The sequence below is a fragment of the Notamacropus eugenii genome, chromosome 3 (genome assembly GCF_028372415.1).
Source record: "Notamacropus eugenii isolate mMacEug1 chromosome 3, mMacEug1.pri_v2, whole genome shotgun sequence".
Taxonomy (NCBI): domain Eukaryota; kingdom Metazoa; phylum Chordata; class Mammalia; order Diprotodontia; family Macropodidae; genus Notamacropus; species Notamacropus eugenii.
This window is the reverse complement of record NC_092874.1, coordinates 194685692-194755835: the sequence shown is the minus strand read 5'-3', so window position 1 is coordinate 194755835 and position 70144 is coordinate 194685692. Positions and strand designations below refer to the sequence as shown.

The 70144-nt window shown below is 42.6% G+C and overlaps 4 protein-coding genes and 1 non-coding gene across 10 annotated transcripts; 2 read left to right on the top strand and 3 right to left on the bottom strand.

Annotated features, from left to right (window-relative positions):
- Nucleotides 1-5404: 5404 nt before the first annotated feature.
- Nucleotides 5405-16725, bottom strand: LOC140533693 (condensin complex subunit 1-like). Of its 2 annotated transcripts, none has more exons than XM_072653775.1 (12): nucleotides 16435-16725; nucleotides 15268-15413; nucleotides 12808-12883; nucleotides 12410-12468; nucleotides 11752-11927; nucleotides 11289-11428; nucleotides 10594-10721; nucleotides 10133-10256; nucleotides 9814-9961; nucleotides 7070-7267; nucleotides 6536-6675; nucleotides 5405-6439 (listed from the first exon to the last, which is right to left on the bottom strand). In XM_072653775.1, the coding sequence occupies exons 2-11, from the start codon at nucleotides 15392-15394 to the stop codon at nucleotides 6559-6561; spliced, it is 1293 nt and encodes a 430-aa protein (XP_072509876.1). In that variant the 5' UTR covers nucleotides 15395-15413; nucleotides 16435-16725; the 3' UTR covers nucleotides 5405-6439; nucleotides 6536-6558. The 2 variants fall into 2 exon arrangements, with proteins under 2 accessions (XP_072509876.1, XP_072509877.1); XM_072653776.1 differs by lacking the exon at nucleotides 16435-16725 and adding an exon at nucleotides 16002-16140.
- LOC140497954 (small nucleolar RNA U85) lies at nucleotides 12013-12342 on the bottom strand. Its single transcript, XR_011964951.1, has one exon. It is a non-coding gene; the product is annotated as a small nucleolar RNA U85 (small nucleolar RNA).
- Nucleotides 16726-17177: 452 nt separating the features above from the next.
- On the top strand, nucleotides 17178-18322 carry MRPL51 (mitochondrial ribosomal protein L51). The gene is made up of 3 exons (XM_072653799.1): nucleotides 17178-17516; nucleotides 17603-17713; nucleotides 18009-18322. The coding sequence occupies exons 1-3, from the start codon at nucleotides 17438-17440 to the stop codon at nucleotides 18203-18205; spliced, it is 387 nt and encodes a 128-aa protein (XP_072509900.1). The 5' UTR covers nucleotides 17178-17437; the 3' UTR covers nucleotides 18206-18322.
- A 9508-nt stretch (nucleotides 18323-27830) lies between these two features.
- On the top strand, nucleotides 27831-69163 carry VAMP1 (vesicle associated membrane protein 1). 5 transcript variants are annotated; one of them, XR_011977027.1, is made up of 7 exons: nucleotides 27831-28333; nucleotides 30910-31030; nucleotides 31295-31453; nucleotides 33358-33409; nucleotides 34444-34613; nucleotides 38642-63299; nucleotides 63427-69163. XR_011977027.1 is itself a non-coding variant. In XM_072653729.1 (7 exons), coding segments are annotated over exons 1-7 (675 nt in total). In that variant the 5' UTR covers nucleotides 27840-28331; the 3' UTR covers nucleotides 39518-69163. The 5 variants fall into 5 exon arrangements, 3 of the variants coding, with proteins under 3 accessions (XP_072509829.1, XP_072509830.1, XP_072509831.1); XM_072653729.1 differs by having other exon boundaries at nucleotides 27840-28333; nucleotides 38642-38807; nucleotides 39513-69163; XM_072653728.1 differs by having other exon boundaries at nucleotides 38642-69163.
- Nucleotides 38662-41761, bottom strand: CD27 (CD27 molecule). Its single transcript, XM_072653727.1, has 6 exons — nucleotides 41618-41761; nucleotides 41249-41380; nucleotides 40641-40841; nucleotides 39769-39813; nucleotides 39476-39607; nucleotides 38662-39173 (listed from the first exon to the last, which is right to left on the bottom strand). Exons 1-6 carry the CDS (start codon nucleotides 41757-41759, stop codon nucleotides 39037-39039), a joined length of 789 nt encoding a protein of 262 aa, XP_072509828.1. The 5' UTR covers nucleotides 41760-41761; the 3' UTR covers nucleotides 38662-39036.
- Nucleotides 69164-70144: the final 981 nt, after the last annotated feature.

The following is a 70144-nucleotide window of genomic DNA, read 5'->3' as shown; positions in this document are numbered from 1 at the left end:
GGGTTAACTTTTAAGGTCACCAGCTATTTTTCCAGACATTTCTCTCTCCTCTCCCACTCTACTATCCACTCAAACTGCCTGTCTTTCTGCTCCTTATACAAGGCTCTCTATTTCCTGTCCCTCATACCTGGAATGTAGAGAATCCCACTATAACATCGAGGTAAAGGTTCAGCAGGGGGCCAAGTTTAAATCCAGCCTTAGACACTTTCACTAGCTGTGTGACTCTGGGCAAGTCACTTACCCCTGTCTGCCTCAGTTTCTTCACCTATCAAATGAGTTGGAGAAGGAAATGGAAAACCACTCCAGTATCATTGCCAAGAAAACCCCAAAGGGGATCACGAAGAGTCAGACACAACTGAACAACATGATGTTTATGCAATATTCTTCTAGAGCAACCCTTTCCTACTTAGTTTCAATTGCTAGGGCCCTCCCACTCTATTTTGTATGTATTCTGTATGCACTTCAATATGTACATCTTAAATAGGTCCATATTATCTCTCCTGAGAGGATATCAGTTTCTGGGGAGTAAGGAATAAATTCCCTCTGGATTTTGTGTGCTCAGGGCCTAGGAAGGTGCCTGATCTAACATGGACACCTAATACTTATTGACTACAGGTCATGGGCAGTGGTATAGCATGCAAATGGCATGAAATGCAGCTCCAGGGTTAATCTTTAATCCCCAAAGGTCATGAGTCATGCATTGGGGAGCTACAACTGGGACCCTCTGAAGAAGAACAGCCAAGGGCTGCTGCTGCACAAGAAACAAAAGATGGCTAGGTGCTGTGCACTGTGATCTTTCTACAGGAGACACAGCTTGGCTCCAGGGTCCCATACCTGAGAGGAAAACGGAGACAGAAGAGCCCTATCACTGTATCCCTACAGGTGAGGGCACACTCTTAGCAGAAGCTTTGCTCCCCTAAGGTAGTGGTGGGGAGGTGGAAAGGAGGACAACAGTGACTTCCCAGAGGACACCTGATGCTTATTTGAGATCTCAGTGAGTTGTGCCAGTACCATGGGGTGCTTGAATCCATTCTGGTTCTTAATGGATTATCCTCCACCTGTGGCTCCCAGAATCAAGATAGGGCTAAAGTTTCTAAAAGAAGGATCCTAACTTAGACCAAGGAAGGTGGTTAAGGGAAAATTCCTGGGAAGTACAATAATTTTTTTATTCATAAAAAAATAAGGGCACAGGGAAACATATTACATAGTAAGAAGAATGAAACATCTCAATTACTTCCACCAGGCCCCTTCTCCCTACATAACAAGGATGGGAGGAAGGTTGCCTTAAGGCCCTTTGGCTTTGGGTAGATGCTCGGCGGATAGGGGTTGTCTTCTTAGGGGTCTCATCATCTTCTGTCATCTCTGCTGAGCATTCTGAGGAAGACAGGTGTTGAAAGGGTAAGATAAAGTGAAGCATGAAAGAACAGGTCACCCAAAACACTGTCACATACAGAAGGAGTCCTGACTAGAATCCAGTTAGAAAAACCCATGTCCTCATCAGTAGCTTCTCATTTCTGCCATTGGTTCTTTTACACATTTTAACTTGTGCTGTCTTCTCTACCACTAATGTGTCTTCTGGTTGTTGGGTGGCATGGCCGATCAGCACCTTGATCAGTCTCAAACTCCTGTGTTCCATGCAGTCCTTGTGTGTGACAGGCCCGAAGCTTTTGTTCAAATTCATCTACCAGAGCCTGAAACAAAAGGGGAAGGAATCAAGAAAGAGTCTGAAAAGCTAGTTATTGCCATGCAGGACAAATATCCAAGTCTGGGAATAATGCAGGTCCTCACTAGCATTGCTCAGAGGGCAGAAGAGATCCAAGATACATTCATACATTAACTCAGGGCTCCTTAGAAGATGTAGCAAACAAATGGGCTATTCAATGAACTGATAAGAAACATCAGACAGGGCACAAAATAGAGGAAAATATGCTTGTAAATGGTTTTGTTACTGTGATGGAAGAATTCCAGACCAAAGTTTAGGTAAAGAAGGATTCCTGTGAATGGTAAGGTCCTTCAGATGCTCCTGTCTGCTGCCTCCAATAAGCTCTAAGCCACTGTTGAGCTTCCTGGAAGAGAATGTAAACATTCATAGGACTCTGGCCTGTCCATCCACACAGGAGACGGTATAGAAGGACAATTATCTGGGCCCAGAGTTGAAGACAAGGATGAGAGCAGTCTGCATTGCTTTGAGATGATTCTAAACCTCTTTTACTGAGTTAAAGGTTCCCTTGAAAACAAATGCCCATTTTGAATGCTAAAAGTGTTGCTACATGGCAGTGAGACTTAGAACACCACTGCCTCTATAGAGCTAACGATGAGTATGACAAAGAAGTCATTGGAGAGGACAAGGCGAGTATAAATGTAACCAAGAATAAACTGAGAACAGGACAAGAAAAGAGAGGTGCTATTACATGTCAAGTGAGGGATAAAGGGCCAGTATACTCCTCAGGTGGGTACCCTTGGGATGCTGAAGGCCAGGAAGACCTCCAGCAAACTGGGTGGACAGATACACTATGGCAAACTTTGGGGAAAATATATAGAAGAGGCATAGAGGATGGATGGGCAGGCATGGATTACAGTCTGCATCACTGGAGGGAACTCTTGCATTAATGAGGTCACATACTCCATGTTCAAGCCCAGATGAACCTTTATGCTGTTCCCTATATTAGACATTCCACCTCCATGTGCACAGCACTGAACTACCCCTTCTGTCTGGGATGCAATCCTTCTTGCCTTCCCAAGAGCTTTCTTTTCCCTACAGGCTCCACTCAAATCCTCCTCGCTTGGGATGGGGCATTCCCTGACACCACTTCCTCGGCCACGGTCAGTGTTCTGTCTCCTGCCAGAGGACCTTCCATTTATTATCTGCGTACAGGGGGGTCTCTCCAATAGAATGGAAGTTGCATGAGGGCAGAAGTTTCATTTTTGTCTTTGTTTCCCCAGTGCCTAATATGTAGTATTGAACACAGAAGGAAATTAAGAATTACTTTTTGTTACTTAATTACTCCATTCTGATTAGGAAGGAAAAGAGTAGCTGTGGCAAGGTCCTGGAGGAAGGAAAGTGAGATGAAGGGAAACTGCTATGATCAAAAGGAAGTAGACTAGGGACTACCAAGGCAGGGAGGTTTGGGGAAAAGAAGGAAAAGGCATCAGGATGCCCTCAGTCTTCTCACTGAAGTAAGAGGGTTAAACCAGAGATGGGAAACCTGTGGCTTCCAGGCCACATGTGGCCTTCTAGGTCCTTGGGTGCGGCCTTTCAACTGAGTCCAAGTTTACAGAACATTTCCTTTTATTAATGGGATTTGTTTTGTGAAGCCTGGATTCAAAGGACCACAGTTGAGGGCCTAGAGGGCCACATGTAACTTTGAGGCTGCAGGTTCCCCATCCCTGGGCCAAGATGTCTTTTGTTAGTAATAAAAGTTTAGTTCAAGGCTATAAGAGAAAAAAGTTAGATGAGTCACTCTGGAGAATGAGACAGGTAATAAATAAAAGTACAAAACAATGTAGTGGAAGAGTGCTCAGTGTGTGGGACATTCAAAGGAGTGGTCCAGGCAGAGTGCTATGAGATTGGAAGACAGAGGTCACTTTCAGGTGGGGAGAATGTAGATAAGGCACAAACTTTCATGGAGCAGGAAGCACATGACATAGAGAGACTTGAGTGGATGGAGTTTGGGGTGGGATAGGGAAATTAGAGTCCATTCTAGATATGAGAAATGGTGGGAAAAATGGTACAGGGGTACAACAGGTACTATGAATGAAGAGCAGTTTGGTTAGAGTACTAAGGTGGAGGAAGTTATTGGATAAATACTTTAAAGAGAGTTAGTTTAGGGCTGTGGATCATTTGAAAGCCAGTATTAAAGACTTTATACTTTACTTGCTAGGGGGCAACTAAAGGCATTTTTATAAAGTGATTTAATCACACATATCCCAGAGTAAGGAAGCTATTACATGAGTCTGTAAGAGGTAATAAGGGCCAAATGTAAGCTGACTCTAATGGGAGAGGAAAATGCAGTACTGCCAAGATAAAAGTAATGTAAATTGGCAATAAATTGAATGAGGGCAGTTGAGGGAGAGGAAAATATCAAAGATACTCTGAGATTTTGAGCCTGAGTGAGTGGGAAGATGGTATTGACATATGAATTGAGGGAAAGGTAGGTTTTTTGTAGGAATAAGGAGTTCAGTTTGGGATATCTTGATTTTGAGATGCTGGCAGGATATCTAGGTTTACATGTCCAGCAACTGGGAGACATGAGAATGGAATTCTAGGGAAAAGTTAGTAGGATGGAGAGAGATTTGGGATCCATCTGTGGGGAATCTATAACTGAAGCCAAGGGAGCGTATGAGATCAGCAAATGAAAGGTCCAGGACCAAAAACTTAAAGCACAAGAAGATAAATACAGCAAAGACACAGAAAGGGAATCATCAGAAAGGTAGGAGAAGCACAACAGTGCTGTGTCATAGAAACCAAGAGATGTCAGAAAAGGTGAGGAAATGGTCAAAAGGGTTTACACAAAGTTAAAGTAGGATGAGGAAAACTCCAGTGGATTTAGGAGTAAGATGTCACCTAGTAGTGAAGTATTAGTCAAATAATGGAGACTGATACCAGGCAGCAAGGGGTTAGATGTGGATGATGAGGATGAACAAAGACCAGTCTTTCTTCAAGTTTGGCAGGGAAAGAGTAAGAGGGGACAAAAGTTGGAGGGGATAGCAAAGTCAAGTGAAGATATCAGTAAAATAATAGAAGGCATCAAAGGTAGCTGGGTACTTATTTCTCTATCTTCTCTATCAAACAACATATATGTTGTTTGAATTTATTTTAACCATTTATAAAAGAAAAGGACAAAAAGTTCATTTTTCTCAATCTCAGACAAAACTGTTCACTAAAGGCAATAAGCATCCACCTTTCAGATTCAGGTCACTTGGCCATGATGAAAACACCTAGAATCTAACTTTTAGAATCTAACATTCTAACTTCAGTTTCTTTTCAAACTCATCAAAGTGGAAAGTATAATCCTAAAGAAATCAAGGACAGAGGTAATCCTCTCCCACTTACTTATAACTGGCCTTGACAAGAAGCTGTTGGATGCACTTTGCCACCCCCTTCACTGTCTCCTTATCAACAAGGTTTTCTCCTGCCTTTCTATCTCTCTTTTTTAAAATTTTCTGTTTCTGGGCTTTTTAAAAAAAATTATTTTGTTTTCAGTGTTCTACAATCATTTCCATATATCTTAGATTTTTTCCCTCCATCCTCCCTTTTTCCTCTACCTCCCCACTCTCTCCCTGACATGACATACAGTTTTATATAGATTCTACACATACATTCCTATTAAATACATTTCCACTGTAATCATGTTGCATAGAAGAATTAAAATGAGTGGGAAAAATCATAAAACAAACCAAAACATAATACAAAAGAAAATGATCTGCTTTATTCTGCCATCGAATTCCATGGTTCTTTCCCTGGATGTGTAAGATATTTTAAGACCATTGGGAATTATTTAAGTCCTTGCATTGCAATGAAGTACTAAGTATACCAGAAAAATTCCTCAAACTGTGGTTGTTGCTGTGTACAAAGTTCTCCTGGTTCTGCTCCTTTCACTCAGCATCAGTTCATGTAAGTCTTTCCATGCCTCTCTGAAGTCTTCCTGTTCATCATTTCTTATAGCACAATAGAATTCCATTATGTTCATATACCACAATTCATTCAGTCATTCCCCAACTGATGGGCATCCCCTTGATTTCCAGTTTTTGGCCACCACAAAGACAGCTGCTATAAATACGTTTGTACATGTGGGACCCTTTCCCATTTTTATAATCTCTTGGGGATACAGTCCTAGAAGTGGTATTGCTGGGTCTAAGGGTATGCACATTTTTGTAGCCCTTGGGGCATAGTTCCAAATTGCTCTCCAGAATGGTTGGTTCAGCTCACAGCTCCACCAGCAATGAATTAGTGTTCCAACTCTCCCACATCTTCTCCAGCATTTACCATCTTCCTGTTTTGTCATGTTAGCCAATTTGATAGGTATGAGGTGGTATCTCAGAGTTGTTTTGATTTGCATCTCTCTAATCAATAGTGATTTAGAGCATTTTTTCATGACTAGATAGCTTTAACTTCTTCCTCTGAAAACTGCCTGTTCATATCCTTTGATCACTTATCAGTTGGGGAATTCCTTTCTATCTCTTTCTGGCAGCTTCAGGAGTTGCTGCAAGGTGGAATGAAGCTCTGGCAACATGGCTTCCCACTCCTCCCCAAGATCTAGCACCACACCTAAGGAAGGAGACTTGTTCAATTTGACCTCCAAGCTGGACTTGTGCTGGTGCAATACAAGGGTTATCTGGATCAAAGCTCACAGGGAGCTGCAGTTCGATGCTTGGCTCTCATCTCCTCCAACTTCTGAGCCTCCCTCTCAAGTGGTCTGGACAGATCAGCATCACTTAGCTGTGGAGACAGAATGGACATCAGGAGTTCCTAAGGGCATCTCATTCCAACTCTCATCTTTATAATCTTTTTCTCCTGGGCAGGGAGGCTGCTTACCTTACATGAATATGGGTTGTTGGCTAAGAAGGTTGTTGGCTAAGCAGCTGGATAGCATTTTTACTCACTAACACGGATTTGTCAGCTAGACGCCCCACTGCAAGGGTCATCTCTGCCTGGAAATGTGTCAAGGGAAGAGCCTATAGGGAGAACAAGGGAAGTGTCACAAAACAGAGCACCCATCTAAGCCACAGAATACTTGATATTTCTGACCTGACTGGGTCACCCTTTTATTTCTGGGAGCATCAAGAAATTAATACAGGACAGTTAAGGGAAGTGTTGTTCTTGCTTGGTCAAGGTCACTAACGTCTTTAAGTGTTGCTTTGAAATAAGGATTAAGAGTCTCAAAACTTTGTACAGGATGACCTTTTTTTACTACTGACACTAAAGACCTAACTTAATACACATGGGGAAAACGTCTTAGCCTTCCTTTGGAGTGGAGGAATAAGCTTTACATTCTAGACATTTCCTTCAGCCTTGATAAGCAGATGCAGTCCAGAGTGCCAGGGGCACTTCAAAATATGGAGGTCTCACCTTCTGCTGGACTATTCTAGTAAAAAGTTGCAACACACGGCTTCTCACAAAAGAGTTAACATCATCACCACGGGCCTGCGAGGTGTCCAAAAATTGATCCTGAGTGCCCCAAGCTGCCTCTTCTAGCTGATCCCCATTCAGCACCTGTAGCACCATTTCTGTCATAGCTGCAAGAACTGCATTGCGCATCATGTAGTTCTAGTAGAAAGAAAGAAATGCACATTAAAAGTCTCTAAACAAAAACTGAGGCAGATTGGAACTATGCCCAAAGGGCTATAATAATGTGCATACCCTTTGACTCAGCAATATCGCTTCTAGGGTTGTACCCCAGAGATCACAAAAACGGGAAAAGGACCCATACGTACAAAAATATTTATAGCAGCTCTCTTTGTGGTGGCCAAGAAGAGGAAATCAAGGGGATGCCCATCAATTGGGAAATGGCTGAACAAGTTGTGGTATATGAATGTAATGGAATACTACTGTGCTGTAGGAAATGACCAACAGGAGGACTTCAGAAAAACCTGAGAAGACTTATATGAACTGATGCTGAGTGAAATGAGCAGAACTAGGAGAACATTATACACAGTAACAGCCACAGTGTGCGAGAACTGTTTTTGAGAGACTTAGCTCTTCACAGTAATGCAAGGACCTAAAACATTTCCAAAGAACTCCTGATGTAAAATGCCATCCACATCCAGAGAAAGAACTATGGAGTTGGAACACAGAATGAAGCAGATTGTTTTCTCTTTTATGTTTTGTTTAGTTTTACTCATGCTTTTTCCCATTTGTTTTAATTCTTCTATGCCTCACCTTTTCCTGGACTATTCAAGTAAAGTTGCAACACACGGCTTTTCATGAAAGAGTTAACATCATGGCTGTGGTGGATGCTTGGACACTGTAGGGTGTCCAGGAGTTGATCCCGAGTGCCCCAGCTGCCTCTTCCAGCTGATCTTCATTCAGCACTTACAGCACTATTTCTGTTAGAGCTGCAAGAACTGCATCGCACATCATGTAGTTCTAGTAGAAAGACAGAAATGCACATTAAAGGCCTCTAAAAAAAAAAGAGAGAGAGGAGCAATAACAGACTTAAAGCAGTTTTTACTGATAAATTATTTTAACTTATATGAAATATGCAACCATTCAAATATAGGGTTTCTCAAAAGTCTCAGTACAGTTTTAAGATAGGAAGTAAGGTTAGGACAGTTTTAAGCTATTGTAACTTAACTCTGCATGAAGCCTTTTGGAAGATTAAAAGTCTCATTTAGGTACAAGAACCTAAAAAAAGGCAATACAAGCTAAATCCAACCCCAAAACCCTGAAAAAAATAATGCAAAACAAAAGTGGCTACACATTATTAAATATATGTATTTTTATAGATATATATAGATATAAAAACCACAAAACTTTCTGATACTTTTTAGTATAATGAGATTCAAATCACCAGAGACATGAAGTAGAGATGTTACACAATCCAGTATTAGAAATTGAAACTGAGGAGGTGCATAGGGGAGTAAGAGCAGGGACTCACCTGACCTTCCCCAAACTCCCCTCCAAAAACAATTTAAAAGGAAAGCTTTTGTTGAAAAGTGGTACCAAAAGCCCTGTGAAGCCCAGTTTGGATACCCCATCTCTAGCCTCCCTGCATCTGCATTAAGCCTGGAATGCACCTTGTAAGGGTTGAATATTTGTCATCAAGGTTCCAGTCACTTCCTGTCACCTACCCCCTAGAACAGCTGCCTCTTGTCTCATTCCACTTAGGCTATATAGGCCATGGTCTTCCCAACAAAACGTAAGCTCCTGGAAGACAGAGACTAGTTTGGTTTTGATGGCTGGTGCCTACTACAGAGGCTTCCACATGTCAGGACTTAATGTTTGTTGAACTGAATACACATGTGAATAAGAATTATACTAGTAGCAGCTACTACTTGGCCCACCTCTCATGGGGGTCTAAAATTCTTTATAAAGAACAATTATCCCTATGTGATCTGCCTCAAGTATGTGAAGCACATTTGTGACTGGGTTTGGGGGTGACCAGGATTCTGGTTTTAGAGCGATGGTTCTTGACCTGAGATCTGTGAACTTCTAACAAGAATTCTGATGACAGTATTTTCATGTAACTGGTTTTCTTTGTAATGCTATGGAATTTAGTTTATGCATTTAAAAACTTGATTCTGAGAAAGGGTCCATAAGATTCACCAGACTGCCAAAAGTCCATGACCGAAAAGGAGCAGGACCTCTGGTCAGGGCTTTCCTTGGGCATTGCACAGGAAGCCACAGAATGTAATAAGTCTTGTATTTGCTGCCTTCTCCATGGGAGGGGCCAGGAGGAAGGAGAGAATGTGGAACTGAACAGACTGGAGGTGGGGGAATCTGAAAAAACTCATTGTTTGGAGCAAATGAGGCAGGCCAGATGGCAACAGGAAGCCTTAGGCTGAGGAAGGGAGGAGATCCAGAGCTAGAGCTGAGTCATTCTTACTGGATAAGAGCCGCTATCTCCCCCTACCAGATCTGGAACCCTACTATAGCAATGGGAAAAGCAGTGAGGCTGATCTGGTGCTTTTCCCTAGTTCATCTGCTTCTTCTAGAAACAAGGCAATGCAGGGGAACCGTCTCTCCTACACCACAAACCCAAATAATGCCACTCCTTGCCAATGAAGCTGTCTCCAAAGGAACAAGACAGTCTTTGCACAGCAGCTAAGTTAGATTCCCAATTAAGCCTTAGAGACCCTCAAGGGCCCACCTACCTCTCCATCCAAGTGGTCCAACAGGACACTCATACTGGACATCATCACAGTTGGGACGTGTTCTGCTAACTCTGTTAGGAAACTGGCATAGCCCTTAGCTCCAGAAGTGTCTCGACTTAATTCCTGAGGGCACTTTTGTCCGATTTCTCTATGTGGGCAAAAAAGCAGTTAAGACTTAACAAAATCTAGCTAATGGAAAAGGGTCTGAGAGATCTGCTAACTGAAGGACATTCAGGTCACAAACTTCCCAATTCCTGGCTTCAAACGTCTTTTTTATAAGGTTATGAAAATTAAGGATCACAGTAGTGAAGGGGCTCACCTTACAATTTCCCCCACGATGCTTTTCATTCCATACTCAGTTGACCAAAGGCTCACAGCTGCCACCAACACAGACACCAGGTGTTCAAAGTGCTGCAACATCTGGATGATCTTTAAGGTAGCACCTGTCAAAAAACTTGAGATCAGAAATTCTGCAGTGGATAGCTAATAATGATAATAATAACAGCCAACATGCATATGGTTTGCAAAGTACTTTACAACTATCTCATTTTCCCCTCACAACCCTGAGAGGGAGGGTTGCTTCAGTTTCCTCATTTTAGAGATGAAGAAACTGAGGCAGACAGAAGCCAAATGATTTGCCCAGGGTCACAAGTTAAAAGAGTTCAAAGCCAGATTTGAACTTGGGTTCCCTCACTCCAGGTCCAGTGCTCTATCCACTAAGCCTCCTAGCTGCCTGACTCCTGCAGCAGTTAGATGGAGGAAGAGGAAGGAGTTACTCACTGAGCATGTGGTTGTAGCGTGTCAAAGCTATCCCAAGGAGGTGGGTGATGGCTTCCCTAGTTGGACGGTTCTTCTGGTGGCTAATGCTGGGGTTCTCAAGAAGGCGATAGCAGCAGCCTGTCAGCAGACTAAGAGAATGGAAGATATCACACCTGATGAACCATAAGGCAGTGAAGTGGAAAGAGACAATAGCTCCTTGGCAGAACAATTCCTAGACCCTGTCTCATTCACTCCACTGCCACCTCTACCAGCAGCAGTCTGACTTTCCTGGCCTCCCTCCCTTCACAGCTTTCTCTCTCCAACTTTCCCACCCTCTATCATGCGCTTCTCTTATGAGCTGTTAAAATGAGTAGTAGCTTTGATAAATGTCTGACACCAACAATGGGAGGAGACTCTTTCAATGGACAATTCTACCCAGTTATGTAGAATTCATGATGATTCTGGTTAGTAATAAGTTCTCTGTTCAGTGAAGTCTACCTGCCCTTCCCTGTCAGAAATGTTTGAAACATTATCTGATCCTCCTTCCCAAAACTAAATATGACCATGATTATACTTTCTTGTTTTTGTGATGGGAAAACTGAGGCCGAGTGACAGAATCTTTATTGTTCTCTTGCTCCCATACTTGATAGCACTGTTGACAGATTTTAAATCTCCCCCTGCTCCATCAGTTCCTGCCCTCCATCCTAATGACTCACCTGACAAATTCTTCCTCAACCACTGAGTGGTTCCACAGGCGGTAAATGTCTAGCTGCAGAAGCTGTGTTAGCATCTGGAGAATTGGCTGCCTTGCTTCTTCCCAATCAAAGCCTTGAGCCTTGGTCCGACTCTTTTTACCCTGAATGGAACAAAGCATTAACTATTTCAGAGAAAACTGAGGAGCTCTGAATTGACAGCTTAAGCCTCCAAACTAAAGACCACCAAGAAAGCTAGAGTAGAAAGTCACACTAGGAGACATTTTAGAAATTCCAACATAGAGAACAGTTGCTACTTTAGTCCAAAAAGTCTGTACTAGGATGCACCTTCAAGTTGAAATGAAGTAAGAAAAGGTGCTCTGGCCTACAAGTTATCCTCTTCTCCCCCCATCTCCCTCCCTTTCTGCCCTCCCACCCTCCCCCAACCCCTCCTCCCCAACCAAGAGGGCCAGGAACTCCAAATTACCTTTCCTCCATGGTCCATTAAGTTTGTCTTGCTAGTGGTGGCCTCAAAAGATTCCATGAGGCGGATCAGGGCATAACAATTCATTTTGAGGGCATTGAGGTGGGCACTTCGATCTGATACACTCAAAGCTGTATCATCTAGGACAGCTGGGAGATCCTGGGAGTGACGAGACACCACTGCAAAGGGCAGGATCTGGGAGTTAACCATGCCCACCTTCAGAATGTCCCAGACTCACCCCAACCTCACATGACCACCCCCTTCAGCCATCAGATTACCAAAGATCTGTGCTCATCTCTTGGTGGCTATAATATAAGCTAAGCCTTCTGGGACCCTGGACCTCCATACCCTAGGCTTGCCCTGTTACCTCTGCCCAACTCTAGCTACCAGCATCTTTCTGTGGTAACCAGGATCACTCCCCTTAGGGGGAAGATGGGAGCAAAAAAGAGGTGGAACTTCCTGTTGGTCTGCCCTTACAGCAAACAAACACATCTCTGTATTGCCCACCAAGATTACAGACCTGGATGAAAGGTCAGGGTCCTAGGGCTCAACCAGACCAGCCAAGTAACAACAGCCTTGATATCATCAAATGGCTGCTATAGAACAGCAAAGAGTGATGCCCTCACCTTCCAAAGTTCTTCCCCTCCCACCCCAGAAACACCTTTCATCAGGAATTCCAAGGCATCTTCCTTGAGGTCAGGATCTATACTTCGAAAATGACTACAAGGGAAAGAAGGGAGTAAGACAGGAACCTGAAGAGCACATTCCAACAGAGATCAAGTACAGACTAACAAAAACTGGTTAAAATGTAAGTGATCTAATGCTTCAAATGGTAAATGCCACTCCACAATAGGATCCGGGCTAACAATAGGCTTACTGAATGGATAAATGACAATCAGTAGAGTTCCAAGTAAAATACCCAGAACTGTAGAGTAGTGGGTCTATAATCTGGAAGTTCAGGACTAACTTACTATGTGACAGGAAGGTATATCAAGTATATTTTGAGAACAAACAGGCAGATGCCACTTTTTTAAAGATATTGTTAACTGAGGCACTTACTGTAATATGCTATAGAGTGTGTCAAAATGCTCCAACACAGCTAGAGGCCCTTGGGTTCGGAAGGCAGCCTGGAACACTGCCAAGAAGAAGACAGAAATCCATCAAATGTCCTAGATAGTGAGTCCCATCTACACACCAGAGAGGGCAAAGAATCAAGTTCCATATTTTTTATTTTGGTAGATACACAAGAGTTGCAGGCTTGGTTGGCATAAACTAGATGTGGTTCCATCTGAAGCTATGATCCTCTATGCTAAAGTCTCCCCTGATGTCCAAGACAACAGATAGATTCTATCTATGGAGGAGTTATCTTTAGCTCATCATTCCAAAGAACAAATCTCTTCCTAAGAGTAAAAAGCTGAGGATGACACTGAGGTTGCTGGCCCTGGGGACTGGGACTATGGTTATGCCCTCAAGTGCCACATCTCCTCCTGACAGTGAAAGGTCAACAATGCCTTCAAAACAGCAAGAGTGCTCTACTTGGATAATCACCAAACAGATTTAGAATTGGTATCTCCCTTACTCTCTGCACTGAACACCTCCTCCTGCACTTGAATGATCCCATGCATGGTAGAAAAGAGAGGGAAGGAGGATAAAAAAAGAAAAAGAAAGAGCTAGGTACTATTCTCCCCAATTCAAGAAGCTCTAAGTCAGTTGTCAGGGAGGTCAGGCCAGATGACTCCTCTGAGTCTTTGTACTGCTACCTTACTGACTGCCAGAACTAACCAGGTAAAATATTCATATTATGTTGTCCAATTTCAACCTAGCCTTGGCTGTTCCTTGTTAATCATTTCCGGGCATAGAACTCCCAAATCAACATGTCTAACCGTGACCTCTCACATGCATTTCAGTCTGGATCTTCCAAATCTCAAATAACTCAACAATTCACCTTAAACTAATCATATCCAAAACTGAGCTCATTATCTAGATATCCCAGAAAACTGTTTCCTGTTACTCTATTTCTGTCATTAGCATTACCAGCCTACTAATATGCTAGGCCAGGAATCTTGGGAATCATCATCTAAGCAATCACTCCCTTTTCTTCCTCCCTGTATCTGTCACCACTCTCTATGGTTTTTTCCGTATAAATATCATTCTGTTGTATGTCCAGGTTCTTTTATTGCAATCGTTTCCTAATTGGATGCCCAGTCTCTTTCCATACTACCATCCAGCCTACATGGGGCTGCCTGCCACACTGATCCTTTCCCTCCTCAACACCTGCTGCTTCAAACACCCACTCCCTCACCTAGGTTTTCAAAGCCCTACATTATCTGGCTTCATGTGACAACTTCATATCCTATTGTTTTTTCATATTCTCCCTCTGTTCTAGTCAGGGCCATTTTCTGAGTCTCTTACTCAAAGAATGATCATTTAAACCTCAATCCTTCTGTTCTTGGTGTACCGCAACCTGAAATATCCTTTCCCCCATCCAAATTCTACCCAGTTCCTCCAGGATCAGCTCCAATTCAAACACTCTCCAGGATCAGCTCCAATTCAAACACTCCAATGAATATTGAGTTGAACTGCTATTGTACTCATAGTTAATACCAAGTAATGCTATCAATCATTGATTAAGCCCCTACTATGTGACAGGAACTGTGCTAACTGCTCAGAATATAGAAATCCAACAGTCTCTCTCCTCAAGAAACTCACATTCAGGAGACGAAGACATGGTTCCTAACTGCTCCTCACCCAGTTTGCATTTCAACCAGATTAGACTAGCAGCTCTTAGGTGATCTAATCCTGTCTCAGTGCATTTACTCAGATCATCCCTCATGCCTTGAATGGAATCCTTTCCCATTTCTGCTTGTGGAAATTATTGGACCAAAATTGATTCAATTGGTGGTCAATTTAAAAAAGGGAGAAAAATAAAGAAATGAACAGAATGAAGTCTGTAAGGGATGAGAACAAAGGAGTTAGAAATAACAGTATGTTAAATGTCTAAACAAAGTAATAGAAAAAACTGTACATAGCAGAAAACACCCAAAACTGTAGTTTTCACATAAGTTTCACATAAAATTCCCTCTTATGTTTAAAGAAGCAATACCTTCCTCTTCATTTTCCTAGAGTACTTTGTCTTGATTTCACCTTTCACGCATCCCATTCCACCTCATGTAACTTTTTTTCAGTGAAAATGTACTCCCCTGTGAGACTCTACATTCCTTCAGGCATTATGTTAGTACAAAAAAAAAGAGACAAAATACTGAGTATCTGATGAAAAACTCAGAAGTAGCATCAGAAGTGAAGTCCAAGACAGACCTCAACAGATGCCTACAAGGGTGGCATCTAGAAAACTTTTAAACTTTAAAAGTATCTAGAATTGGAGAGAAATAAACTTGAGAAGGAGACAATTGCTCTAAAAGGAAATTCTCAGTGTCCTAGAGGGCGAAGTAAGTCTCCCTAAGAGTAGCAAAGCAGAGGGATGGGGAAAAGAGGTAAAACCTAAAGTTGCCATCTTCTTACCCCTCAGCTGTGAAGGCAGCTGTTTGACAGACAGAACTTCTTGCACCACATACTGGTTGACTCCTCCACTTTTCAGCAGCTCCTCTGGAGACAGTGGTAGATGAAACTCACACAGCTGAGGGGGCATCTTCCTAGTGGTCACTGAGCTAGAAAACAAAGACAAGTAATTCCTAGGGGCTGCCTATCCTCTGTGCCAGTGTGAAAGGATCATGCAAAGAGCAATAAACTCTGAAAACCTGGGTTGAATTCTGGCTAGTAGTGGTGGTGGTTAGCAGCAGCACTGTGACCATGAGGAAGTCACCAAAATGCAAAACACTTGCCCTGCCTCCCTCAAAGGGCTGGGGAAGATCAGAGAAATAATATATTAAAAGGGCCTTGTAAACTGTAAGTAGCCACACAATTCTCTCCATTCCCCATTATAACAGCCCTAGGCCTTCCATCTGGACAGGGTTTAAGACAGCACCTAGTACAACCTCCTCACATACTCCCCCTCCGTGTCTGCTTCCTGCCTGCCTTCAAAGCCCAGCTGAAACCCCACCTTCTCCTCGGGGTCTTTCCAGACCTCCCAGCGCTGGGAGGCTCTCCAACTCCTCCTGCGTCTATCCTGCGCGTACCCAGTTAGGTGCACGCTGTCTCCCCCCTGGACTGTTCATTTCCTCCCCTCCCAGCAGTAAGTACACTTCCTGGCTTGGACACAGGACATCTCTAGTACCAGGCAGAGCCGGGAAGGTTACCTCTACTTTCCTCGCCAGGGATGCTGAGGCCCCCACGCGTGCTGAACGCCGGGGAAGCCCACGGAATCCCGGACCAATAACCCAAGTCCCACGGCCTTTCCGCTTTCCTCTGACCCCGGTGGGGAGCGCAGGACACGCGTCCAGTGTCAACACAGTGACGCCACCTCCAGCAGGGAAGGGGTGTACTGCAGAGGGACAGTTCGGGCCCGCCCGTCCCAACTTGCTCACTTGCAGGCCACCTACGTGGGCTGCTTCACGGGACCGCGCGCTTCTCGTCACCAAAGGGAAGAAGCGAAGCGAGCGGCCCTCAAGCAGCCCCCACCTCTGGCTCTCACGCGCCCACCCACCGCCCGGGATTCTGAGACTCCCCCACCTAACGCTCCCGTGGTCTCCATTACAGAACGGTCCTCCCCACTTCCCTCAATTTACTCACCCTCCTCGCACAAATTAAGAGCCAGAACGAAAAGCCGCGCGCCGGGGGGAAATCGCTGAAGACAGCCAGCCAATCGGCGCTGCGCTCCTAGGACGCCGACCAATCGCCGCGCACGGCGGGGGGAAAGGACCCGCCTCCTCACTCCGAGGCGCGCGATCGCAGCCTCAAAACAAACCTTTTTAAATCTCAACGGCTGTGACGCAAGCCAAGAGCGGGGTTCCGACCAATGGGAAACGAGTAGCGGGCACGTCACGTGGGTCCTCGGAGACGGGAGGCCGGGAGCTGGTTTAGAGCTGAGGTTCTCCGAACGTGTTTACTCCGTGCCCAGGGTCAGGGTCAGGATCAGGGAGAGGCTGTTCTGGCCACGTCCGGTCCGGAGCTCCAGGGCCAGGGCGCTGTTTTCTGAAGATGCTCCTGCTGCTAAGCCCCCCCCTGAACTCCCACTGGCTCAGTTCCAGGGAAGAAACCGTGCATCCGGCTGCGTGTGCGGCTTCTGAAGGCAGCTGAGCCCCCTCCTCCTGACTCACGCTCCGGCCCCCCAAAGCCACCTTCCCCCGTAACTCGCCCCTTCCAGCCGCGAGACACCGGGGTGGGGTGGGGGGAGCCAGAGGCTGGCCCAAGGCCTTCGTGTTTCCCCCTTTTCGGGCCTAAGGCCTAGGGAAGCCTTCAGCAGCCCTGCTGCGAAGGGCAAGGTCGGTTCCCGAACGAGGAGCAAGGCCAGCAGCCCTGGGCTTCCAGGTTCCAAGCCGAGGTGGACAGCTTGGTCCAGGGAGTGAAGTGCGTTTCCGGGGGCGGGTTCTCCGTGGAAGGGGCGGGGCCCGAATCTCGTGGAGGAGGACGGTGGGGGCGGGGTTGTCCGAGGCTGGGCGCAGAGGAGCCTGGGAAGGAGAGACCGGGCTTCTGCTTGCGGTCTAGTGTGTACGCGGGTGAGCGGAGGCGCCCGGCACCGAGTCCTCGCTCTCCCAGAATCCTTCTGGGCAGCCCCTTGTTGCCGGGCCTGCTAATGGCGTGGTCCCTGGGCCGGTGGGCGGGCGGGGCCCTCTGGCGCTGCGCCCCCCGATCCGGCAGGAGCCTCTCGTCGGGTACGTATCGGGGCAGGGGGGAGCCCGGAGCGAGGACGGCTCGTCCGTGGGGCGCCGGCTCATTGCTCTTCGCTGCCCCCCTCCAGGCGTCCCCGCAGCGGCCCCGGTGAGGACCACCCTCCCGCCCCCTAAAGCGGTGGATCGATGGAACGAGAAGAGGAGCCTGTTTGGGGTGTACGACAACATCGGGATCCTGGGTACGAGTCCGCGCCGGGCGGGGGTGCGGGGGGATTGATTCCACTGGCTCCCTGCCCTCGTTCCTCTGGGCTCCAGGGGGAGAGGGGCGAGACGGGCTAAAGGAAGGGGTCGTTGGTCTTCCGTGGGTGATTGGTGCCACGTGCCAGTGGAGCTCCGGAAGGTTGTGAGCAGGGAGAGGAGGCGGGCTGGCGACCAGCTGAAGGAGCTTTGAATGCGGAGGGTGTGGTTGGCTGCCGCCCGCACGCAGGTCCTCGGGGCCCGGAACTAATAGTGGGTTCTCCCTCTGCCTCCCAGGAAACTTTGAACGTCACCCCAAGGATCTGATTAAAGGGCCCGCATGGCTCAGGGGCTGGAAAGGGAACGAGCTGCAGAGATGCATCCGTAAGAAGAAGATGGTGGGAGATCGCATGTTTCTGCAGGACTTGCACAACCTCAACAAGCGCATCAGATATCTCTACAAACAGTTCAACAGAAAGGGCAAGCACCGCTAGAGGAGAAGGCTTGACCCCAGCCCCCACCTACCACCTTTCAGAATCCCTCGGCTAGGGAGAACTTGCCAGTGGAGAAAGGCTTTTGCTGCTTGTTCCTAATAAAGTTGGTTGACCGGGTATTTGGTTTTTCTTTTCTGTTCCCCTCTGTTCCTTTGGATATATCCGTCTCACCTCTAAATTCTCCTTTACTCTTGTAAGTTTTGTCCTTGCCTCATCATTTCTTCCTTTGCTGACTTAAGGATTACATGAATTAGGTTCTAGAGCTGTAAGGAAACAGTCACCTGGTCCTCTGTAACCGTACACAAGCACACGGAATTCAGCGCCCCTTGCATATCTAGCCTTTTGCTCAGTCACCCTTGTAAAATGGGTATTCCCTCAGGACTGGGCCTTTTTCAGTGTTTGTATCCATGGTGCCTTGCTCTTAGTAGTAAATGTATGTTGAATTGAGTAGCCTTCAACATATTTTCAGAGAGACAGTAAGGCAGAGTCCCTTTCGCTTGTGAACTACTCATGTTAGAACGTACCGAAGAGTTGGTAAGAGGACCTTGCTGCTACCATTTATGTGCTCTTTTGTGTTTTAAAAGGCCTGTTTTGTAGCTCCTTCCCTATCCCACTAATTTAGAATTTTATTCTTAGACATCCTTCCATATTGCTGTCCTGTGATAGTGGAATGGAAATTAAGTTCCCTTTCCACTGAAGCAGTCTGGTTACACTTGGCTGTTTCTCTGGTGGAGGGAAGCACCAGAAAATTATATCAATGTTTGTGTGCATCCCTAGCTAGCCTACTTCTGATTGGTGTATTCCATGGTGTATTTGAAAACAGCATTGGCTCCCTTGGTTTACTCTTTAGTTAGCATAAAGGAGACATAGCTGGCCATGTTGCAGGATGGCAGAGGTCTTTATTTTTATATCAAAATATAGTTAAGGAAGTTCCTGTGAATGTGAGATATATTTCTTTTCTGTCACCAGTAACAATTCAGTATAGAATTGCCTCTATAAGGATAATGTATTGTTTACTTGTTTAAGGTGCTGTGTGGACTAAGGAGAAGATTAAGACCATGGTCTCATGCCTTACTTTGACAGATTGACTATTTATTCAAGAAAAAAAATTTCAATGCAAAGTCCTTCATAGTAGTTACCAAATGAGTCTTGCAGACAGAAAGCAGAAAAAGGAAAGGATGGTTTTTGGGAAGATTTTTATGGAGGAGGTAGAATATGAGCTGGGCCTTTATGGAGGTGAGCTGCTGAGAATTATATGTGAGCAAAAGAATGGTAAACTTGTTAATTTCTTTTACGTGTATAATTCATAATAATTTTCTGTTAAATGTTATAACCAGAAAGGCATGTTGGCAGAGTAAAGAGCCAGACTCTAGAGGACATATTTGTTCTGGCCATGTAACTGGCTATGGGAACCTGGACTGGTAACCTACTGGCTCAGTTCTACTGGCAACTGTATAGCTTAAATTGCAAAACAGTGACAGATTTCCATTAATAAAGGGAATTTCCTCCTAGGGAGTTCTCTCTACCACTGAAAACTAGATTCCCAGCCAAAGAAAGCAAACCACAGAATCCTCCCAGTTGGAAGAACTTCAAAGACCTTGAGTCCAACTTGTACCCGAATAAGAATACCCTTTACAAAGTAAGATTTTAAATAGATTACCTCATTTTATCATCATGATAACTCTAAAAAGGTAGACAAAGTCATTATTACTGCCCTTTAACACATGAGGAACTTAATTCTTAGATCTAATAAATGAGGAGCTTCAAAGTGTTTGACTGGTGGAGCTGAAACTAGAACCCAGGCCTTTGAATTCCTTGTGTATTATGCTTTCCATTATGCCATAAGTCTTATCCCGGTTATTAGACCATTCAGGTTAGAATAAATAACATGGCTAGCTTTCATATAGTGTCTTAAGTTTGGCAAAGTGCCTTACATGTTATCTCATTTGATCCACACCCCAACTGCATGAAATAAGTACTATTATTATATCCTCATTTTATAAGTGAGAAAGCTAAAGCTCTAATAAGTGTATTTGAGACTAGGGTTTCAAGCTAGTATGTCTGAGGTAGTGATTTGAACTCAAATCTTTCTAACCTCTTTGCTTGCTTTCCATCCTCTTGCAAGTTATTTAATTAATTTGACTCTTTAACTTTAATTTTTTCATGTGTAGTTTCTAGAATTAGTAGTTTGAGTTCTGTTTGATAGGTGCAAAAATTAATTCTATGATGATGCTTTACTTAGGGTTAAATTTTATCTATTTTTTTGAGAAATCTTTGTGTACATTACAATGCGTGTTTTTTCAAGGGTACGTTCAAGCAATATATTACTAGTGATTATTAATACTACTTTTTAAGAATACTTTTTAAGAGCCTACTATGTGCCAAGCACTGAGATCCAAGATGTCTGCAGTTTCAAGGTGTTTTATGAATTCTGAATGAAACAAAGTTGAATTAAAATTCATTTGCGTTTTTAAAATGTTAAGATGATATGAGATGAAAAAAGGTTTTTAAAATTAAAACTGCAAGGGTAATTTGAATTCAAATCCTACCTCAAGCACTTTCTATCTGGTTAACCCTGTGGAAATCACTTAACTGCTGCCAGCTTTATTTTCTTCATCTGTAAAATGGGAACATGAATGGCATCTACCTCCCAGGGTTGTTGTAAAGATAAAAAGAGATAATATTTGTAAATAAAAATAATTCATTTGGAAAAACAACAGGTCAAGAATATCTAAGGAGTTAATGGAAAAAATGTAAAGGAAGGAGGTCTAGCAGTGCAGATTTTAAACTGCATTATAAGGCAGTAACTATCAAAAATATATATTACTAGGTAAGAAATAGGTGGATCAGTAGAACAGAGTAGACTTACAATACACAGTAATAAATGATTATAGTAACCTTGTCTTTGACAAATGTTAAGATTTATACTTTTGAGATAAGAATTTACTATTTGGTAAAAATTGTTGGGAAAACAAAAAGAAACTAGATATGGACCAATATCCTATACCATTTACTAAAATGAAGTCAAATCAAATACTTGACCTAGACATAAAGGGAGATACAAATAAATTACAAGAATATGGAATGTTTTATTTTTCTGACTTATGAATAGGAGAATTTATAAATAAATGAGAGATAGCATTGTGAAATATAAAATGAATAACTGATTACATTAAATTAAAAATGTTTTTATACAGATAAAACAAATGTAGCCAAGATTAGAATGATAACAGAAAATTGGGGAATAATTTTTATAGATACTTTCTTGATAAAGGTCTCATATCTAATAGGTATAGAGAACTAGCTAATCTTCATAAAGCACAGATGTGACCATGTGAGTCTCTTACTCAAGAATTTTCAGTGACTGCTAGGATAAAATACAACTCTGAAGTTCTTTAAAATTCTTCAGTATGATACTAGCCTGCTTTTCCAGATCTTTAAAATTTTTTAATTTTTAAAAAGCTGGAATGTAAATATCAATAGGAGCATTTCCATGCAACAGGACAAAAAAGAGAAATGCATGTAAAACAATCTTTACAATATGGCTTTTTTTAAGTTGAATTATTTTATTTGTTTTCAGTGTTCGACAATCACTTTCATATATCATTTTTTTCTACTCCTTCCCCCTTATTCCTCCCTCCCTCCCTACTCCCTCTCTGAGACGGTGTACAATTTTATATGAGTTCAACACGTACATTCCTATTAAATGCATGTTGCACAGAAAAATTAAAATGAATGGGGGAGACTATAAAAGAAAACAAAACACAAAATACAAAAGAAAATGTTCTGTTTCTGTTTGGATCCAATTCCACAGTTCTTTCTCTGGATGTGGAAGGTGTTTTACCTCGAGTCCACTGGAAATTTTTAAGTCCATGCATTTCAATGAAGTACTAAGTCTATCAGAAAAATTCCTTACATACTGTGGTTGTTCCTGTGTACAAAGTTCTCCTGGTTTTGCCCTTTTCACTTAGCATCAGTTCATATAAGTCTTTCTAGGCCTCTCTGAAGTCTTCCTGTTCATCATTTCTTATAGCACAATAGTATTCCATTACATTTATATACCACAACTTGTTCAGCCATTCCCCAATTGATGGGCATCCCCTTAATTTCCAGTTTTTGGCCACCACAAAGAGAGCTGCTATAAATATTTTTGTATATGAGGGACCCTTTCCCATTTCTATGATCTCTTTGGGATAGAGTCCCAGGAGCGATATTGCTGGGTCAAAGGGTATGCACACTTTTGTAGCCCTTTAGGCATAGTTCCAAATTGCTCTCCAGAATGGTTGGATCAGTTCACAGCTCCACCAACAATAAATTAGTGTTCCAACTTTCCCACATCATCTCCAACATTTATCACCTTCCTGTTTTGTCATGGTAGCCAATCTGATAGGTGTGATGTACCTCAGACTTGTTTTGATTTGTACCTCTCTAATCAGTGATTTAGAGCATTTTTTTCATATGATTATAGATAGCTTTAATTTCTTCTTCTGAAAATTCCCAGTTCATATCCTTTGACCATTTATCAACTGGGGAATGACTTGTATTCTTGTACATTTGACTCAGTTCTCTACATATTTTAGAAATGAGGCCTTTATCAGAGACACTGATTGCAAAAATTCTTTCCCAGTTTTGTGCTTCCCTCCTAATCTTGGTTGCATTGATTTTGTTTGTGCAAAAACTTTTCAATTTAATGTAATCAAAATTATCCATTTTGTACTTCATAATGTTCTCTATCTCTTGTTGGGTCATAAATTTCTCCATTCTCCATAAATCCAAGATGCTCTGCAATCATTTCTTTTGTCATTTCTTACAGTGCAATAATATTTCCTTATGTTTATACATGACAATTTCTTCATTTGTTCCTGAGCTGATCAGCATTGTACGTCAATTTCATGATGGTATGCTTGCCCAGGTTCTGGATGATGGACAGTGCTCTTGTGCTTTCCCAGTCACCAATGGAGTGAAACAGGGCACTGTGCTTGCTTCCATGCTTTTTAGCATGATGTTTTCAGCCATGCTGTCAAATGTTTTTGCTGAGGATGAACACAGCATCAAGGTCAGCTACTGCACTGATAGTAAATTCAACTTGAAAAGGCTACAAGCCAGGACCAAAGTGGAGGGAGTGTTGGTGCATGACTTTCTGTTTGCAGATGATTGTGCACTCAGTGCAGCCTCTGAAGTTGAGATGCAACAAAGTATGGATCAATTCTCTGCTGCTAGTGCTAATTTTAGCCTAAAAACACCAAGAAAACACAGGTGCTCCATACCATCCATACATTGAACCATCAGTTACAGCAAATGGAGAAGTTTTGAATGTTTTCACTTACTTTGGCAGTGTACTTTTACAGGGATGTACACACTGATAATGAGGTTGACGAATACATTGCCGGTGCTAGCTTAGTGTTTGGGAGACTTTGAAGAAAAGTATGAGAGAGGAATTAGACTGACTACCAAATTGAAGGTCTACAGAGTCACTGTGCTGACCTCATTGTTGTATGCCTGTGAAACCTGGACAGTATACCAGTGCCATTCCAGGAAACTAAATCACTTCCATTTGAATTTTCTTAGGAAGATTCTGAAGATCACATGGCTAGATAAAATACCAGCCACTGAGGTCCTTTCTTGAACTAAACTGCCAGGCATTCAAACTCTGCTTCAGAAAGTACAACTCCATTGGGCTGGCCATGTTCAAATGCCAAAAATATGCTTGCCATTAAGACTATCTTATAGAGAACTCACACAAGGTAAATGTTCACATGGTGGTCAGAAGAAGTGATACAAGGACACTTTTAAGGTCTCTTTTAAAAACTTTGGAATTTTGTGACATAGGAGATGCTGGCATAAGACTGTTCAGCCTGCTCCCAAATCAGTTCAGCATGATTCCACATTAGCTCAGCATGTTCCACATAAGAGAAGGTGCTGTGCTCTATAAGCAAAGTGGAAGTGAAACAACTCAAAGAAAACACAGGATTTGAAAACTTAGAGAATGCATCCCAAATATACACATGGACTATTTGTGCCCAACTTGTGGTAGAGCATTCCAAGCTCATATTGGTCTAATCAGCCACCATTGGACACACTGTAATTTGACCCCAACACAGTGATGTCATCATGGTCCTTTTCAAGAACTAAGGACAATAACCAATTGATTAGCACCCTTTAGATTCTAGTTCTTTTTTTCTCTTTTTAATCCTTTTCAGGATCAGTAAATTTGTTTTGTTTTTGATGACTATCCCCTTCTCCAGTTTTATTCTCCCTCTTACTAACCTATACCCTTATCCCCATTTGGTTTACTGTTTAATTTGATGTATTTTTATTCCACTGTGTACAGTCCTCCTTTATCCATTTCAAATAAGAGAAATTCATCTGATGTCCATTCTTTCTACCCCTTTCTCCATGTTTATGTATCTCAGGAATAGCAAGTTCCACCCCTTCCTCCTTTCTGCACTAGTGTATTCCTATTTACCTTCTCTCCCCTTCTTAAAACCCTCAGAACAGAAACATTATATTGTTGCTTTTCTTATTTAACTTTGTCAATACCCTTTGAAGACATTAAGGTTCTGAAAGGACACTTGTTTCTTCTTCCCTTTTTAGGATTTTACACCATCATGTGATCCCTTCCAATTGCTTAATTATATTCACCTTTCTAGATTTCTCCTGACTCTCATTGCATCAGTTCTTACAAATTGTTTGCATTTTGGCTTCCCCACCAGCCTATGAGCTCGGGAGTAGGGACTGTTTTTTTACCTTTCTTTGTATCCCCAGCACTTAGCAGAGTGTCTGGAACATAGTAGGTAATTAATAAATAGTGGTTGACTGACTTACTATAGTTTCTTAGGGGATTTCTTGAACATTTTAGGTTTAATTTAAATTTAAATTTTTTTTAGAGAGGAGGTGTTGGGGAGCTGGGTAGCCTGCCCCCATTCAGGTAGCCATCTTGTCCAGAAGCTTTTCCAGACTTAGTAAAGTATCATGGAATTCTACATTCCAGACAAACTGGCATACTCACTGAGCTCCAAACTCAAAATTCCATTTCCCACTTCCAGGCCTTTGTTCAGACTGCCCCTCAGTGCTTTCGATTGACTTATCATCTCTACCTTTTGGCATCCCCAGTTTCTTGCAAGTCCAAATCCAGGTGACATCTGCATGAGGACTGTTACGATCCCTCCAGTTATTGCCTGCCCCTCATATTTGTATTTGTTCTGGTGTTTATCTGTGTGACAGTGGTGTACCCTGGGTGTGCAGTAGGTAGGTATCTTGGTGAGTGTCTGTCGGTACTGTAGTAGCATTAAAAACTCATAAGAGCTTGTGTTCTTGCTTCTGCAAGCCTTTGGAAAAGCAGGCTGTCAATTGATCAGTTAACCAGCAAATATGTGTAATGGAAAGAACGCCTGTTCTAGAGCCAGGGAACTTGAGTTCAAATCCTATCTCTGACACTGGCCGTGTGAGTGCACTCATATCACCCTCTGGGCTTCTGTTTCTCAGTAAAATGAAGGGGTTGGACTCACTAGACAATGTCTAAAGTTCCTTCCAGCTCTAAATCTGTGATCTGATGTTTTGTCCACCAGGTGGTGCTGCACTCAAACCACCAGCTAAGTAATTTCTGCTCCTCCCCAGAGGCTGCAGTATCCCTACTGCCCACCAGATACTGCCCCCTCCTACAAACAGGACATATCTCCCATCTCACCAGCCTGAACTTTCATGGCGACCTACTCACAGCAGTCACTGACTCTGGATTTAACAGTGATCCAGGGTTGGAATCTAGTGGTCTCCAAAGTGGAGTGTGTGCAAAATGATCCATGGAGTTGTAGGAAGAAAACATATTTATACACATGCACATAATCTAAAAAAGAAAGTTTTTACCAAATTCAGTATATGGATTAACACTGTTCTCACTTGGTCCATGTGTCAGATGGTTGTGTCACATATGGAAGGTGAGGTATCCTGAAAATATAATTCACGACCAAGGTACTCTTTGCCCACCTTTAGTAAAGAGGTGGGCTCTCTTACTCATTTGATCACTTAGCATACTATGTATTGTAGTTTGTGTACCAAAGAGATTTACAGATCCCAGCAATCACAAAATGAAGAATTAACTTTAAAAAGATTGCTGTAAAGAAACCTCAGATTGATGTGAGCACAAATGAACAAGAAAATGGCAAAGTTGACGCTTCTTTTCCTTCATCTGCTACATTATGATGTAAAAAAATTAAATGACAAGAAATTGAAGAAATCTAATTTTGTAAAGATTATTTGAAATTTGGATTTCTACCTACTATAGCTAGGTGGCGCCATAGTACACAGAGCACTGACCCTGGAGGCTGGAAGATCTGAATTCAAATTGGACCTCAGACACTCATTTAGCAGTGTAATCCTGGGCAAATCACTTAAAATGCCTCGTGTAAAACGAGCTGGCGAAGGAAATGGAAAATCACTCTAGTATCTGTGAAGAAAACCCCATATGGGATCACGAAAAGTTTCATATGACTGAAAAATGACTCAACAGCATTAGTTAATAATGACCCTTGTCCTAAATATATTTGTACCTTGAGATACTGATGAAAGTATGACACAACACTAGACGTTTTTGTTGCTGAAAATGTATCTGGTATAAAAACTCATCTGCCCGCTAAAATGATATAGAATTTTCCAAAATATTCGATATCTTCCAGATGAAGTTTCAGTAGATTTTGTTCTTATTTGTTAAATTATCAAAATAGAACACATTTTAATTAATTTGCAAGAACAACAGATTTTTGAGATCAGGAAGGATGGAAATTTACTAGCCACATTTCAACAAAAATCTTTGCATAATTAGTAGATGGGATTGAAAAATTGAGTCATGATTTAGTGACCACAGCCAAATGATGCATTTCTTCCATTTGGATCTAAGAATCTTTGTAAGGTTTCTTTTTTCAGCTATGACAGTTACTAAAACCAACTATTGAAATAAACAAGTATTGAAACAGTAGAACTTAGAACCAGACTTATGAATGGCCGCATCACAAAATGTTAAACCAAGATTTTAAAAAATAACGAGCATGTTCAATGACTGCTCAACAAAAATACTGTAATTTTTAATGAACAAAAGGTTTTTTCTTTGATTTATAAGTGAAACGAGTTATTTCAAAATATTGTTTATTTCATCATTACCTCATCTTCCCTCTTTTTTTGTTGTGCGGTTCATAATGTACGTAGCAGACAAAGTGTCATAGCTTAAAACTGCACTAAGATTTCTGGGACACGCTGTGTATTAATACAAAACAACGGCTGCTAGCCTCTCCTTCCTCCTGTCCACCCAGGGGCCCCTCTCAGAATCTCCGCACGCGGACTGGGCACAATCCAGCAGAAGCCTGGCATGCAGGGCGAGGGCGGATGTCCGGCCGGCTACCCTCAAAACACTCGCCCACAGTACCTGGCACTTCAGCTACAATAGAGACGCGTGGGCGGTGCGCTAGAGTCCCACCCCCAGCTATTTGGGCCTCTTCATTGGCTAGCGGGCGCAGGGTGGGGTCTAAGGGAAGCAAGAAAACAGGACTTCTCTTCAGTGATTGGCTGACTGGCTCCGTAGGGGCCATTTCATTGGTAATCGAAACATTCCGGCTTTAGAGTCCTCCTTCGGACTCGGGACCCCGTTGGTGATTGGTCTTGCACGAACTAGGAAACACGAGGGCATGTTACGGGGTCCGAGCGCTAATTGGCCGGGCACTTTGCAAGTGCCGAGCGGCGGAAGAAGAGCGGTCCTCCTTTCTTGGATTTGGGGTGGGGGAGCCAAAAGAATGGACATCTGGGAAAGTGTTGCGATTGGCGAAGGCAGCGGGGAGGGGCCGGGGAGCCTTTGGCGGGTCTCCGGCCCCGCGCTAGGGGGTCGGTCTGCGCGGGGCGCTGATTGGACGGCTGGGTTGCTTACGTCACAGCAGGAGGCGGGGCCCTCCCCAATAAATCCTGAAAGCCGAGGCTGAGGCTGCAGTAACTTTAGCTGCAGTTCGCGCTTCCCTCTCCGTAGAGGCGCAGACCGTGAGTCGAGTCCCGCAGAGGACGCCGTCGCAGTAGCCGCGTCTGGCGCTCGCTGCCTCCGCTGCCGCCCCGAGGAGACGGACCCCTCCACGCCCTCTCCACCAGAGAGATGTAAGTGGAGCCTGCGGATGAGCGGGGCGCCCTCGGGGCCCGGCCCACCCCCGCCCCGAACTCTGCAGGGGGTAAAATGGCGCATTGCAGCAGCGGCCGCTTGGGTGGCTGAGCGCCCACCCCCGGGCTACGCCGGCGGGAGAGGCGCAGCTCGCCATCGCCCCGCCGCCGGCCGCCGGGACACTCGGCACCCTCCCCCAGGGGTTCTGGCTCCCGGGGATCTGTGCCTGTCACCGAGACAGGGGGTGCGTGGTGTCCCTCAGAGTGGGGCGAGGGCTGTTGTGGGCCAGCCTCCGGTCCTGTGTCCGCTGTCCCTTGAACCACAAACGGGGGCGTGTGCCCGAGGTTGGCTCCAGGAGGGGTGCCCCCGCGGGGGGTGAGGCCGGCTTCCGCCGTAGGTGGTCCATGGGGGTGGGGGGAGAAGCTGGCAGGCGGGCGACATTTCAGTCTGGCAGGGTCCGCTATAAACATGCCTTGCAAGCATTTTTTCCGCTTCCCCTGTCTGCCCTGTCCCCTCTGGAGCCAAGTCAATGCGAAGAATTTTTCCGCCCAGTTTATCCCGATGGCCCGTTTTTCTCACGGTACCAGAACGAGCCTGAGAGGCAGAGCTGTGGTCAGCAGTCTCCCGAGTTATCGCCCCACGTTGTCAGCGATGGAAGCGTGACCACCGCTGAGAGCCACGGCCACTGGGGTGATAACAGGGTCCGCGACTGGAAATCTTAAAAAATCTACTTGTGTGTCATGAATTCACACATCCCTGGGGCTGAAGGCCTTGGAAAGTAATACCTTTTGTCGCTCTCAGTCAGCCACTGATCTGCAGGGACTTGCCAAAATACCAGTATTTGGTGAGGGGAAGGTGGGATGTCTCAAACTCCAGGCTAATTCACACCTCGATTTTTATTGTGTCTGATTTAATTTGAAAAACTACAGAGCCGTAAAATCGTATTTGATCATCCTGAGATTCTAGTTATTTTTAGGGTGTAGGGAAGCGAACAGTGAAGACCAGGGGTTTCTCCGATTTAAAGTTCCACTTGGCAAAGCCATGTGGGATGTACTTCCTGAGATGGGTCCTTGCTGGTGCAAAGCATCCAGCAATCTCTGACCTTAATATTGTCATTGGTGCTACCATTCTGGCCCTCCTCCAAAACTAAGACTGTCAGTCTAGAACCCGTTGAGTTTTTTAGTCTTATTTCATGGATCCGGTTACTCAGTCCAGGTAGCTTAAGTTGCTTTTATACCTTTCCTTTCTTTCCCTTCTGCTTTAGGAGGGGAGCAGGATGCACAATCTTCCTTTGGAATTTTTTTCCTTCTGTTCAGGAGATTTCTTAAGTAATAGGGGTGACTGGGAAGGGATTTTTGTCCTGGTATAACTTGCTGGTAGAGTCTAGGAGGACTAGGAAAAAGGTGCATTGTGTGTTTTCAGAGGAATTCGCTGTGCTGATTTCTGAAAGTTAACAAGTAATCTTGCTTGAGATGTTCCTTTGTGTGGAGGGGTTTTAGTAGCTTTCAGAGTCTTCTTTGCTCTATGATGTCCTTTTCTCCCAGTAGAATATAGGATTTCCTTTCCATTTGAGGTATGATAGGAATCTTATCCTTAAACTTTGAAATAAAAAAAATCATCAGGATGGGTTTTTTCCTTTTGTGAAAAGAGCTTCATACTAGAGCTCTGGAACTTTTTAAAGCAAAGGCCTCCATTTTGGTTTTATATAAGCAACAGACCTGTTTAAAAGATTCCTGTGCCAGGGACTCCAGGCGGTATTTAAAGACTTCTGAATGAATGGTTGGAATTCATGACATGAACCTGCTTTGGAATGGGGGAAGGTGTTGAAGGGAGGTTCTAAAGGCCTCATGCTGTATCTAGAAAAGCCATGATGCATGTGCTAGGACTGAGAATGTAAGAGTCTGCAGTCTCATGACCCAGTGGGAAACACTTTCTTCTTTTTGCCTCTTTTACAAGGGAAGATTCTTTCTGAGCAAGCTTCTTCCATTTTACCAATAGGCCTGTCTTTTGGTAATTCTCCAAGTTTTCTTATATTGAGCAGCACCAGTTTAGTAGCTCCTGCATACAGCATAACCATAACAGGATCCTTTGAAACAGAAAGTCAGCTTTCTCTTTCCCTTCCCATATTACTCAGAGAATTGTTGTTATCCACAAAAAACTTCTCTTCTTCCTCATCAAGACTCACATACCAAAAGACTAGTTTTTTCTTTCGCTAGCATGGAGTCATTTCCCCCATCATAGGTTGTTTTTATAAATTGGCTAGAGTGTCAGAAAACACTAACATCCTGGAAACATTTGAATTTGGTTCAGTACCAGAGACAAATCCAGACCATCTTCTTCATCTTAGCATTGCAGTGCTTTTGACTGCCCAGATCAGGACCTTAAAAATTCTATTGCTGGGCCAGCCTTTCACTTTTTGCTTCTTGTGATGTGACTCTATACTTTGAAGCTTGTCCAGGAGAGGAGTAACTTTCGAAGATGGACCACTTCTGCTTTGGGTTTGCTAGGAGGATGAGAAAATTCTTTTTTGTTTCTTCTCATGTGTATTTGGTTTATTTCCTTCCTATTTCAATAGGTCTGCTCCAGCACAGCCACCTACACCAGGAGCCCCAGAAGGGGGTGCCCCAGGAGGGGGTCCACCTCCCAATACGACTAGTAACAGGCGGCTGCAGCAAACACAGGCACAAGTGGAAGAGGTAGGTGAAGACGATTTGGTTCCCCTACAAGTGATGCAAGTCACAGTCATTAATAACTTAAGATCTAGATTATGGAAATACCAAATGGGAATGAGAAGGCTTGAAAAGGCTTTGATGCTATAGTCCAATCTCCTCATTTTGTAGTTGAGCAAACTGAGGCTCAGAGTGGTTGTTTATCCACCATTTAGTGCCAGAGCTAAACTTCAAGTTCTTTGACTGTTTTGGACCAGTGCTTCTCTTATTACATATACTTTTCTTCCTCAGGTGGTAGATATCATTCGTGTGAATGTGGACAAGGTCTTGGAAAGGGATCAGAAGCTGTCTGAGTTAGATGACCGTGCAGACGCCTTGCAGGCAGGAGCATCGCAGTTTGAGAGCAGTGCTGCCAAGCTAAAGCGGAAGTACTGGTGGAAAAATTGTAAGGTAAACTTTCTTCCTTCCTTGGGCCTAGTGTCAATGTAATACTATCATTTAGGCTCTACTTTTCACCTGTCCTGGTGCAGGTCATTTACCCTTGAAGAACTGTTCTAAGAAAGCTTGGAAGAAGTCTTCAGGGTCTCCCATTTTCACTCATTGGTCTCACAGCATACTTTATTGACTGGCTCTATAATATCATAACTCTGTTTTGTCCACTAGGGTATTCTGAAGTACAGTGAATTGAATTGATGGCTTGGGATGGAATACCCTGAGTTAGCTTTTGGGTACCTAACCTTTTGGGTTGGGGAGGACATTTTATTGTTGTTCAATTGTTTTAGGCCTATCTGACTCTTTTGGCTGCATTTGGGACTTTCTTGGCAAAGATGCTGGAGTAGTTTGCCATTTCCTTCTCTAGCTCATTTTACAGATGAGGAAACTGAGGCAAACAGAGTTAAGTGACTTGCTTAGGGTCACAGCTAGTAAGTGTCTGAGGCCAGATTTGAACTCAGGAAGATGAGTTCCTGACTCCAGGCCAGGTTCTCTATCCACTGTGCCACCCAGTTGCCCCCAGGGAAGGAGATAGGAAAGGGATATACCTCCTAAGAAGATTGGCTTTGGGACTGGAGGCTCCCACAGCTGTGCTGGCATATGCCATAAATGAGGCATCTCAGGTTGGGGGGGTATATGACCAACTGAATTCTTATTTCTTTTACTTACTGGCTGTGTGACTGAACAAATTTCATTATCACCTCTCTGATGCCCAGTTTCCTTCTTTGTAAATGGGAGATAACCAGTCCTGCTGTAGGAACTTGTTCTGAAATGCTTCAGAGTGCTTTGTTGTTAAACTCAGAGTACACCAGAACTGTGAGCTCTTTCTGCAACACTTATGTGTTAGGCCATTCTTGGAAGAGGAGTACTAAACTATGCTTCCAAAAATTGTCCCACAAATATTTTCACCAAATTATTCTAAATTATTCTGCTTCCCCCTAAAAAACACCATCTTACATCCTCCCTGAAATTCCCAGGAAGGTTCACTATAGTTTTGTTTGTCTAAAATACTTTTAAAAATTTTTTAAATTTTTAATTTTTTTTGTGCCAGAAAAACTCTGCACTATTGTTTTTAAAATGTGCATAAACTAATCCCCATTAGGATAGGAAAGGGCTATTCTGATTATTGTCATATGCTTGCTTCATGTGACCAAGGCAGATGGGGAAGAGAGGAAGGAGAAGTTAAGTTGCATTTCCTTCCATAGTAGACCAAGAAAGGATAAACATCAATCAGCGTGGGAGCTTACAACGAGCTTGAAGCTAGCAAAAACTACCAGGTCAGAAGGTGTTTGGTTGGTCAGTGGGAGCTAGTGATGATTCTAGTACCTTGCTGCAGCAGCAGGAGAAGGTGTGCTCCTGGACATATATTTCTATGAAAATGTTCAGGCACTTATGATGTCTTAGTTGAGATCTGGATGCTTTCTCATGGAAACATTTTTATACATCGTGGGTAAGGGAACATTTTCCCCACAGAAACAAACTCCAAGTAAGTGGAGACTTAGAAAGTTTTTGGACGACAACCTGTTAGGGATCTTCTGTTATCAACTGCTTCAGAATGAACCAACCACCCCCAAATAGTAAAAATATACAGAGAAGTGAAGCAGCATCACTGTTGGCAAATAAATGTAACCTCCATTTACAATACTGTAGAACTCCAGCTATTTTCTTAGGCCACAGTAAACAAAGAAAGGGCATCCCTTCACACGACACATATTAAAGTCTTTTGAATGTCCTGATATTTCCACAATTGTCTTGAGAAACGGGGAATTCCTTCTGTTGGTAGCTTAAGAAAAGGCAGTCCTGGATCCTCTTATTCTGATCTGCGGGGCTTATTCCCCCTTACCCTACCTTTGTTTTCCCAGATGATGATCATGCTGGGAGCCATTTGTGCCATCATCGTGGTAATTATTGTAAGTAAGTATCATTGAAATCACTGATGGGGGTGAACAGGTGGGAAAGCCCCAGAATCTTCTCCCTTGCCTGCCTGGGGAACTGGAGGTGCTCTGGGTGAGGTATGGAATGACTATCTCCATTTGTGGGACAGAGGACTGGGCATGGTGGGGTTGAAGTGGAGGGACCAACAAACAGGACATAGGCACCTCTTGGTGCTGGGCAAGCCCTTCCTCAGCAAGATTTTGGAGGGAGGCCAGTTCTCTTCTGTTTGGAGGAAGAGGGGCCTTGGTGCTCTTGCCAGAGGGAAACACCGGGGACAGGTCATCTGTGCCTGACGGACATGAATGTCTGGTAACTTGGTTAACTTGCCCTCTTGTTTTCTTCTGTCTTTTTCTATCCGTGCCTTCCTGATTCCTGTCTGCAGTCTATTTTTTTACTTAATGTACCACCCCTCCTTCATCCCCTGCGCCCATCAGAACTCATAGCCCTTCCCCACTGTTCACGCCCCCAGCAGACCCAGTCCATCCACCTTGTCCTTACCCAGGCTCCTTCATTTCCTCTTCTTTGGTTGCTTTGATTTGTATTTAAACCTCCCTACACTGGACATGCTGCACTTGGGGTGGCTGCATTCTTACTCCATGAAGCACAAGTAGCCAGTGTTTGGCCCCTTCCCTTCAGAAAACACCTGTGCCCAAACCACAGGAAGTGGAGTGGAGGTCGAGGGAAAAGCAGGTCAGCCAAGATCAGGTCCAGAGGAAACTGCCCAGGTGGGAGCAGGGACTGCAGGGACCAAAGCAGCCCAGTAAGGATTGGAGAGAAGGTAGGGAAATGGCAGTCCCCACTCAGCCACCCTCACCTTGCCTCCTACTGCAGTCTCTTCATGGGCTCTGCAGCATTACTGGGAGCGAGAAAATTGGCCTGGATAATGACCATCCTGGGCCATCAGAAATCACAGGAGGGATTTTGGTCCTGTAGTAGTAAAGCTTTATTGCTAAAGATGTTCTGGGGTTGGGGGCAATGATATGCATGGGCTGATTATTATTTTTACGATTAAGTACAATACAAGCCTAGAAGACCTTCAGTTGTGTCCACTCCCAGTGTGTTCTTGGTGCGCAGTGTTTTTAGAAGATTTCTCTCCCTCCCTTGCTGCTGCTGCTGCTGCTGCTGCTGCCTCCAGTCTGGCCCAGGATCTGCCAGTGCTGCCATTCTGTTTACCACGGAATTGGTGGGTTTGGACACTTTTCCCTTTGACTTAGAAAACCTTGGGGCACTATTGTGCTCACTGTCTGTTCCCCATTTAGGAGTGGTACCTAGAGGCTGATTCAAGATGTCAGGTCAACTCTTAGTATACAAGTCTAATTGTATGTAAAGGGATCCAGAAATATCCTTTGTCATCAGAATCTGGGACTATTGGTTAATATTAGTCATTGTAAAGATACTGAAAGAAATGTGCCCTGGGAACTTAGCTGAGGGTAAGGTGAGGTAGGTAACCTCATTCAAGAGTAACAAATCAGTCAACAAATACTTATTAAGCACCTCCTTTGTACCTGGCACTGTACTGAGCACTGGCGGTACAAAGAAAGGGTAAAAACAGTCCCTATCTCCTCAAGGAATTCATTTTCCAACAGGGAAGCCAACAGATGAATAACTAAGTATCCATACAATCTATACAGAATAGAGAAGATTGTCTCAGAGAGAAGGCGCTGGGGTGGGAGCTAAGGAAGGAAGAGGAATAAGGGGGAGTAGAAGGAGCACCAGGAAAAACTTCCTCATAGTGAAGGTCACCCAAGTTTGGCTGGGAGAAAGCCTCCTTTTTATAGTAGATGGTTTATTTCTCCTTTCCCATTGACAGGAGGAAGGAGGAGGTTTGGGAGGTCCCTGATACCTTGGGAAAGTCCTTTTTTAGCTCTGCCCCATTGTTATACCAAAGACCGGGATGTGGTGATAGGCCCAGCCTGGAACCAAGACTATAAGGCTTTTCAGGGAAGTCCATTGTAGATGCTAGACCAGTGTCTTCCTTTTGTGGTTGACTGCTGTAGCTATTAGCTGTGTGGCTGTGCTGACATTTAGGTTTTCTTCCTCCAGAGCCATCACTTTGCCACCCTACCACCCATTCAGTACCTCTCCTTTCCAATTCCACCCTTTACTTGCCCCTTCTTGCTAGTTTTAACTCTTTTCTTTCCTTCTGTAGTGCTTGGGTTTATTGGCCCAGGCAGAGGGATCATAACCGTGTCCAGTTTTCTGTCTGTACCATAGGGATTTCCTTCTAGCTTTAAAAAAAGGATGCTAGATGAGATCCTCCTGGGCAGGTACAACAGTGACCTCTTCTCCACCCCTATATATAGTCAAGCAAAGGGAGTATAGGGCTTGGGGCTGCATGTTCACCTTCCATGCACCACCATTTTATTTGCAAAAAAAACCAAAAACACCTTTCCCCAAACCCCTGCCTACTTCCATATTCCCTTTGTCCTGCCCTGTGGTGGGACTGAAGAGCTAGAAGGAAGCAATGAGTGTACTCTCCCAACATCTTCCCCCAAGAAGGTCTCCACTGTCCTCTGGGCGCCTTCCTCTCTTGGGGGGACACCGCTGGAGAAGAACTACCACTATCCTCGCTGCCTCTAGAGCCAGGAACAAACCAGCCCCCTGGGCTCACTATGCCCCAGGCTCTTCATCACTTTAAGCGCTTTGTCAAAGGATTTTGTACTCTGGGTTTCTTTTGTGACTTAAGAGCTTCCTTCCAGTGACCAGAATAGATTCTCCAAGTTTGGCTGTATTGGAGGGGTTGAGGCTGGGGGGAGAATGTCTTCCCTCCTACTTTCTCACCCCCTGACCTGATTCTGTCTCTTTGCTATCATCCTCATGCATGGGCAAAAATGCTGTTGTACACCTAGGACTTTCCAGCCAAATGAAGCAGATTTCCCCATGTTCCCCTATCCTTTCCGGTTTGTCATATGAGCCGTTGTGGGGTTTTTCACTGTGTCTGTTGTCCCCTCTCTGTCTTTCTTTCCCTTCCTCCAATCTCATACTTGTATAAAATAATAACAATTGTATTCCAAGTAAGGCATGTGGCACACTTACCAATTTCGTGTACTCTGAAAAAAGAAAAAAAAAATACAGATTCCTACCACCAACCTGATGGCTTCTGGGTGACTTGGCCTAAACTGGGGGCGGGATACAACCGTGGGGCATCTCTCCACAGGTTAAAGCACTGGTGCTTCTGTGCTATTTGTTTTTCTGATTAAGATTAAAGATACCCTTGTATGTTAGCAGTGGAACTGCTCTCCACTCTTGTGTTCCATGTTTTGTTTGATTTCTCATTGTGAGATCCATGGCTGTCTAGCTGGAAGCAAGTGCTAGCTGATGGAAGTGATGACAGGAAACTGACTGGATATCACAGCTGCAGATATTCTCTGCCAAATACTTAATTTCCTTGGCACTACCAGAAACAACCTGCCATCCTCAGGAGACCTGTGTTGTCTTCATTCCTGGACAGAAGCTTTTCCAGAGCACATTACCCAGGTGTACTCTGAAGAACACCCTCTGCTCCACCATGCTTAAAAGTTGCAGCCAAATAGATCACATACCTTTGGAAACAAATGGAGAAATGGCTGCAAATAGGGGAGAGGTTTGGAAACAAATGGAGAAATAGCTGCAAATAGGGGAGAGGGGAACAGAGGAGGGGGTAGCAGGGTTTCTCATCTATGGCCTGCTGAAAAATGCATTGCTCAGCATTTTCTTCCTGAGGAGAGTCTAACTTGGTAACACTTAATGGGCTAAGAAACTTGAGCTGAACCAAAAACCAAGCTGAAGAGTTATGGGCATTTACATAAGATGAACTATTGGGGTCTACAAATTACTGACAGGCAGTTCCTCTAAAAGACTCTGAAGTTGTACATTAGGTGACCTCTAAGAGTCTCTTCTAGCTCTAAAACTAACCTTAAGGAATTTTCCATGTTCTGTGGTTTCTAGAAAGAAGTTGGGCAAGGTATGAGACCCATCTCCTGGGTCACTGAATTGTGTATGTCTTCAATACACTTTCTGCTTTATTACCTGCAATTGGCCTTGTGCCCTCAGATCCTGGCTTAAGCTTGTGCTACAAGATGTCCCCTTCAGGATCATTCCCAAGGATTCCCATTGTCATAGAGACAGAGTTCTCTCACAGATACCTGAATTTTCCTGATGACTCAAGATATCCCCTCAATAGTAGTCTTCCCTCAGGTCTGTAAGGAGGGCAAGAGGTCTCTCAGTCACCTCCTTTCTGTAGTTGGCAAGATGGGTAGCACTGCTGGACGGAGTAATGGGCACTGGACTTTGAGTCAGGAATACCTGAGTCGATATCCTGCCTTAGACTCTTGGTAGTTATAAAATCCTGGGCACTCTTTGGGCCTTATCTCTAAAGTAAGGGGATTAGACCTAATCACCTCTAACCTACCTTTCAGTTCTTATATCGGATTCCAAAGTAATCACAAGAAGGAACGTTTGAAACTGGAGGGATGGATTTAGGCAGAGTATGACATAAGAATGGTTATGGAGAAGGATGTGGGGCCCTGAGGAACAGTGATGAGCTTTTACATTCCTTCAGAGTGATGTGCAGCAGGGAGATTCTAGGGATGGGGAGTTTTCAAGAAGGAAATCGGGACCTAGGGGAGACTACTGATAAGTAGTCTTAAAGTTTTTCCCTTGGATGAGGACAGCAGAGAGGGGGAGGAAAAGCCCTTGGAAGTCAATGGAGCCATGCAGTGTATCTAAGCAGGAGAAAGAGCCAACTTGCCTGGCATCCTTTCTCTTCCAGTCCACTTTCACTCTGAGGCAGTGATGGCTTCCAATGCCAGTTGTTTCCTCTTTCTTCCCCCATCCCCATTTTGTTAATGACTAAGGGGATCCCCTCCTCAGAATCTTCTTCACCCAGGAGAAGTACGCAGTAGGCTCTAATAATGCCAAAGGACATGGTCCTGGACTGAGCAGTTAAGGATCTGTGATCTTAGGAGTTTTTCCCATTACTGCTGGGATGCTTCTGTTAAATTTAGTATTTAATATTTAAATTTAAATTTAGTAAATCCCCCAGTCAGAACCTGAATAAATACCCACTAGGGCAGGGAAAGCTCTTCATATATGGAAAAAGTGGCTTTGAGTCATAGTGGAGAGTAGTCTGGGAATTGATTCATCAAATTCTTAAGGATCTCAAAGAGGCTGAAGGGGTTACATATTGATACTGTTTCCTTTCCTTAATTTGATGATTTTTTTTAATCCCAGATACAACAGTTGGGGCTTGGTTTTCCTCAGCCAGAGAAGTATACCAGTTTTATTTGTGTGTATAAGCTCTCTCCACCTTACTGGAAAGGAACCCATCTGAGCCACCAGAGTGCACCAAGCATTCTCTGCTTCTCACCACAATCTTCCTTAGCCTTACCATACCCCAGTATGTATTCTCTTCCCCAGACACCCTTTTCCACTATTCGTAAAGTCAAATGAAGTTTCTAGGGAAGGGAGGGGAAGACACCTAGACAGGGGGTGGTGGTGAGGGCTCCTAGGAGGTGTCAGTATTGAGTGGGTGGGAGGGTCCTCAGATCTCCTATACCCATAATAGTCGTGCTAGGAGCCATGGTAGAGAGGAATGCTGTCCTGTCAACGCCTTGGCTAAGTCTGGTTTAGGGATGAGAGGCAGGGTCAGGCTTTCGGTAATCTTCTTGGATAGGCACAGTGCTCCCCTCCTCCTGCTTTGGACAGCAGGGGCCTGGGTCTTCTCTGGATCCAGTTAGGCAGAACTTGATGGGCTTTTTCTTGTCTGCAAATGGAGACAGGACAGAGGTTGAGAGTGAAAAAGAAAAGAAAGGAGAAATGGGCAGATGAAAGAAAAGAAAATGATTTTTAAAAGGTATGAGGAGACAGGAATTGGAAAAGCAGGGAAGCTGAAAAGAGAGGGTAAAGCCCAAGCAGGAAAAGAGGATGGCAGCAGGATTTGGGTGGAAGGTAGAGAACCCGGTGGGTGAAGCATTATTGAGGTGAAAATGAGGCAGGCATCCAAGTGCTAAAGGAAAGGAGCCTGGTTGGAGATAGGAAATAGGTTCCTTAGTACCCAAATTGTACCTTGTTCCTTTTTGAGTTGGCGATTTCTTTTTTTCAGGATAAGCCAAGTCCCATGAATGAGGATGGTCAGAATCAATCCACCGAGGATGAGGAGGATGTAGATGCTGACCTGGTTGGATGGGGCTGTTCCTGCTGTAATAGGCAAAGAACTGATGGGGTCTGTTGGAGGGTCTTCCTCTCTAGTGCTACTTCCCACTCTGGTCCTGAACATTTTCAGATCAGTCACCCAATTCCTCTTCTGCTAGATCCCACCCAAGGAATGGGGGATCTTCATGACTGGTGATAAAACTTACATGTGCTTTGAGCAGGTCTTGTTGGGGCACTAGTGCCAGTCGTCTCTGGAGAGAAGAGACAAGAATGAAAAGCACTTTATCCTCAGTCCTATATCTTGGATCAATAATTTTATCAGTTGGTTATTTTTTGAGGGGAAAGAGGGTAGATGGAATAATGAAAGGGATTCTCTTCCCATCAGTTTCTTCCTCTCTGAGTTTGTTTTTGAGTACAAGACTTAGGGTCCTGTTTTTCTTTTCATTTATTTTGAAACATTTCACAATTTTACTCACTGTCTCCAAAATGGACAAATCTTCCTAGACCCTCTTTGAGTTGTGTTCACACATGATTAGCCCAAATATGCCCCACAGTTTACCTCTCCAAGTTCCTTCAACCCAAACTTATATAAATATATTTACAATGTCACAAATTAAAGCTCTTATTAAAATGTAAGAATGAAAAAGATTTAATTTACAAACAAAAAAGAGACAAAAGCAAAAATCAAAATATATGTGTCACATCCTTATTGAAAACAATACCCACTCCTCCACCCTCCCTATCTTCCTGATTCCTCCCTTCTAACAACCTAATGAGAAACACGTAAGAAAAACTAACCAACAAAGCACTTTCATATGATGATGTATGCAGCAGCATTCCAATTCGTAATTCCTTCCTCTGTCCCCACCAGTTCTCAACACTGCTCTCTCATGCTATTCTCTTCTGGGGTCAATAGGATTTAAAGGTATAAATTTGGGTGGAGGAAGCAGATATAACTCATGGAGGATCCTGGGAATGCGATTCTCCCATAGCAGAGTCTTTTGGGACATATGACCCCTCCCCATGCCTGTCCATCTCAGAGATGATTGGGGAGCCTTGGCATTAGGATGAAGCTTACCAAAGTAGTAAGTTGAGAGGATATTGGTAGAGTGTTGGTGTATGGTTGCAGGATGTGTACTTCTGATGGGATACTGGAGTGTGCTTAGCAGGTATGTAGGCTGAGGATCACAGTTGGTACATTCCTTATCTTGACACTGTTGCCCGTTGGGGCAGGCACACACTGTATTGGTAGTGATGTTGCACTGCTGAATTGAAATGCCTGGGAAAGATTGAGTGCAAAGTAGGAGAGTAGAGGGAGACACATTCACCTAGAAGTCTCACCCCTTATTCTCTCTCATAACATCCACTAGTATGGCCCTATATTGAAATAATCTAAGGTCCTAGCGACATGAGATGAGATACCAGTCTCAGCATCCCTGTTCCTGTCATCCTGACTAGGCCTATAGCTCTATCCTCACCAACCCTTGAAGTCTGTTCCCTTCCCCTTCACTGGGATTCTCTCTAAATTTATCTCCTCCCAGGTGCATCCTTAAACTACTCCTGGATTTCCATTGCTTCCCTGCTCTACAGTACCTCCAACCCTCATGTTTTCCAGCAACCTACTCCCCAGCTCCTCATTCACTCTGCTTCTCCATGTCCCCAACCCCATTCCCCTTTCAATCTCACCATTATTACAGATTCGACAGCTTTCACATTGGCGCTGGGCATGGTGGTCTGGGGTGAAGGAGAATCCAGGAATACAGGATTTACATTGAGGATCCTTCCCGTTACCATCACAGTCCCTGACTAGGAATGTGCCTGTGAAGGGGCGAGGTGAGGGATTAAGGGCCTGTGGAACTCTAGTTCCGTTCTCTACCCAGTTTGGGATAGGACATCTCACTGACTTCAGGATCCCTCAGTTACTCTGTTCAATTTTTTTCTACTCTCTGAAGTTTATATTTTTTCACTTTGCATCTCTTCACTCCCTCCCTTATCATCCATTTAGTTTCTGTTTGCCCCTCACTCCCGTCCATCTCCTTTCTAGTTCCTTCTTACCTGGATTACATAGTTGGCAGCACCATGATCCTTTCTCCACCTGGTACTGTCCTTGTGGGCAGTGGTGCTTGGATATTACCCCTGGTGAAAGTCCCACCAGGGTTCCCAGAACCCACAGCCACCAACAAGTTCTAGGAGCCATGGTTCCCGTCACCTCTGGCTATACTCTGTCCAGTAGCGTTCTGCTGAGTTACCTCCTTTTTCCTCCTCTCGCCTGCCTCTTCATATACAGCTAAGGAGGAACTTGTCTATTGCTCTGTCCTGAGCTCTCTTTAGCTTAGAGCTGTGCCAGACGAGGACTTCTGATGTGACTCACTTCTTTCTCATGGCTTCCTGAGCCCCCATCACTCCTGGGCCCAGCGTGGTCTCACCCCACTTCTTCCCCTTTTCCATGTGCTAACCAAAGTACTAAAGGGCAGACTCTGACATAAACACTTTGTGAAGTGCCTCTCTTCTGAGACACTCCCTTCCTTTACCACTAACACACCCCCCTCACATATATACCCTTTTATGCCCTTCTGTCTTTGAGTCTTGTACATAGACACTTGCCTTTCTAACATGCATAGTTACACGTTTCCAGAATTAGAGATGGAAGAGACCTTCCAACTAGAGGCCATCCAGTGCAACCCATACCTTTACAGAAATCCCTTCTACTGTATTTGACAAGTGGTCATTCAATTTTCACTTGAAGGGTAAATATGTGTGAGTGTGTGTGTGTATGTGTTGTATATATGAGCTCTCCAGTCTGAGGAACTTTGGATAGTTCCAAATGTCAGGAAATTTTCCCAACAATAATGTGATCATAGATTTAGAACACAAGGGACCACTGAGGTCATCCAGTACAACCCCCCTCATTTTGCAGATGAGGAAACAGACCCAAAGAAATTGTGACTTATTAGCATTCACATGGCACTCTAAGGATTTGCGAAATACTTTATTATCCTTTATCTGTTTCTCATGAATTCACTGGGGCTTCTTGACCTCTTTTACAAATGGGGCTCAATCTTGAGGTCACCTTTCTAATAATAGTTGGTATAGCTCATTCGTGTGTATGAATTTGACTCACTTCTACCCCCCCAGCCCCATTCAATGTTCCGGGGCAAGCACTGAGTTTCCAATTAGTATGTAAACGTAGGGCAGAGTTAGATTTAATCCTATAACCCTGTTAAAAGGCACGAATAACCACAAAACAGACTCATACTAAAGCGTGGTCATCAAGGGATTAATGCAGTGGCCTCCCCTCCCCCAGAAGATCAGCTCTGCCTCTGAAGAAACAAAGGACAGTACCAGTATGGGAGGTCCTGGTATCTATCTTCAGTGGCGATGAGAACCTCTGTGAAGGCAGATTCCACTTTAACCCTTTGCCTGCTTTTCTTACATGTACATGCCTGTGCTCACATGCACAACATCTATACCCCTTCTCTTAGGCATATGTTTTAGTATCTTTATATTATTATTGATTAACAGTGCCTTGAACATATAGTGAACACTTAATGTTGTTTGAGAGTAAGGGAAATGTGTCTTTACCCAGACCCACAATCTTCTGCCTTCATGCCTATTCATGTGCTGTTGGATGAAGCTGGAGAAAATCATGAAACTTTGCTGCATGGGTCTGCTATCAATTTTTGTTACATAATCACAAAGGGCCCTCAGTGTGACATGGCAGTACTTTCATGCCTTCATTTCACTATCCAACTCACCACAGAGTTCCAAACCTTTTGACAGCTTCTCAAGGTTGTCACGGCCCCATCCTCCATCTTCTCATCTGAGAATCTTGTCCCCTATTTATTGAAAGAAAATTGGAGCTCTTCATAGAGGACTCTGTTTTCTTCCCTCTTTCTCATCTCACTTTACTCACATGTCCTCCAGGGCTATCTTCTCCATCGGTGCCTCACATAAAGCTCTTTTTCTTGCCAAGGAGATCTCTATGGCACACATGTTCCCATTCCATCTTCTCCAGCAGAGCACCCCCTTTCTCATCCCTCCTCTTTCATTAATTCTCAACATCTGCCTAACTGCTGACTGCTTCCCTATCTTTTACAAACATGTCTGTATCTCTCCCATCTTCAAGAAGCTCTTACTTGGGAGCAGCTAGTTGGTGCTGGGGATAGAGCACTGGCACTGGAGTCATAGGACTTGAGTTTACATCTGGCCTTAGACATTTATTAGTTGTGTGACTTTGGGTGAGTCACTTAATCCGGTTGCCTCAAAAAAAAAAAAAGAAAGAAAAGGGAATAAAAAGAAAGCCTCACTTGTCCATCCCCATCTTTGGCAATATCTTCCTTCCCTTTCCTGGCTGAACTCTGGAAGAAGGTCATCTACATGCAGTGGTTCCACTCCTTCCTTTTTTCTGCTCTCTCCTTAACTCTCTGCAGTCTAGTATAAGGGAAGGAAAGGGAACCAACATTTATTTAGTGTTTATTATGTGCCAGATACTGTAAACTTAGCTCTAACCTTGTTAAACTGAAAAGACTCCCTTCAAATTTAAAGGTGATCTCTTAATCCCCAAATTTAATGGCCTATTCTCAGTTTTCATCCTTCTTGAGTTTTCTGTAGCCTTTAACAAGCAATCATCCTTTTCTCCTAGATGATCCTTTCCCCCATCCCCCTGGATTTTTGTTACACTGCACTTTGTAGGTTCAATTATGTATCTGACTGCTCCTTCTCAGCCTTCTTAGCTGGGTTTTCATCCAGGTTGTACTCAAGTACTATGAGTGTCCCGGGCTCTCATTCTGGGCTCTCTCTTACTGTGTACTATTTGTTTTATGAGCTAATCAGCTCCTGTGGATTCAGTGATCATCTCTTGTGCATGGGATTCTCAGATTGATTTATCTAGCCCTAATCTCTGTCTCTTGACCTCTAGTCTTATATCTCCAGCTGCCTATTGGACATCTTGAATTGGAAATCCCGCAGACATCTTAAACTCATCATGTCTAAAACTAAAGTCATTATCTTTCCCCCCAAACCCTCCCCTTTTCCTATCTTCCCTGTTGTGTCTTGGGTACCCACCCAGGCCCACAATGTAGTTGTCATACTTCGCTCCTCACTCTCTCTCGCCCTCCTTCCATTCAGTATTTGCCAAGTTTTGTCAATTCTGCCTATGAAAATATATGTCTCTTTCTGTCCTTCCAGTTGCCAAGCCTGGTGCAATGGCTTGTGGCCTCAAATCTCCTTCTTGTATAGTCCATCCTCCACTCAGCAGTCAAATTAATCTTCTCAATGTCACTCCTCTTCTCACTCAATTCAGTAAACTCCAGCGGCTCCCTCTTATCTCCAGAATCAAATGTAAAATCCTCTGCTTGGTTTTTAAAGCACTTTATAATGTGATCCCTTCCTCTTTTTTTCAGTCTTCTTACATCTTACTTTCTCCACTTAATCCACAATTCAGTGATATGGCCTCTTTGCTGTTCCTGGAACAAAATATTCCATTTCCTGACTCGGAGCATTTTTCACTGACATTTAATTTCTATGTCTGGAATTCCTTCCTCTACTGGATACTTGGAGATCATTCCCCCATCATGAGTCATTATATTCTTTTACCTTTTTTTAATACCGAAGGATAGATTTGTTTTTTGGAGAGGGTTGGAAAAGAGAGCATAGATCAGTGGGGGTGCTGAGAGCAGCCCCCCTCAATTGGAAATATCAGTTAACTCCCCAGCCAGATCTCTTTCTTGTCTCTACTGAGGTTTTCAGGAATCTATATCCCCTCAAAGGAGGCTGAGGCATGGGAAAACCTTCCTATACCCCACTGTGCTTTGCAGCATGGGGGCCTTGAAGCTATTTTGCTATTTCTCTTAAACTGAGTCTATGTTTCCGTTCCCCCTTCTCAACCCACCAAGTCACATCCCCTGTGGTCTCACTACATCTGCGATATGTTTTTCTATCTTTTTTTTCTCTTGCTTTTTGCCTCTGTTCTTTTCATCCTTTTGCCTCTACCCACTGTGGCCCCTCCATTAGATCTGGCTTCCTTGAGTAGGCGGAGTTGGTGGTCGCCTCTATGAAATGATTTCAGAAGATACTCAACCCAGTATTTCACTCAAAATATTCTCCACAGTCTAAAATGGTGCCTGAAATCCCATCATTAGTGATTCATACCTTTGGGTATTCAACTTGATTCAATTCAACATTTGTTTTTGAGCTCTTGCTTTGTACTTGGTGTAGAGGGAAAAACAAAAATGAATAATATTTCACATTTATATGACACTTTTCTCACAGTCAGGACTTTTTAATCTGGGGTCTCTGAACTTGAATGAGAAAAAATGCAACTTTATTTCCATGTATTTGGTTTCCACTATAATCTTATGTATTCTGTTGTATTTGCTTAAAGCCATTTCTGAGAAGGGATCCATAGATTTCAGGAATCCATGATACTCAAAAGGTTAGGAGCCCATACTCCTAGTGGTAGAGACTCTAGAGAATAGAGAGTTGACTTTGCAGCCAGGAAGATCTGAATTCAGATCCCAACTCTGACACATCCTGGCTCTGTGACCCTAGGAAATAATCATGTAACTACTTAGAGCTTTAGCAATTCTCATGAAAGTGCCAGCCTGTATTAGGGGATGGGAATCTCCTCATCCACAAATTTCTTATGCCAAAGAAATCACAATTAGCCCTTATCCCCAACCTTGTGAAGTAGGAAATGAGAATATTATTTTTATTTTACAGATGAGAAACCGGAGTAGTAGAATAATTTCTTTAGATGACTTGTCATACAGCCAATAATTGTCTAAACCCAGAATTCTTCTTCAAGATCAGCACCCTTTCCACCGTATCAGAGCAACGTGGATCTTTCTCAAGAAATTTAGAATCTAATAGAGAAAAGTAAAGCATAAGTACAATGCAAAACAGAGACAAGAATAGATAAGAAAGGTATAAAGTATTGAACATGGTGAGAGCTTAAAAGATGAATCAGTTACTCCTGGCGTGGGGGATCAATAAAATAAATATTAGTTAAGTCAGACTCTATGCTGGGCACTGTGGAGAAGGCACAGATAAATGAAATGGGGTTCCAAATTTGAACATAAGTAACAATATGAGAGTATATGTATCAAAGATCTCTTGAGAGATAGACAGATTCAGCTTTTCACCTGAAGATCCTGGGAAATTTAATTTGTGAAAGGATTGGCAGAGGAGGTGGAGAAGGACCGTGACTCAAGTTGGGAAAAGCATATGGCTGGGGGAAGCTGCTGAGAGGCAGGTGTGATAAGAGGGGTGGTGTGATGGGACTGGGTGAGGTTCATCTTGGTATCTTCATCCTTCAGTGGTGGTAGTGCTAGGTGGTAAGTAGAATACTTTTTCTCCTGTGCACTTTTTCTGTCCATCTCTGACCCCATGCTCAATTCCAGGGACAGCTTTCAGGTTGTGTCCTTTAAAGAGTAGTCCCCATCGCTGTTGTGCAGATGTTATCTTTGACTGTAATTAGAGTGTGCAGAAAGGACAGTTCTTTTTTTTTTTTATTTTTTAATGTTTAACAATCACTGCCATACAATTGAGATTTTATCCCCCCCACACCTACCCCCCACTACCCCCCTCCCTCCCCACGACTGCATACAATTCTGTATAGGTTCTACATATACTTTCCTATTGAGTATATTTTCACTATAGTCATGCTATGTAGTCAGACTAAAATAAATGAAAGAAATCATATAACAAATCAAAACATGATACACAAACACATACACATACACAAACATGATCTGCTACATTTTGTGAATGACTTCCATATTTCAGAAAGGACAGTTCTGAAGAGGTTTTATATTTCATGCAGTATGTAAACTAAGACCCCACATTCTGGCTTAGTGGTCAGGGAGAACAAATTTTATTACAACATTGTGAACCGTTTGAACCAGAAGCAGGGTTCTGTGTGGATCTGGGCCATTTACTTCTCAAAGCCCAAGGGCTTCTAAATATTCAGTATCATGGAACTCATTAATAGAGGGTATCTGTGAACCCATAAGACTAGGCTTCTACCCCTCACTAATCCTGAAAGAAGGAGATGAAGGGAGGGGAGAGTAAGTGGTGATCAGAAGACAAAATCCTACCTCCAAGCTGGTCCAGTAGGTGGACATCTAAATGGTACGTGAAGATTTTGACCCCCATCCCCTTTCTGATTGGGGAAGGAAAGGAGAGGCAGGTCTTCTCATACAAAATTTGTTCTGTCATGTTCGACTCTTGGTGACCCCATGGACATTGTGGTCCATGGGGTTTTCTTGGCAAAGATACTGGAGTGGCTTACTATTTCCTTCTCTAGTGGATAAAGGCAAACAGAATTAGTAAGTGTATGAAGCTGGATTTGAACTCAGGTCTTCCTGATTCCAGGACTGATACTCTATCCACTGAGCTATCTAACATCTCCCAAATCTTTTCATAATCCACGTAGAAGCCTAGTGTTACATATAACAAAAGTACAAAGTGCTACAAAAACTTCATAGAAAGAGGAATTACTGCTGTTGGGGTCTTGTTCCTCCCTCATCCCTTAGTATGTAGGTTGGAGGATCTCCTCTCTTACCATATTTCAGTATCTACTCTAGCCTTACTTTCATTTTTTGACTCCATATGGTCAGTCTTTATGTCCTTCTAGCGTGGTGCTGAATCCTGTTGTCTGAATGGTGGAAACATCACATCTGAGTGTATTTACTTATCTTTTCCTTGGTTCAGAGAGGGAAATTAGATAGTCAGTGATTAAGAAATGTGGACACAGTAACAGCCATATTGTGTGATGGCTGACTTTGGTAGACTTGGCTCTTCTCAGCAATGCAAGGACCTCAAACAACTCCAAAAGATTCATGATGGAAAATGCTATCCCCAGAGAAAGAAATATGGAGTCTGAATCCAGAGTGAAGCATATTATTTGCTTCCTTTTTGTTTAGTTTTATTTTGTTTTTTCTTTCTCATGGTTCCTCTCATTTTGTTCTAATTCTTCTTTACAACATGACTAATGTGAACATATGTTTAATAAGAGACTATATTGGAATTGCATACCATCTTGGGGAGGGAGGAGGGAAGGGAGATTGAGAAAATTTAAAACTTATGGAAGTGAATGTTGAAAACTAAAATTAGATTAATTTATTAAAAAAAAGAAATGCAGGTAGGACATTCAAAAGTTTGCCATTATCAGGAAAGCTTGTATATTGTATTTTGGTATAGCCTTTGGGATATTGGTATGATTGGTATAGCCTTTGAAAACCTTTGCAGTAAGATGAGGTATCTTGGAGTAGAGGAACTCATCATACGAATAGTAAAACTAACAAAAATCATATGATCACAGCTCAGGATGGAGACCTATGCGTAAAATGCAGGCTTTGTTCATACATATACAGAGGAATTAAAAGGGACCCAGGCTCAAGTCCTGAAAGTATCACTCAGGGGAGGAGAGTTGAAACAGCTGAGAGTTTGAAGCAACATTTGGTGGCTTATAGAATACCCCAAGTAACTATAACTCTCCCAGTCCTGCATCCACTGTTTTAAAGCAGATGTTCCTATGAAAAGAGGCATCCACCTTTCTTTATTTTTAGTTTTATTCCACTTATTCCACTCCATGACAAATTGCACATGATCATATCAGTAAAGTTTAAATTTCCTTGACTTGATTTTTCAGAACTAACATTGGCATTTGTAAAGTCCAGTTTAGTTACAATCACTTCTGCCCCAGCTGAGCCTGACTGGTAACTAACAACCTTATTGTTGGGAAGTATTAGTGATGAGAAGTAGTGTTTTGAAAGAGTTGGGCATTAGGCCCACAATGGTTAAGCATTGGGTGTTCATCACATGTGACAGATGGTAAAGTCTCCGGTCCGTCTCTAGGCAAAATGGTGAAATTTCCTACCAGTATGGGCTTAGTGCTTCTTGTGCATATATAGGTAGGGAAAGGGATATTGTTGATGAAGAGAAATTGGGTAAGACCTTTGAAAGAGACTTGACTTTGTCTTTTTTTTTATGTATCAGCCTAGGTTCAGTCAAGTCTAGTCTAGGATATGAACATTCTCCCAAATAATTCATAATTTCTTTGGCTTGTTTTGGTGCCATTAATGCAGGATTTTAATCTTCCCAATTTTATGTGAACCAAAAAGATCATTCCTTTATAGATCACACTTTATTAAATGAAATCAAAAGTATATGGTATAGTATTAAAACTCCCACTTGTAGTAAGATCTGAAACCTCTGCTTCCCAGATTTTTTACCACAATGAAAATAAAATGAGCAATATTAGCTTTACTGCTGTGCCTAGGAAGACCTGAAATCACAATTTTCCTAGCCTATTTTGTGTATTTTGCCGGAGGAACAGATATGCCCAGAGGTCATTTGCATAAACTTACTGTTAGTAATTTTTTGGCTCAAAAGTCAAAGGGGGAAGTAGTAATTTTTATTTGCTACAATCACCTCAACTCTTACTGTATGGCAAGTAACTGTCATCCTCTCTGACTCCTGTAAAGATGGCTTTGCTTCCTGGCCATTGTCCAGGTGAAAGTCTGATGAGTCAGAGGAATAATCAGTGGATGTTCCAAGGTCAGGAGTAGTCTTCTAGAAGCCACATACCCTTCTTAACTGCCTCTCTTCCCTTTACTCCTTTTTCCTCCAAACATAAGAGGACAGATTGAAGGGAAAAGAGAGTAGATGCAGGAAGACCTGTGAAGAGGCTATTGTTATCGTATAAATAAGTAACTCTTTGCCACTCTGTGCTGAGGTGGTGATAATAGGGATAGAGAGAAAGCAGAAGATATAAGAAGTGTTGGCAGAGGTGGAATCAATAGGACTTGGGGATTGATTCAAAGTTAGAAGTGAAGGAGAGAAAAATGTCCAAGATAATCCCAAAGTATAGGAGATATAGACGAAGATGGTCAAGTTAGATGATTGTGAGGGAAAGATACATAGTTTTGGACATGGTGAATTCGAGTTCTTAAAGGGACATCCAGGTGGAGATATTCTGTAGGCAGGTGAAGATGAAGCCTGAAGCTCAGAGAAGAGATTAGAGATACAGATTTGATAATTATCTGAAGATGGTTAGTAGTGGGAGCCACGAAAGTGAATGGTACTGCAAAAGGAGAAAGTATAATGAGAGAAAAGAAAAGGTCCAAGGACAGACCCTGGGGAAATATGCACTTTAAGGGTCTGGAAAAGGATGAAAGAGATAGAGAAGGAGCAATTAGGAAAGGTCAGAGAAGAACTTGGAGAAGTAGAGATGTCAGTAGAGCCAACCACCCTGCTCTGTGTAGTGGTCTATGTGTAGTTCAACTAGTCCCTGTCAAAAAACAGTTCCTCTCTTGCTCAGGGATTCCAAATGACTTTGGGGAGACGGAGAGAGAGAGAGACCTCCCTACTACAGTTACCTTTCATCCAGCATTAACCCCTCCATTCTTAGCAGTGGATGCCAAATGGTAAATTGTATTCGGTGGTGCTCATCCTGTATTGAAAGGTTGCTCAGCAGGAACAAGTAGACTTTGATGTTCAGGAGACAGTGAGGTTTTATGATGACCACAATATAGCACAAAAACCACTTACTTTTTCTGCTGACCAACATACTTAATGAAGACAGGAATGTGGGCCATGAAGACAGAGGATGATAACCTTACCTTTTTTACTTAACTTTGTTGCATGCCAGTATTGAAAGAATCTTAGAAATAAAATAGGCTTTATTACTCCAGCCTTCACATGGCTCCTGTTTGTTAGTGCTCCCTGAAATTGGTAAATGGTTGTTACAGGGAATTTCCACCCCCTAAATCAGATACCTATTTGAGACCACAAACTTCAGTCCAGCACCAAACACAGGCACTATATTTTAATTTCTTAATGCCTCAGGATACTCTGCTTTTGTTTGCCATTTGACTATGTGGTGGTTCATAATCTTAGTTATAACTAAAGAGTGGTGGGTCTACTATTATGAGGCTTTCCAGTCACTGAACCGGAGCAGACTAGAGCTGAAATGGTCCTAAAGAGACAGTTTAGAAATTGATAGAAGAGAAAAACGCATTGACTACAAAACCAACAGATGCCCAGCAGATACAGCATGACTCCCAGGGGACAGCAGAGAAGCCATGCACAGAAGAGTACCATGAGGACATTACCAGAGGACATGGAAGATGTGAGGTGTGAGTTTCCCTGACCTTATGTGTTTTCTATGTGGGCATTCAGGTTGCCAGAGTATGCTTCTTTATGCATGTTGTCTGGGAACATGTGTTCTCTGTCCCTCTAAAACTGGTACAAAGAGGAAAATTAAAATGACTCTTGCTGTCAAGTAACTTGTATTCTATATATGTAACACACACAAGCATTCAAAGAATAAATATATGCAGAATAAATATCAAAGAAATATAAGGCAGTTAAGAACAATGTAGCTAAGAAGAGAAAGTACTAACTGTTGGGGAGATCAGAAAAGATCTCCAGAAGATGGTACCTGAGTTATGTCTTGAAGAAAGTGAGGGGTTCTCTGAGTTGGAGAGAATGAGGAGGGACTGCATTTCAGGCATGGCAGATAAGTCATACAAATGCATGGAGACCAGAGGTAAAGTGTCCTGTTTGAGAAACTGAGATAAGGCCTTAGAGCATGAGGTGACGAGGGAAGAGGGAGTGATCTATAATGAGGTTGGAATGATAGATGGGGGCCAGATTGTGAAGGACTATAATGACCAAACATCTTAGAATCAGTGGAAGTGTATTGAGTAGGGAAGTGACAGATCTGTGCTTAAGTAAAGTCATTTTGGTAGTAGTATTCATTGGAGTCAGGAGACACTTGAAGCAGGGAGATGAATTAGGAACCTATTAAGAAGTCATGAAGATCTGAAGCTAGTGGTGGCTTTGTAAATGAAGGGGAAGACTTGGATGCAAGAGATGTAGTGAAGAAATTGTTTGACCCCTGAGTGGATACCTGGCATAGGGGAAGAAGTCCTCCCTCCATGTATGTACCATTCTTTTGGTATATGTCCTTCCCCATTGATAAATATACAGTTGTGAGACAGTGTACCGCATGGAAGTTTACAGTGCAGGTTATTTGTCCTTATCTCATTATTTGCAGTTCTGTTTGATTAGATATTGTCTGGCATAACTAACATGTCTTTTGACTTATTAGTAAAAAAAGGCTGGTAGAGGCTCATGAGACATAGTTTCAGGTGGGTGCTGATCCATGGAGTATTTCAGACTGAGGATGGCTTTTCTAGGAGCTTTCATGAGAAAGGGGTCCCCCCACTGTGCTACAAATAATTTCCATCGAGAACTGTGTACCACATATCTTTAGACATCCTGAAAGAACAGGATGTTGATGACTCTAAACCAGATTCAGCTAAATGCCAAAGTTCTCATAAGTGTGACACAGAGGAAGACATCAAAACATCCCTCCTGCCCAGGGCCCCCTACCTGGTTTATGGTTTTCAGATGTTCAGATCTCTTCTTTGCCCTTACCCACTCTTCCTTTTTGCTAGACTTATCTCTACATGTCATATCCGCTCAAGTAGACTAGAAACTCCTTATGCTAAGTAGTTTTTCATTTTTATATCCCTAGCACTGAGCACAGTGTCTTGTATGTGGTATGTGGCTTGATGAAATATTTGCTGAACCTTTGAATTGAAATGGTGTCTCTGAAGCCAAGAGATGAGAGTTGTTGTGGTCAACAGTGCTATAGGATCATGGATCTATCAGTTAGTGAATAAATGTTTAATAAGCACCTACTGTGTGCCAAGCATAGGGGATATAAAGAAAGTCAGAAGATAGTTTCTGTCCTCAAGGAGCTCGCAGTCTAAAGGGAGAGACAACATGCAAATAATTATTTACAGCCAAGCTGTATACAGGATAAATTAGAATCATCACAGAATTGTGAAGTAGTGTGCAAGTTATTTGGAACAAGCAGTAATTTTGATATGGTTTCAGTTTTTGACAGTCGTGGTCAAGCATGTATACTGCTACTGATACTAGGCTGACTCCAGTATAACTCTGACTTGATGAAACCGGACCGAGTTGGTACATACACATATTTCATTGTTCTTTTCTGTTGTGTTTTAAATTCGGAGGTTTTAAAGAATGGATATTATTCTGAGGAAATGAACTAATGTTGTAATTCTGAAGGAGCACACTTCAGTGACTATTAGTAATATTACAGTAGTTTTTGGTGTGGGGAAGTCAAACCCCCAAAAGAAACAGGATCGGTTGTGCAGAAGCACAAAGGCAGGTACAGTTAAAGACAAAAAATAATGCCAAGAACTTAAAAACAATTTCTGTGAAACGGCTTTAGTCCTTCAAAACAAGCAGAGACCTTGTGAAGAACATGACAGCTGGAGGGATTGTAATTGGTTCCTTTGAAGTATAGTATCGGTTTAAAACTGAAGAACAATAACATTAATTTTAAAAAGCTACTAATTATTGCTATTAAGAAAGAGTTCATCATGAACAAGATGGTAACTCTATACTGAAGGTCAGAAAAAAATATTCATCAAACTCTGCACTATATAACAAAGGCTCAGAGATGAAAAAATGCTTAGCAGCTGCTCCCAAGGAATTTTTCACCAATTTGGGAGGATATGACACGTAGAGAGATAAGTCTAAGTGCAAAGAAAGAGTGGGTAAAAGCAAAGGAGAGATTGGAACATCTGAAAACCACATTACTGATGTAACTCACTTTTTCATCCAAGGCTATGCCACCATTTAAATACTAATAGCTAACATTTATATAGCACTTAAAATGGACTGGGCACTGTGATAAACATTTTGTAATTATTATCTCATTTGATCCTCCCAGCAACCCTAGGAAGTATGTGTTATTATTGTCCCCATTTTACAGATGAGGAAACTAGACAAAAAGGTGAAGTGACTTGCCCAGGGTTACACAGTTTGTGTTTGAGGCCAGATTTGAACATATGTCTTCTTGACTCCAGACCCAATGTGCACTATCCATTGTACTGCCTTGCTGCCCAAAAGAATCCAGATAGGCCTGTATAAGTAGTTACAGAGCTCTAAGGGACTGTAGAGGTCATGGGGTCCAATCCCTTCATTTTACACATGTCTAAACTGAAGTTCATATAGGGTAAATGACTTGTCCAAGATCATACAGGTGCTGAGTGGCAGAGACAGAATTCAAATTCAGGTCTTAGGACTCCAAGTGTGTAGCCCTCTTTCCAGGGTACCATGCTGCCTCCCACTCAGATGAATAATACTGTAATGCTAACAAAGGAACTTTTAAACATGTCTTTGATTTGGTGATTAACGAGCAGGGCCTTGTTGAGACTTTAGCATGTTCATAGGTAACTGGGAAAGAGCAACTAGAAAAATAGATTAAAGATTCATGAGGGAGGATAACTGTCTGGAGGAAGATCCTGAGAGAAGGTGTGTGAGGCTAGGAGTGGGTTGGACATAAGATGTCTTGAGGAAGAAGGGCCATTAAAGCAAGGTGGTATTTTTATCCCTGCAACCAGTAGAAGGTAAGAACTTCAGAGTAGAAAGACAGTGTTATGGAGTGTTTAAGTGTTAAGAAAATGGGGTCTAAGACCAGGATTTCTATTTCTAGACATTCTCTTAAGTGTAAGAAGGAAGGGATCTTGGCCAGGGATGGAATGCAGCAAACAAGGACTGGTATTTGCCTGGAGTACTGCCAACTTATTTCACTTGGTACTCTTCTAACATTCAGTTATCATCTCTGTACTTAGGATTCTCAAATCTAATTACTTAACCCTAACGTCTCTGTTGACTTCCAGTCTCATTTCTCCAGGTGCCTTTTAGACATCTTGAACTGGATGTCCAGTAAACATCTTAAACTCAACATGTCCAAAACTGAACTCATTTTCTTCCCCTCCCAATTCTCCCTCCTTCCAAACTTCCCATCTACTGTTAAAAGCACCACCATCTTCCCAGTTCCCCAGGCTCATAGTCTAAGAGGCATCCTAGATCATCATTTCACCCCCCATATTCAGTCTGTTTCAGTGTTACCTTCATAACATTTGACACTGCCGTTACCCTGCTGTTTACCTTACCTTTACTGCTTCATGCTTGGACTGTTGTAATAATCTGCTGGTTATTACAGTCTTTCCCAGTCCATCTTCCACTCAGCTATCAAAGTGATCTTCCTAAGCCCCAATCTGACTATGTTGCCACCCCACCCCCCAATTCAATAAATTTCAGTGACTCCTTATCACTTCCAAGCTCAAATATAAAATCCTGTGCCATTCAAAGCTCTTCATAACCTGAGCCCACCTCCACACACGTCACGCCCCTTCACATACTCTGAGGTCTGGGGACGTTGGCTGTTCCACCAACAAGACACACACTCCATCCCTTGGTTTCAAGCATTTCCACTAGCTAGCTTTCTCACATGGAATGCTCTCCATCCTCATCTCCACATCCTGGTCTCCCTGGTTTCTTCAAGTCCCGCCTTCTACAGGAAGCTGTTCTTGATCCTTCTTGATTCCACTGCCTTTCTTTTGTTGATTATCTCCAGTTTGTCCTCTAGATCTTTTTTGTTCATGATTATTTGCATGTTGTTTCCTCCCTTAAATTGTGAGCTCCTCGGAGGAAGGGACTGTCTTTTGCCTTTCTTTGTATCCTAAGTGTGCTTCACACATTGCTTGGGACATAGAGATGCTTGATAAATATTTATCAACAGACAGAAATGATTTTATACTGAAAAGAAAGGAGATAGAGAAAAAACTTTCTATTTATGGCAACCAAAGTACATATCATAGAGAGGAATGACAATGTAAAAGAGGAAGAAACATCAGTGAACAAGTATTTTATTAAGTGCCTGCCATGTCCCAGGCAAAGTACAAAGAAAGAAACAATCTCTGCTTGCAATGAACTTACCTTCTGATGAAGGAACAGCAATTGTATATGCAAATGCACACAGCAATGTATATATATATATATATATATATACACACACATATATTCAGCATAAATATGAGGTTAATAAATAAAATAAGTGAAGTAGTTAAACATAAGATAATTTGAGAGGGAGGCCCTAGCAGTTGCAGGGATCAGGAGATGATTCGTGCAGAAGATGGTGGCCAAGTTGCTTCTTAAAGGAAGAGACTCTCTGAGGTGGAGGGAAGAAGGGAGTACATTCTGGGCGTGAAAGATGGTCATTGCAGAGGCATGGAGGTGGAATGTGGAGGAACAGAGAAGCCATTTTGGCTGGATTGCAGAGTGTAGGGTGGAATAGAAAGTGTGCTGAATTTGGAATCAGAGGAAGTGGGCTCAAAACCTCGGTTCTGCTCCTTATAATCTGTTTAGTCACTTAACCTCTCTAGGGTCAGTTCCTCCTCTGTAAAATGAAAGGGTGGGACCATATAACATCTAATTTCCTTCCCCCTCTAAATCCATGACCTTATGATCTTAACACAGTCATAGGCTTTCATCTCCCATTGGTAACTGACATTGATTTAGGAGCCCAGGAATTCTTGAATTTATGAGGCAGCCACCAAGTCTGGCAATATCCATTTCTCAGGTTATTTCTCAGGCTTCTGATTGCTGGTTGCTGATTTGTGCTTAAGGAGGAAATAGAAAGGCAGAAGGTCAGTTCAAGTTCCCCTAGACAAGCACATGTTCCCACTGCCACACACTCAAGATGTGGGCTGGCCATTGCCACTGAGTGGGGGGTGGTGGGGTGAGATAGAAGACAGGGAAGGGAAATACCCCTACTCTCTTGCTTGAAGTCCAAGCTGATAGAAGAGAGAAAGGGGCAGCTATTTCTCTTCTGTTCCTCTCAGAGCCTGCTGAATGGGTATGGTTCTTCCTCACTCAGTCCCCAATCATCTTGAACATAACCCCTCGTTACAGGATTCTGGGGACCCTTCAAGACTTGTGTTACACGCAGCCCACTTTATCAAGGAGGCCTTAGCACATCTCCCACTGAAAGGAGACAGAATGTATGTCCAGCTCCTGGTCTACTCTTTTCACAGTCTTTCCCTCCAGCTAAATAGATACTATCCCCAACAAATTGGCTGGGAGTACTTGTAGCATATTCACTCACATCTCCAGGTCTTCAGTATTGTGAGGATTGGGAGAGGCTCAAACATTGTCTTTTCCGTTGCCTTATACTTTTCAGTCAAGTTTAAATGATACTGTTCTTAATGGGCTCCTGAATGCCATGCAAATTGTTCCAGTAGTACATTCAATATATTTCTTTGACAATCTCAAAATGAACAGTCTTTTGTGAGGGCACAGGCCCCATATAAGTGGTGGGCCTGTAGATTACTCATACTCATTCAACAAGTAAACAACATTTTACAAAGCTCTCATTCATCTCCACCTCTCTGGCACTTAGAAGGATCCATCTCAACCCAAAACAATAAAGAAAGAACAAAATTTAAATTAAAGGAATAAGAAGAGCCAAAAAAAATAGAAAAAAGGAAAATCAGCTTTCTCTGCCAGAGGGAATCTAATCCTAAGGGACCAATAGGAACTGAGGGCATGAGGTTGATGAGAAATTGCCCCGTTACCCTCAGATGATAAACCAAATTGTCCTGTATGAAAATTTCTCCCCTGGGACACAGAGGACAACTCATAAATGTCTTCAGGGGACCCTTGCAAAATTAGCGGGCATTCTAAATGGAAGTCTGAACTCATCTAATAATAGAAAGAGTACATTAGTTCAAAAAAAGAAATTCAAACTCAGATGAGCCTCAAATGCGTGGGTTTCCTGAAAAGGCATCAGGCACTTGGACTTGATTTGGAATCCACCCCCAAACTCCAAGATGAGCCCCCAAGATGTTATCCATTGTCTGATGAGCCTGCCTTCCACAAAGGGTTCTGTGGATGCACATGGAGCCTGAAATCATTCCAGGGACAACCTGTTCTGGGCTGAGCCTGACTTAGGCTAATTCCTTGATGGCTTAGGTTCAATATTGCAACAAAATGAAACTCTTGGAGATCATTCAACAAATAAACAAAAGGGAAATATACTAAGTCATAGCTGAAGGAAGTCCAACAAAGATAGACATTAAGAACATCTTGAGTTGATTCACTTGAGCCAAGGTCCTTTGCCTGAGTTACTCATTGAGATCTATCAATTCAGCATCAGAGAATGATTCTGATTTCTACTGAGGTAACCAGGAAATCATGTCAACAACCTGAGCCTTTAATCTCCAGAGGCAACCAAGACTGGAGGTTAGTTTTAATACCTTTTAAGGAAAAATTAGCCTAACTTGCATGGAGGGAAAGGTTAGGATTGGGAGAAATAATTAATTTAGACCCCTACTCTATTCTGATCAGTTTTAATCAGTTTGCTATAAAACCAGTGGGGTAGTGATTATAAGTTCTGCATATTAGGCCCCAGAGCTGTGACCTGCAGATTGTAAATTCACTTGTGTAATCATAGGAAACTAACTAGAGGACCTCCACCCTTGATTTTTCTTGTTATGATGGCCAAGCCCAGCATGGTGGAGGTAACTTAATTACACAAAAAGTCCCTCAATTTATTTTTGCACCTCCAGACTACTCTCTCTTGTCCACCATGAGCAATTGACCATCTTATGACCACTTAGTCAGTGGAGATGTCCCATACTTCACTCAACTTGAGACACCCCCCTTCCCCCATTGACCTACCATTTCTAGCTGATGCATCGTTTTTTGGCCCACAAAGCAAGGTCCATCAACCGATGGGGTTCTGTGTTTTGTGCAGGCTCTTTAGAGTGTTCAGGTATCAAATCTGGTATCAAGCCTTATAAAAATAAAAAAAATAAAAAGGGGGCATTTCAGATTGTGAGGAAGCGCTGAGGTCCACTTCATGAGGGGGTGCTTTAATGAAGTGCCAGTGGCTTAGAGCTCTGCCTCAGTTTCTTTTATTTTACTTTATTTTTTTATTTACTTTTTAGTTTTATAAAATTTTGAGTTCCAAATTTCTTCTCCTTCTTCCCCCTCTCCCCCTTGATGGCAAGCAATCTGATAGGGGCTATTCAGTCTCTTTTATTGTAGGTTGGACAGTTTTAATCCCCACATTATGTTGTTCCTACCACACAATCTGACCCCAGAGAAAGGGGAGTCAGGATTCTCTTGAACTTTGGCTCATTATGTTTCCCATGATGGGAGAGAATCTTTAAAACAATGCTTAGATATGGCTCATGTCTGATCTCCCTTAAAAGGAAATTAACAGGATTCCTTCTAGAAAGGGTTCTTAATGTACTGAACAGGTATCAGATATGAAATATCTATTTACTCCCTCATAAAAGAAATGCTTCAAACATAAGTGTGCATTAACAAATATGTAAAACATAAAACAATAACCCATCACCATAATTATACCGTCCTTAAAAAGTATAGACATGATGAACAGATATTTCACTTTCACTTCAGACCTGAGCTTTTCAAGTAACTCGAAAGGTCTAGTTATCTTGGCTAGCCAGATGTGATTGTTTAGTCCTTCCAGGTACAGGATGATCTGATTGAAAGCCCTCTCCAGAAGATGTGCAGCTGCAGAAAGTGCCTCCTACTAGGCCTCTGGCCCTGACTCAGGAACCCAAGAATTCTGACTTAACCATCAATGCTGGGAAGATACATTTTTTCAGGATTGCAGGTTGCTGATTTCCCACCAGTGCCCAAAGAAGAACTAGACAGAAAAAAGCATCTGGGGACTCAGGCTCGTATAGGCAGAACCATGATGCTGCTGCCGTGGGCACAAGATGGGAGTCTTTGGGGGAGGTGGGAGGGTGAGAAATCTCCCCTCCCCCTATGGAGGTCCAAGGAAGAGCTGGCAGAGTCCCAAAACATTCCAGTCAGGCTGTTTTTCCTCAGGTCTTCTTATAGCCTGCTGTGTGGGCAGTTCTTTCTTACTCAGTCACCAAAAAAGTTTGATGCAAGCTCAGTCACAGGGGCCAGTGGGCCAATCAGTTGTCATCTGTGTCCTTTATCAAGGGTCAAGACATGTCCCAAGAGGGGCCAGAGTGCATGCTTAGCTCCATCTCTAATACAAGACAGCTTCTTAGTTTTCTTCCTTTGTCTGTGAGAGAGACTTCTTGTCAGGCACTGATTGGGGGTCGTTGCGGGCAGTAGGAGAGAAGCAGGACCCCTGCTGGACTAAATTTGCCCCCTGTCGTGTGGGCAAATGATGTTCTCTCCATCTCTCTCATTGCTTCCCTTCTTCCTTCCTCTGCCTCCCTCCACTCTCCCTTTTCCCTTTTCTCTATCCCTCCCTCTCTCCTCTTTCTCTTCCTCTTCTCTCCTTCCTTCTCCCCTCTTTCTCTCTCTTTTTCCTTCTCTCTTCTTCCCTGCTTCCCCTCTCCTCTCTTGTCTTCCTCTCCTTTCTCCTCTCTGTTCTTCTGTCTCTGTCTGCTCTTACCTTCCCATATAAACTTCAAGGTCCAGAACTGAGACCCTAAACTCACAAATCTTTCTTCTTATTTCCTTATGAACTACGGGCACGAACAATTCTGGCTCATTAGCCTGGCTTCATAAGCATGTTTGTTTTGACTAATAAAGTGTGTGGCCACAGTGGTTGTATCCTGTGAGTGTTCATTGATTGAGAAGGGACTATCCTGATGCACTGTAGGGCCTGAAATCTTTATTATGTCTGTTTTTACTATTTATAGAATCTATACATCATCATTCCCTGGTCTAAATTCAGAACCCAGCCAGTGCTACTAGAGGCAGCTAGGTGACACAAAGGATAGAATACTGGGTCTGATGTCAGGAAGATCCAGGTTCAAATGTAACCTCAGACACTAGCTGTGTCACCCTAGGCAAATAATTTAACTTCATTCTGACTCAGTTTCCTCAGCTGTAAAATGGAAATGAGAGCCCCTACCTCCCAGGGCTGTTGTGAGGATCAAAGAAAATTTGTAAAAGTGTCTGTAGTAGGTGCTTTATAAATGCACATCTCCTTTCTCCCTCCCTCCTTCCCTAATTCCCTTCTTTTCTTCTGTGAGAAGCCACTTGCATGTATGTGCTAGGAGAGAAGTGGTCTAAAATTTGTAGAATCAGCCTCTGGTGGCCAGTGGGTATACTGCATCTTTTTAAGAAGGCTGTTGACATTCAGTTGTTTTTCAGTGGTATCTGACTCTCCATGATCCCATTTGGGGTTTTCTTGGCAAAGATACTGGAATAGTTTGCTATTTTCTTCTCCACCTTATTTTACAGATGAAGAAATTGAGGCAAACAGGGTAAATGACTTGTCTAGGGTCACACAGCTAGTCAGTGTCTGAGGCTGGATTCAAACTCGTGAAGGTGAGTTTTCCTGATTCCAAACCTGCCAGTTTATGCAGAAGAAACCAAAACAATTTTGATAGGACCACATGACTGACACTTTGTCTCCTGATGCATGTGGTGGACAGCTCTAGCACTGTCTGTCCTTTTTGGTTAATTAATAGCCACATCTTTCCTGTAGTTAAGGTTGGCGGTAGACTGCACTAGTGCAGGAGTCAATGTAGTATACACCAAGTGTTTCATACGGTCCATACCTGTGTCACAACAGTACACATTAGGATATAAAAAATAATCACTCTCAATTTCTAGAAATTCCTTTTCTTATTCTCCTTTGTAGATCTTAAAAATACTTAAAAATCTATATTTATCTTTGATTATGTACATCACAGACCCCATCCTCCCACCCTGAGGTTACTCCATTAGCACACAATTATGTATTGGAAAAGTAGGCATTAGAATAAAGTGAGAAAAACCAGGAGAACCATTTGTGCAGTAACAATCACATTATAGAGAAAAATAACTTTGAAAGACTTGAGAACTCTGACCCATGTAATGATGATGAATCATACCGTCCCCCTTTTGACAAAGGTGATTGATTCAAGATGTAGAGTAAAACACATCCTTGGAGATATTCAATGTGGGAATTGCTTCTGTTTGACTCTTCCTATTTGTTACAAATTTGTTTTTCTTTTTCCTAATGGGGTATGTGTCTAAAAGGGCAAGATGAAATAAGGACAAAGTGGTCTCTTCCCCATACAGAAAGAAAGTAAAGAAGGGTAAGAGGGTCACTGAGATATTTTTTAAATGGGAAAAAGAGAACAGAAGGAAGAGCAAAAAGATGCACAAGTAGGAGTTTTGAAAGCTACAAGTTTTGATCTTATATACTTAAAAAGAAAAGGAATTAAGTATACAATAGAGACCTACAGTTGCACATACAATCCTCTTTTTCTCTTCTACCATGTAAAGGGAAATGCCTCATTTTTATGAGGGTAAAGTTCAGAATAAAAATAAATGAAATTAAATGAAAAAGGAAAAACTGAGAGAGTAAAAAAAAAAAAAAAAAAGGAGGCATTTTGCCACAAAGGGTAAGAGTAATTTCCTGGATTGTAGAAGCATTGCCATGGAACACCAGGCAGTGCTTTACCCTGCAGATCCAGGCCTGGCTCTGGTTCTCATGGAATTTTCCTGTCAGACCCACAGAAATCTAGATTCACTGAAGCTAAGAAAAATTGCCTTACTCATCTGTTCACTGCCTGAGTCCTTATGGATCATTGCATTTCCCTCTGCCATATCCCATGATAGTTACTGATGGAGGAGGGGAGCCTCATGTACTTTCCTGATCACACAAACCACACATTTCACTCAGCATAGCTCATGGAGTGGCAGAATTTGAAGTGTAAGCATCCTATTCCTAATCCCATGTCCCATCTCTTTCTAAACCTGTGTTTTCAGCTGTTATGACCCTAGTCCTCCATTCTGCAGATTTTTGACAAGGGGAGGTGAGGTACAATGCAGTGAAAATGACTTTTTTCTCCCCAACTCTTGAGAGATCATGTTGCCTTCTGGGAATCAGGTAAGTGCCTCAGGATATAGATGTCATTGGGTGGGTGGTTTCATAACTCAAGTTTAGGGCAAGTCAAAAAAAATAGAGGTATAAGGTACTGCTTCATTCACACATGAACATTTTTAATCCTGAAAAGGGAAGAAAAATAACATTCGTTTAAGGAAAATGAATAAAATCATCTTAAGAAGAAACATACCCTTTTGATAAAATGTTGAAACTCAGACTGTTCTGAGGACCTAAAAGGGAGCATCTGATAAAGAAAATGTACCGAGACACCCTGTTTGCAGTAGTCCATCAATTCATTTGCATGTAAGTTTTCAGAATGTTGAAGGATGTAATTGATAAATTATAAATCAAATAACCTCTCATTTGGAGACTAAGGGGATGTTATGTAAGGACTGTTGGGAAAGGTAAGAGAAGGGAATAGATATTTATAAAGTTATTTCCAAGCACTATGCTAAGTACTTATTACGAATATTATCTAATTTGATTCTCACAACAACCCTGTGAGGTAGGTGCTATTATTATCTCCACTTTATAGTTGAGGAAACTGAGGCCAACAGCGGGTACGTGCCAGTCACATAGCTAATATCTTAGGCATAATTTGAACTCAGATCTCCCAGACTCCAGGTCTAGTATTGCTTTCACAATACCCTCTAGCTGCTTGAAACAAAGTTGGAATTTTTTTTAGTTTTATATAATATTTAATCTGTGTCACTGACCCTGATTTTAGATATTGGAAGTCAGAGAGGAAGAGGAGAATATCAAAGGGGTAGGAGATGATTAGAGGAAGGTAGATTCAGGAGAGGAAACTAAGCACAGAAGCTGGAGACAGAAGGCACAGTGAGTAACAAAAAGATCTGCATATGAAGACAAACTACAGGAACTGACAGGAGCTAATCACAAGCTGGTGGTCTCGATCTACAACTGTTTTTCTGGGAACTGTGATGATTGGAGGAGAGGAATTGTTTCTGTTGAGAGCTGATTGGCTGGAGAGGCAGGCTTGTCTTCTAGTGCTATCTGTATAGCCTGATAGAAGGGAAACCTCTCAGGGATTTACCTGTGTTTTCCTGTAATGCCCTCTGTGGTTTGAGAGGTAGAACCAGAGGGGGAAAGAGGTTTTTCTTCCTCTTTGTTTGCTAAGTAAAGAGACTTGGCTCTTATGCTGAGAGTTGATTGGATTAATCAGAATCCTCCCCTGTTTGAAGAACTGACTGAGGAAAAGCTTCAAGACCCTGTCACTGTCTACAACGTGGGAGGGAGAAATTCCTTAGAGCCCCAGAACAGATCTGATGAACTTAGCAGTCCTCAAGCTTAAGGGAACTGCTTGTCACTAAAAATAAAAAAAGTGACACTTTCTTTGCATCCTGACAAAGGTGACTGTGTACTAAAACAGTTTACCACTGCTTCAACAGCCTGAAAATAGCAGAGAAGTGGTGATAGAGTGCAGGCCTAGAGTCAGGAAACTTGAGTTCAAATCCAGCCTTTTAAGTCGTGTGACCCTGGGCAAGTCACTTAACCCTGATTGTCTCAGCTCCTCATCTATAAAATGAGCTGGAGAAAGAAATGGCAAACTCTTCTGGTGTGAGGGCCTGCTGAGCCCTTTTCTGTGCTGTTCATCTACTTTTAGTACCCAACTGATCATCCAACCTCACCTGTGGCTCCAGAAAGCTGTAGCATGTGCCGCAGCCATACCCAGTAAAAACATCTCGGCAGATGGGCTAAACCAGGTGGAGGGTAACCAACAGTTGTCAGACCTGTTGGTGAGACATCCTATGACAGAATGAGAAGATGAGGAAAAAATTGTTCTAACAGCCATGAAGGTGGCTGAGGCAGGTCCCATGGGGCACCTAGAGATTGGTCAGATATCAAAGACTCCAAGGTCATCCACTGCACCCCAGGTCAGTCATCTTGGCTTCTGTTTTGCCACTGGATTTCAGTGACTCTGGAAAAGAGAGTGAGGCTGAGACTCTGTGCAACTCTGCCTCACTTAAATCCAATTCATGCACAAGTCAAGCTATCACCCTTGATGTCTTTGAAAATGCAGGACAAACAATAGTCATAGCATACTATAGACCCTGAATCTACAAATATATTGGGACATAATCTGAGAGGGTGGAATGCATGACCAGGCTAGCTATAGACAGATTTCATGTGATAGTATTTTGAGTAATATTCCATTTATTTTAGGACAGTTGCTGCCATGTGGGCTTGGCAAGGGGTGGGAGGATAGCAGCCTAGGTGTTTTGCAGGCAAGCACTCTTGTGCTGTTAGCAACCATCTTTTAGGAATGGGCCATCCCTGGAATATGCCCCAGACCAGAAGTGTCAAACACCCACTGGCTGAAGTGGTCTTCAACCTTCTTAAGTGCCAGTAGAACTAAATTAAAATACAATTGGGAAATACTTAACAATATAAATATATAATAAAATATGGTCATTTTAACACGTGTGTGTTTTTTTAAGGTAATCAAGGTTAAGTGACTTGCCCAGGATCACACAGCTAGTGTCTGAGGTTGGTTTTGAACTCAGATCCTCCTACTCCAGGGCGTGTTGCTTATCCACTGTGCCACTTAGCTGCCATAATGTAAGGCTTTCTATGTCACTATGTACTGGCAGAAATTTTTATGCATGGATTAGTGGCTGTGGTTTCTATCTGAGTTTGACTGGATTCTACCAGAGGATAACCAGCAAAGTCCGCGTTAGTGGTTTGAGTACAGTGCCACCTACTGGACAATCCAGATAGTATACCCAACTAGTTAACGCAGTGACTCATTTTGATTCTTATAAATCTACAGTCAAGCCACACAACTAAGTTGCCCCAAATGGGGCCTGTGTCACAAATGGAACATTACAGTCTCCAAAAAATAGATAACTATGCCACGCAAAGGACACTGGAGAGGTATGTAGTGAGTGTGTGTAGGCTACAACATTTAAACAAAAAGTTATAAACAAGCTCCAGAGTAAAGGATTATAAGGGGAAGAGATGGTCGGTCAGAGTGAAGGATAACTGTTGTACACCTGGTGTAATCCATTTATATCCTGGTGATAACATGAGCAAGCAGGAAAGGGCGCTGGCCTTGGACTCTCTGTGTCATACAAATGGGAAACATAGATAAGAATCAAACAGGACAGAAATGCATGGGTAGGTTGTGATAACCAACATGGGCAAGAGTGTCCACATCAACCAGATTACAGATTTATGTGTCTGAGAGATAGTAACAATAGCTTACAGCTCTATTATGATCTGCATGTTATTTCATTTGCTTTTTAAAAAATCATTGGGTAAACAGGCCAAGAATTTTTACTCCCATTTTACAGATGAGGATACTGAGTCTAAGAGAAGCTAAGATGGGTAGTAAGTCCTAGAACTGGATTAGAATTTTCTTAAATCCTGTTGTCTTTTCCTTTGTCCCATGGACTACTGATTTGAGACTTGCAAAGCACTTTGCAAATATTTTCTCCTCTTACCCTCAAAATAACCCTGGGAGATAGGTGCTATCACAGTCTCTGTTTTACAGATGAAGAAACTGAGGCACACAAAACCTCACACAGTAAATGTCTGAGGCTGGATATGAGCTCATGATTCCAGTTCCACCATCCTATCTGCTGTGCCACCCAGCTGTTTTCAGAAAGCACTTATTAAGAGTGTCTACTGTCTGTTGGACATTGTGTTATGTGCTGGTGATTCAAAGACAAAAACTAAAAAATCTCTGCCCTCAAGGAACTTACATTCTCAACGACGGAAAGGAATGCACACAAAAAAGAGAATGAAAAATGTATACAGAACAGATTCCAAGTAATTTCTAGGGGAAGGGTACTGGTAACTGGAGGAACCACAAGTTTCCTAGTGACACTTAAGCTGACTTTTGAAGGAAACTGGGAATTCCGAGAGGTGGGAGTAAAGAGGGAGTTCATTCCAGAAGTGGGGTACAACCTTGCAAAGTCTGGGGATGGGAAATAGAATGTCATGTCTTAGGAAAAGCAAGTAGTCCAGTTTGGCTGGAATATAGAAGCATGAAAATATAGTACTGTGCAATAAACTTGGAAAGGTAAGCTGGAGCCAGGTTGTGCGTGTTCTTAAAAACTAAATGATGGCATTTGTATTTTATCCTTGTGGCGATAGGGTGCCACTGAAGTTTCTGAAGGGAGAAATGACATGGTTAGACTATCAATATGGCAACTGAGTAGAAGGTGAATTGGAGGAGGAGTCAGGGAAACCAATTAGGAGCCTATTGCACAGTAGTAAATAATAATAGTAATCTAGTGTTTGATAAACCCAAAGACCCCACCTTCTGGGACAAGGACTTACTATTTGACAAAAACTGCTTGGAAAACAGGGAAACAGTATAGAAGAAACTATCTATAGACCAACATCTTACACCCGTCTGCCAAAATATGGTCAAAATGGGGACATGATGTAGACATAGACATGATCTCATAAGCAGATTAGGAGAGTAAGGGATGATTTACCTGTCAGATCTATGGAGAAGGGAAGAATTTATGGCCAAATAAGAGATAATAGAGAGAATTATGAGCTGTAAAATGAATAATTTTGGTTACATGAAATTGAAAAGTTTTTATACAAACAAAACCAATGCAACCAAGATTAGAAGGAAAGCAGAAATCTGGGAAACAATTTTTTGTTACAAATGTCTCTGATAAAGGCCTTATTCCCCAAATATACAGAGAACTAAGATTTATAAGAATACAAGTCATTCCCCAGTTGATAAATGGCCTAAGAATATAAACAGGAGGTTTTGGAATTATGGCCAAAAGGCAATCAAACTGTTCATACCTAATAATACCACTACTAAGTCTGTATCCCAGAGAGATTTTTAAAAAGGGGGGAGGATCTATTTATACAGAAATATTCATAGGAGCTCTTTTTGTGGTGGCAAAGAATTAGAAATTGAGGGGATGCCCATCAATTGGGGAATGACTGAACAAGTTGTGGTATATGAATGTAATGGAATACTATTGTGCTATAAGAAATGATGAGCAGGCAGACTTCAGAAAAACCTGGACTTATATGAATTGATTCTGAGTGAAGTGAGCAAAACCAGAACATTGTACACAGCAATAGCCACATTGTGCAATGACTAATTTCTCTAGACTTAGCTCTTTTCAGCAATGAAATTATCTCAGACAATTCCAAAAGACTCATGATGGAAAATGCTGTCTACATCCAGAGGAAGAACCATGAAGTCTGAATGCAGATCAAAGCATACTATTTTTTTCTCTCTCCTTTTTCTTTCTTGTGGTTTTTCCCTTTTATTCTGATTCTTTTTTCACAACGTTGACTAATGAGGAAATATGTTTAATATAATTGTACATATATAGCCTATATCAAATTGCATACCATCTTGAGGAGGGGGAAAGAAAGGGAAGGGAAAAATTTTAGAACGCAAAATCTTATAAAGGTGAATGTTGAAAACTAAAAATAAATTAAGTTAAAATTTAAAAAGAGAATGTTGAAAATAATCTTTACATGTAATTGGAAAAAATAAAATACTATTAAATAGAAAAAATAAATTAAAAAAAATTTTAAATGATGAGAAGGCAAATTTCAGAAAAACCTGGAAAGATTTACATGAACTGAGGCAAAGTGAAGTGAGCAAAAACAGGAGTACAGCAATATTGTACGACAAACAACTGTGAATAACTCAACTCTTCTCAGCAATTCAATTATCCAAGACAATTACAAAGGACTCATGATGAAAAATATTATCCACATCCAGAGAAAGAACTGATGGAATCATAATACAGATTGAAGCATACTATTTTTCACTTTATTTTTTCATGTTGTTTTTTCTTGTGGTCTGTTTTTTCTTACACAACATGACTCGTATGGAAATATGTTTTACATGATTGCACACATATAACCTATATCAAATTATTTACTTTCTTAGGGAGGAATGAGAGAAGGGAGGGAGAAAATTTGAAACAAAAATTTATTTTAAAAAATGAGTGTTAAAAATTGTCTTTACATGTAATTGGGAAAAATAAAATGTTATATAGAAAACAAAAAAAGGATGTTATTGCAGTATTTAGGCAGGAGGTCATGAGGGCATGAGCTAGGATGTTGGCCCTGTAAGTAAGAGCTATTGTGAAGATGAAAGTTGACAAGACTTGGCAACTAATGGGATACCAATGAACAAGAGTGAACCTGTAACTCCATTCTCCAACTGTAGTTCTGCTTGGCTTTGACTCCACCCCTGCCAAGATAAGCTGATCACCTGAAATCTCATCACCACAAAGAATGACTCAGGTTTTGGTACTCTTGCTTCTTCTCAACTCACCCTCAGTTGCCTCTGAGCATTAACCTCCTTCCAATGCTTTCCTTTATTGAAGGCTCACAACCTTCCTGGTTCTCTATCAACAACTCTGTTTGAGTTTGACTCCATAGAACAAAATGTCCCTGCCACAAAGAATTCTTCCCTTAAAACTTGTGGAACTAGCACCTGGCCCTCAGTATCCACACCCCCCTCAGTGCTGTTTACCCCCTTTTTACCCTACCCTAACCTCCCTTCTTGCCCAATGGTGCCAGTCTGCCTTTCTCCTCCTGCCATTGCCCCGCTATCCTACTTGTTACCCTCTCCTCCTTTTCCCTCCCCTAGAGGGCTCCAGTGCTAATGGAGGTGGCTCCACCCTACCTATGGACCAAATCCCTGAACTTAACCTCTTTGCAACCTGCCTCTTTAAATCTGAATGTAGGGTCCAGTTCAGGGCTATGCAAAATAAGGGATACCAGGGGGCCCAGGCCCTTTCCTATGGTATTAGAGGTCTGCCCCCTCTTTGCCCCTCTCTTACTAGGAGAGGTGTCCATAATACAGGACTACCCCATCTTTGCCT

Coding starts and splice junctions, on each gene's coding strand:
- VAMP1 (XM_072653728.1), top strand. Junction 31,031..31,294: donor CACAGGCACAAGTGGAAGAG/GTAGGTGAAGAC, acceptor TTTCTTCCTCAG/GTGGTAGATATCATTCGTGT. Junction 34,614..38,641: donor TTCTGTTTACCACGGAATTG/GTGGGTTTGGAC, acceptor TTTTAATCCCAG/ATACAACAGTTGGGGCTTGG.
- MRPL51 (XM_072653799.1), top strand. CDS start 17,438: ATGGCGTGGTCCCTGGGCCGGTGGGCGGGCGGGGCCCTCTGGCGCTGC. Junction 17,517..17,602: donor CGGCAGGAGCCTCTCGTCGG/GTACGTATCGGG, acceptor GCCCCCCTCCAG/GCGTCCCCGCAGCGGCCCCG. Junction 17,714..18,008: donor CGACAACATCGGGATCCTGG/GTACGAGTCCGC, acceptor TCTGCCTCCCAG/GAAACTTTGAACGTCACCCC.
- CD27 (XM_072653727.1), bottom strand. CDS start 41,759: ATGGCTCCTAGAACTTGTTGGTGGCTGTGGGTTCTGGGAACCCTGGTG. Junction 39,814..40,640: donor CCTCTCAACTTACTACTTTG/GTAAGCTTCATC, acceptor TCTTCTCTCCAG/AGACGACTGGCACTAGTGCC. Junction 39,608..39,768: donor AAGACCTGCTCAAAGCACAT/GTAAGTTTTATC, acceptor TGCCTATTACAG/CAGGAACAGCCCCATCCAAC.
- LOC140533693 (XM_072653775.1), bottom strand. CDS start 15,394: ATGCCCCCTCAGCTGTGTGAGTTTCATCTACCACTGTCTCCAGAGGAG. Junction 12,884..15,267: donor GCTGCCTTCACAGCTGAGGG/GTAAGAAGATGG, acceptor TCTTCTTGGCAG/TGTTCCAGGCTGCCTTCCGA. Junction 11,928..12,409: donor CTTGGAATTCCTGATGAAAG/GTGTTTCTGGGG, acceptor TGCCCTTTGCAG/TGGTGTCTCGTCACTCCCAG.